At 36.6% G+C, this 72,089-nt stretch overlaps 5 protein-coding genes and 1 pseudogene across 5 annotated transcripts; 5 read left to right on the top strand and 1 right to left on the bottom strand.

Moving 5' to 3' along the window:
• The first annotated feature begins 20,522 nt into the window (after window positions 1-20,522).
• LOC107827451 (GDSL esterase/lipase At5g08460-like) lies at window positions 20,523-23,411 on the top strand (annotated as a pseudogene).
• Window positions 23,412-32,839: 9,428 nt separating this feature from the next.
• LOC107827452 (F-box protein At2g17036-like) lies at window positions 32,840-33,811 on the top strand. Its single transcript, XM_016654590.1, has one exon. The coding sequence runs from the start codon at window positions 32,840-32,842 to the stop codon at window positions 33,809-33,811; it is 972 nt and encodes a 323-aa protein (XP_016510076.1).
• A 5,967-nt stretch (window positions 33,812-39,778) lies between these two features.
• On the top strand, window positions 39,779-42,406 carry LOC107827453 (GDSL esterase/lipase At5g08460-like). Its single transcript, XM_075246626.1, has 5 exons — window positions 39,779-40,195; window positions 40,721-40,848; window positions 40,963-41,202; window positions 41,714-41,969; window positions 42,061-42,406. The coding sequence occupies exons 1-5, from the start codon at window positions 39,847-39,849 to the stop codon at window positions 42,291-42,293; spliced, it is 1,206 nt and encodes a 401-aa protein (XP_075102727.1). The 5' UTR covers window positions 39,779-39,846; the 3' UTR covers window positions 42,294-42,406.
• A 4,240-nt stretch (window positions 42,407-46,646) lies between these two features.
• Window positions 46,647-49,998, top strand: LOC107827454 (phosphatidylinositol 4-kinase gamma 4-like). Its single transcript, XM_016654592.2, has 2 exons — window positions 46,647-48,686; window positions 49,387-49,998. The coding sequence occupies exons 1-2, from the start codon at window positions 47,427-47,429 to the stop codon at window positions 49,762-49,764; spliced, it is 1,638 nt and encodes a 545-aa protein (XP_016510078.1). The 5' UTR covers window positions 46,647-47,426; the 3' UTR covers window positions 49,765-49,998.
• A 1,385-nt stretch (window positions 49,999-51,383) lies between these two features.
• Window positions 51,384-52,694, top strand: LOC107827457 (uncharacterized). Its single transcript, XM_016654595.2, has one exon. The coding sequence runs from the start codon at window positions 51,752-51,754 to the stop codon at window positions 52,340-52,342; it is 591 nt and encodes a 196-aa protein (XP_016510081.1). The 5' UTR covers window positions 51,384-51,751; the 3' UTR covers window positions 52,343-52,694.
• A 1,974-nt stretch (window positions 52,695-54,668) lies between these two features.
• LOC107827455 (GDSL esterase/lipase At4g10955) lies at window positions 54,669-66,993 on the bottom strand. Its single transcript, XM_016654593.2, has 3 exons — window positions 66,745-66,993; window positions 65,228-65,310; window positions 54,669-55,903 (listed from the first exon to the last, which is right to left on the bottom strand). The coding sequence occupies exons 1-3, from the start codon at window positions 66,778-66,780 to the stop codon at window positions 54,931-54,933; spliced, it is 1,092 nt and encodes a 363-aa protein (XP_016510079.1). The 5' UTR covers window positions 66,781-66,993; the 3' UTR covers window positions 54,669-54,930.
• Between the last annotated feature and the right edge of the window lie 5,096 nt (window positions 66,994-72,089).

Here is a 72,089-nt window from a genome sequence, read left to right as displayed (position 1 = left end):
CTGTGGCCATGAGTGCCATGATATTCACACATTTGATTGGGATTCCTCTGGGTTGGATTGGTCTGCATAGGTCGGGTCCATTTAGTATCTTTGATGTGTCCGATAGCCGACACGATGTCAGATGCATCAATGTTGAAGTTATATTCCGATAACCGCAGTGCTTCCTTAGGTCCAGTATGCATGTCGAACCCATTCTTGTTCATCAGCTCCCGAGACCCTTGGCCTCGATCACTTCTTTTATTGCGTTGTATGAGGTTACGTCTTGGTTTGTTACCCCTATACGGCCGGTATCGGTCCCTGATCGGCATTTGCTCTCTGTTGATGTCCCTTTTAATAACGGACCCAGAACCCAACTGGTCGTCTTCGACTCTAATCTTTGATTGATATCAATTGTGTACATCGGACCAGGTAACATACGGGTACTCGATCAAGTTTTGCTTCAACTGTCGTGAAGCCATCGAGCTTCGTTCGTTCAGTCCTTGGGTGAAACTTGAATGGCCCAATCATCTATGACTGGTGGTAGGTCCATTTGTTCCATTTGGAAACTAGATACGAATTCTCTTAGCATCTCGTTATCCTTTTGTCTTACCTTGAAAAGGTCCGACTTCCTGGTTTCGACCTTTATGGCTCCAGCGTGTGCTTTTACGAAAGAATCTGCAAGCATAGCAAAAGAATCGATAGAGTTAGATGGTAAATTATTATGATACCATATCATTGCTCCCTTTGACAGGGTTTTACCGAATTGTTTCAATAATACAGAATCGATCTCGTCGTCCTCTAGGTCGTTCCCCTTAATGGCACATGTGTAAGAGGTGACGTGTTCGTTGGGGTCAGTCATTCTATTATATTTAAGAATTTTGGGCATACGAAACTTCTTGGGGATCAGTTTCGGAGCTGCGCTCGGGGGGAAAGGCTTTTGTACGATTTTTATGGAATCCAAGCCTTTCAATATCGGTGGTGCCCCCGGGATCTGATCAACCCTGGAGTTATACGTTTCCACTTTTTTGTCATTTTATTCAATCCTCCTTTCTCCTGACTCTATTCATTTTGTCAGTTCCTCGAGCATCTTAACAATTTCGGGATTATTCCCTGATTCTTGTTCATTTGACCTCACTACAGCTGGCCACGTTCTGTGGGTGACTTCTTGGGATGGACTGGGCTCGAGCCTGGTCGGTGCCTGGGTTTGGCTCTGCAACTAGGCTATTGCTACTTGTTGAGCTTGCAATATTTCGAAAATCATACGCAAGCTGATTCCGTTTTCCTCAGTGTTTTGGGTATTTCGAGCTGCAGATCGAGTTTCACCATGAATGCTATTTTCAGGGTCGGAACGTTGGTTTGCCTCGATGGACACATGTGAATTAACATCTATTGGCTCTTCGACCCGAGATCCAACGGGATAGACAAGTGTCCTTTCACCCCCTGGAGTTAAGTTGTTGTTCTCATCTTGAAGGCCAGCTTCGTTGTCGATAGGTAAGGCCATTAATTGTGAAATCGTCGTTTTCAACCTGAAATCAAAGATACTTCCAAGAGCAAGTGTAAAATAGTGTGTTTCACATAGATTCGTACCAAATAACCACTATTATCCTTATCCCTACGGTGGGCGCCAAATTGTTTACCCGAAAAATGGATAGAGTTAAATTTATACGTAGTTCTAAGGATACGTGGTATAGCTTGGTACAAATTGAAAAGGTAAGTAGAAATATATCGAATATTTACTGTATAAAGGAATGAAATACAAACCAAATTGAATAGAGAATGATTTATAAACAAGTAATATGAATCAATGTCCCAGCTCAAAAAAGGATAATCTCAACTATATCAAGGTAATAATCTTGTGAATGTATCAATGCTTCTTCTCTGGGTGTTAATATTTCATGCTTACAGAAATAATAGCCATTTCTTTATATAGTGGAAGAACCTACTTTGGATATTATTAAAAATACATATTGGAGATCCCATGATAGATTAATTAATTAGTTTTTCCTTAATTCCCGCCGAGATTCTCTCCCTAAGTGCGGCTACAACGGCTCTTTGTCTCTAAGCTCGATCTTGGTCGGTCTTGGTATCGGTCGATCTCGAGCTCGATATTGATTCGCGATCGATACTGACTGGGATCAGTACTGATCTGTCTCTGGATCTTGAGCCCTGGCTTTTGAGCTCGATAACACTGCTTCATATAACAACTCAATATTGATTCGATCTCGATATTGACTCCGGCTCGATATTCATGGGTCCCTGAACCTTGAGCTCGATATTGATGGGTCCCTGAACCTTGAGCTCGATAACCTGACTTTGCTTCTTATCCCGATGTTACAATAACGACCCTCGGTTTATCATGTTCCAATCTTGACCAATTTACACGGAGGGCAAACTCGGATTTGACTGTATACATATACAGGATGTGTATGTATGTGTCACGCCCCAAAACCGAGGAGCGCGACCTGCACTCAACCGAGTGAACCCGACCGAGCAAGCCTGTTAGATTTCATTCTACCCAATCTCATTCACGAATGGAGATAAAACATATTTTTATTAATTAGACGAAAACGTGTTCCTGTCTACAATACCAATTCATTTCCAATAGCTTCATCATTTTTAATGTCTTAAATGGACAAGTAATATAATCACAACATAACATATTTTGTATTTTCCAGCACCAATATACAACCCACACTATGTCTACGGAGCCTCTATAGATAAAGAAGAGTATAATGATAATGCCGGCAATAAGGCCCCAGCTATACCTCAAACGGAATACACAAGGTACAAAAGATACATGACCCTGGGATGAATTGGGGCTCACCAAGTCAGCTGGGAAGAAGGTGCACTACTATCACTGATCAATATCTCCTGCTGTGGAACCACCTGCATCCATTTAAAGATGCAGCGCCCCCGGCAAAAGGGACGTTAGTACTGTCAAATAGTACTAGTATGAAAATTAAACATCAATTAAGAAATTAGAAATACAAGACAATTATGATGAACCAGTGCGGCAATAGAATAATATAGATAACTGTCTCAACCATAGCAAGCTTATTAAAAGCTATCAACAACATTTAAAGGATTTAAGATGAGATCTTATATAACCATATTCACACAAAACGGCCCCGCCGCCTCACCCGATGTATGTAGGTGGAGGTGTACGTACAATACCACAACTCTAATCAAGAGGCCCTGCCGCCTCACCTCAATATATGCGGGTGGATGTATAACCACAGTACTAAGAGCCTACACAAAGCGGTTATGCTGCCTCACCTCAATGTATGCGGGTGGTGGTGCCACAACAATACCAAAACCATACACAAAGTGGTCGTATCGCCTTACCCCAATGTATACAGGTAGAGGTGCAGTCCCACAATATCATAATACCTACACAAAACAGTCATGCCGCCTCACCCCAATATATATGCGGGTGGAGGTGTATCACAATCACAATCTCTATACCATAATCCCCACACAAAGCGGTCATGCCGCCTCACCCCAATATATGCGGGTGGAGGTGTATCACAATCGAAATCTCTATACCATAATCCCCACACAAAGCGTTCATGCCGCCTCACCCCAATATATGCGGGTGGAGGTGTATCACGATCACAATCTCTATACTATAATCCTCACACAAAGCGGTCATGCCGCCTCACCCCAATATATGCGGGTGGAGGTGTATCACGATCACAATCTCTATACTATAATCCTCACACAAAGCGGTCATGCCGCCTCACCCCAATGTATACGGGTGGAGGTGTATCACAATCACAATCTCTATTCCATAATCCCCACACAAAGCGGTCATGCCGCATCACCCCAATGTATGCGGGTGGAGGTGTATCACAATCATAATTTCTACACAACTTGGCATAATAACTTTCACATAAATCACGACTTGAAATTATAATATGTGGATACACAATCCATAGTTTGGAACACATCCTCAATTTATAATGTAATATGATAGCTGTCTTATTTGAAGACATCAACCAAAATCTCAATTTCAATCACAATTTCCAGCACAATCACCACCATGTATGTGACATGGTGTCCGATCACGGGCTGTCTTATTCGAGACATCAACCCTTTTATATCAGTCAATCTTATCCCAATTAAGAGGAATGATTTTATCACATCAATCTCATCCCAAATAAGGGAAATAATTCACAAAAATAACATAGGTACAGATGTATTTACCTCATCATCTTCCACATTGTATAAATCTCCACTAGTATTTTCAACCAATAATAACAACAATATTTCCTTGACTCTTTTGGCCATTCACAAGATTCTTTATTCAAGGCACGGTGGCCATATTAAGTATTTCATGCTTACCTTATCAATTTCAAATATCATTATCATCATCAACAACAAATACAATTCAAATCAAGATGTGTAGTAGACATGTGAGCAATTTAGAGTCTAAGGCACCTAGAGATATTTCACAAAATTTGGCATATTCATCTTAACTTGACTTAAAGTCGAAACATTACTAATGCACAACCCATATTTTAACACATCCTCAATTGGTAACATAACATGAATAAAGCATTTGGGATGCTTGTTGAATATATATCTTTCAACCCAATCTTACTCGGAATAGCCAATTTCATAATGAATCACTCAGGACTTACATACTTTACATGAATACCGTGGGATTCAATTCTAAGAGAAGAGTTTAGCCAACATACCTTGTTCTGAGATTTTCCTTAAATTACTACGACGTTCCAAAAATTCTAGCAACTTTAATCTATTTAGATACATAACAAAAGTAAACCATAATTAGGAAGATGAACATGGTTTTAGCTCATTTGAGCATATTATCAAACACTAGGTGTGCATCAAGGTTTCAAGGTCCTTTTATGGAGGATTCCATCATCCCCCAACACAATCTTTATCATTCTTAGCTCATCAATCTTCCTACACCTTTTGATAACACATGCATGTAAAATAAACAACTCTCATGCCCAAACTTTATCTTGCTAATTACCCAATTCTAGACAAAATTCAAAATTAAGGGTTAGGATGTATAATCTTACCTCTTAGAAAGAAGACCTAGATGCCCCTCTTGATAATCTTCAAGGTTTTAAGTGAGACTTGAAGAGAAATTTTGATGAATATTCACTTCTTCCTCTAGGACTCTCTCTCTATCACTCTCAAAATATCAGAAAATATGTTTCAAATGGTCTAAGATAGGTGTTTTAACGGAATAGGGTCGGGTTTAAAACATATGAAAATGGATACTTCAAAATTCTGGACCGGGCTACAGACCTGGCCTCGCCAGGCTAAAGCCTGGTCTTAGCACACGACAGGCCTGGCCTCGCCAGGCTAAAGCCTGGTATTACCCCTGGCCTCGCCAGGCTAAAGCCTGGTTTTACACCAGCCCCGCGAGCTACAGTCCAGCCTTTGGGTATTTGATCATAACTTCTTGTAGGAATGTCCGAATGACGAACGAATGATGAACGGTTTGAAGCGTTAGAAACTAGACTCATAGGTAGATCACCTCATAAGTCGTTATAGTTTGGGAGCAGAATACGTTTGAAGTAGGATCTTGTGCGAATTGAGACATCCTTTCCACTTAATGTATCCTACTTGTTCCACACGAATTCTTTCTATTCACAAAACTCCTTAATATGTTTCAACACACCTTAAACATATATATTTCATTTCAAAATAATGTGGTTCTATCCCATGGGTCTCCTTTAATACTCTAACACGTTATTCCCAAATACCGTTGGCGTACTTTAAAATATTAAATCATTAGAAAACTTTTAACGGAGCCTTACATTCTCCCCCGCTTAGGATCATTCGTCCTCAAATGAGGAGTAGAGTCCGTCCCCAAACACTTAACATAACACAACTCTTCATTTTTCGCACATCTCAAACTCCCAAATTCGACTAAGATTGAAATAACATGCAATTTACAAGTGATGTTGAGTATTAACCTAGTCCATTCAATAGCTAAGAGGGCACACTTTAAAACTGTAATGTTACAAGTTCGACTACTACTAAAGCTTCGGAAAGTTTCTTATTTTGACAAATCCATGATGAGACAATAGAATTATGGGATCTTTACACAAATAGCCGGTCATATTCATTGTTTACTTTTTCTAGCTATATACATAATTTATATATTGATTATACATAATTATACACATATAGTATATGAATTATGCATATATTATACCTCAATAGACTATTTTTAGTTTAAACATTTGGGTGGGTAACTATTTAGGTTAATTCTTCTAGAATGGATTATCAGCGATAATGACGTGATGATAAAAGAAGGGCCCTACTCAACAAACAAATACATCTCAGTTTCCTTTGTTCTTTCGGCCATGTAGTGACGAAGCCAGAATGTTTTCAAGGGTGTCCAAACTTAAAAAAAGTAAAAACAAAATCCCTGACGAAGGCTGTTCAATATATGTTATATACCTTAAAACCTAATATTTTACCTATATATGCATTGTAATTTTCCGATGAAGGGTGGTCAATCTTCGCCCCTGCACCCATGTGGTAGTTTTTGCTAGCGTAATCGTTCACCAAATCATTTAAATTAAAAATAAACAGTGATTCTGGCTAGTTACTTGTGTAAATATCATGTCATTGTATACTTTATAGTTAATGATGGTAAAATGAGTTGTCGTTTATAGAGTCCAAAGGGGTCGCATTTTGTAGTAGACACAAGGCTTAAGCCAGACAAGTAAATATCATGTCATTGTATATACCATATAGTCATTTTTTTAAAATACAAGGGAAAACTAAAGCAAGAAAAACAATGCATGCCTCTTAAAGGGAAACTCATATTAATTTTTTTTTTTTTTAGGTTGATACTACTAGTAACCATTTTGGTCTAAAAGAATTAACATAAATAGCCGTCCACCAAATCGCTTAAACTAAAAATAACCGGTGGAGATATAATATATGCATAATTTATGTATTATATGTGTATAATTATGTATAATCAATATATAAACTATGTATATGAAAAGAAAAATTAAACAATGAATATTGACGGCTATTCGTGTAAATATCCCCTTGTAAAACTTTGATTCAAATACATCATGTCGTTTACCCTGCTAAGTGAAAAGCCCTGTTGCGACCAAACACACTCACGCAAGTATACGTGGTCATCAAGTAATATAGTAGTGAGTAGAGTATCGTTCCCACGAAGACTTATGATTAACTTTTGACTAACTCAAACTCAAATAACTTATTGATTCAAGCGATCTCTCAAAAATAGATAATTTTATAATTTACCACCTATAAACTATCAAGTAATGAAATACTAGAGATCAACCACAACACTTAAATGATTTCGAATAACAATCAATAGAAGATAATATTCCAGGGTCACGGGTTATCTAACAATCATGTTGCATTCTTAGCTTAAAATAACTAATTGATTTATCTGGATTGTTGATTGACAGGGTTGATATTACTCATAAGAATCTGTCGAGTTCTTACTCGCCTATTCAAGCTAACTTAATGCCTATATGTCTATGGAATTAAGATTAACAAGAATGCATTTACACTTCCTGTATTTCAACCGAGCAAGACAATTAGGTATATTTCTATCCTAATTGCGAATCCGTTCCCCGATGTCCGGGTTCAAGAACTTGCTCTATTTAATTCTATATGCAATCTAGAATTTCCACTTTCGAGTTCAACTCTAGATTCGTAGATAGTAATTCACTGTTAGCTACTCAGTAAATTAATTAAAAACAAAATTAAATAAACAACTCAATATGATAAAATCAACTTTGTCAAATTAAACTTCAAATATCAACATTTATGTATTGCCCATGACCCTAGAATAATAGGGTTCCTAGCCATTCATGTTCATGCAATCATCAAAAATTTCACAAGAGTGCATAAGAATCAATAAAAGAAGGAAAAATAAGAACTCAAGATGAATTCCGTGGTTCCCCAGCTTTGTCATGGCTTTTTTCCCTTTCCCAATATGTTAGATTACCTAAAAGAGGCGTTTTTGGCTTATATATTTCGTACAAAATTCGTGGGCCAAAGTTCTCCTATTTCTAATCCAAATCAGCTTCAGGGATTGATGCTAGGGTGGATGTGTCGCATCCACCTCGTTCTCCACTTCTCAGCTTCGCATGCTAGGGTGGATGCTTTGCATCCACCCTTTGTTCCTCCATCTCAGCTTTGCCCAGGTGCGGATGCTAAGGCGGATGCTATGGGCCGACTTCACTGCTAAGGGTGCACGAAATTTGATTTTTTTCTAGATTGGATGCGACGCATCCAACCCCTCTTCCTCTACCTAGAGCACCTTTTCTTCATATTTTTGCACTCCAAACACCCTAAATCATCACACACAACTCAATTAGTCATAAAACCAATAATTAAACTATGTTGGGCATTTTAAAGATTAAATAGCATCAAAAAGCGGTTAAAATATGGGTAAAGTAACATCAACACATATCAAAATATGCCCAACATCACCACCCCACACTTAAACCTTTGTTTGTCCTCGAACAAACCATCACTATAGTAGACGAAACAAAATTAAGCTCTTATCATTCAAAGCACACTACACCTATGACCATGGTTATTTGCAACAATTAAGCTCTAGAATATGCATCACATACACTTCCCTTTACTTATGTCATTCTTTAAAAAATATTCAAACAAAGACAACATGCTCACAACAATCCTAACCTCAAAAACCGACTCAATGTCACAATGTACTCATGGCTTGAACACCCAACATCATAGAGAAGTCTAATAACGTTACCTATCCCTCGTGAAACCATGTGCCCTCACAACAAGAACAAGAGAGCGAGTTCAATCCACACATTCGAATCTCATGATCAAATATATTTTAATGACTCACATATATCAAAGAAAATCGCTCACTCTCACAAAGAAGTCACATGCATGCAATTGGTACCATAGGCTTGCCCTTAATGTAAATCTCTACTAATGTAAGCTCGCTCGATCTAAAATCAATTAGGACTTTTTCATGGTTGTAATGTGGGCTAAGAGACGGGTAGGATATATTTAAGGAATAGTGACTCACCCTCCTAAGCACTTTAATACATCACAAAATTACTTTAAGCGTATTTTCTTCAACACCACTTCAATTTCACAAACAATATCACCCCCAAAACAATCCCTTTTTCTTTAAGCACTACTTTAGCTCATACCCACTAGCAAGAACAAGACAACAATTTTTTTATTTTTTTTTACTTCTTTTTTTTTTCTTTTTGTTTTTTTCAATTTTTGCTAGTGGTGTAGTATTTTACAAAACAAGTGCATCTTTCTTCCTTTCATTGGTTCCACTTAAAAGTCACCCCACACTTAGTCCCTTCTTATTTCTTTTAGCGCTCATCTAACAATTAAAGTGCTTTAAGAGGTAAAAGGATCAAAACAATGTCAATTAAGAATAAAAAGGGTATAGGCTTGTAATGTGGGTACCAAATAAAAGTCAATAGGCTCAAAATGGTTAACTAGGGATAAATTTTATTTATGATAAGCAATAAGCTCAAAAAGATCAAAGAAAGCCTAAAATTATTTTTCAAACCGAGCATCACCTCAAATTTCGCTTCAACTCACATACCGTGCAAGTTCTAGACAAAAGTACAATACATGGACTACACAAAAACCTTACCACACATGGCACATGACTCACTAAGGACGATCACATTCCGACTCTCAAACAATGTAAGTATTCACGGAGCAACGAGATATTAAGCATTAAGCATCACTATTGACTTTTATTTGGTACCCACATTACAAGCCTATACCCTTTTTATTCTTAATTGACATTGTTTTGATCCTTTTACCTCTTAAAGTACTTTAATTGTTAGATGAGAGCTAAAAGAACTACGAAGGGACTAAGTGTGGGGTGACTTTTGAGTGGAACCAATGAAAGGAAGAAAGATGCACTTGTTTTGTAAAATACTACACCACTTGTTTTTTTTTTGTTGTCTTTGATAAGGCTACTTACTACGACTACACACAACAATGAACTGAGAGTTACTCCATATAGATGAATTTATTAACTATTATAGGCCATTAATCCAGTGAATATCACATCCCTCAGTAGTATCAAAATCAACAAAAATTGTAACATTTAAGTACATTCATCCACAAAAATATGAATAACCCCCCACCCCACACTTAAAACCGTGCTTTGTCCCCAATGCACACAAATAAAGTAAAGTAGGGTGAGAAGAAACTCCCTCAAGTCAAGGTGGAAGGCTCATATGCAGTCTGTAGAAGAGCATCAGCATCCATGGCATTCATCAAGACCCTCTCTGGCCATGCAATAGCATCCTCGCGAATAGGGAGAGTTGTCACAGTCCTATCATCACCAACTGGAGCTGAGTCTGTAGTAGGTGGTACAGCGGCCTCATTAGGCATGGTGTGTGGAGCCTCAAGGAATATAGGAGGAGCAAAAGTGGATAGTCCAGCAGTGGACGATGCAAGCAGCTGTGAAATGTCTATATCTACACGTTGAACCAGAGCACGGAGGAGTAATGATACCTCCCTCATCATCGTGGCCTGCTCAGTCTGGACTCGGCTTAGATCCACACGAGTCTGACTCAACTCATCTCTGGTGGCACTCAACTCTACACGAGTCGCTATCAACTCAGCCCTGTTCTCTTGCATCTGCTCAAACAACTGTTGAATGGTAAGCTTAGAAGACCTTCCCTTGTTCGGCTCTAGTACATGAGTAACATCATATGGTCTTGGAGCTTTAGCCTCAATATCGTCATTCTCCTTGTCCCATAGTACTCCCATCTCTGTCAAGAAAGCCGATAGGGTATTTGCAAAGAACAACCTCCACTTGTAGTTCATCCTGGTGTGCGGCATTTGGTCATGCATGATGGATCCCAAGTTGAGCGGTATCCCCTCCAATAAAGCATACAATACTAGTGCTCGGTGTCGAGGGACATCAGTTTTGTGTTGGCATGGCATCAGGCGGTTGCATATGAAATTTAGAGCCACACGTGCTAACGCACTCATGAATTCCTTGGCCAGAGAATGGTACTCCATACTCCCATGCTTCCAATTTTCATCCTTCCTGGTAGGGCATAGGACCGACCTAATGTGTGCATAATCTGGTGCTTTGCATATGGAGTCAAACCTATTTGTTAGTGTGTGTGGCACCCCTAAGAAATTATTCAGAGCTTCAGCTGAGACATTAATATCCACCCCTCGTACTCTCACAATGCTGCCCCTGGAGTGACGCCAATTGGCGTAAAGCTCTCTGACGATAGTGAGGTTGGCCTTGCCGTGGCCCTTTAAGATAGGTCCCCATTGTTGCACCTCTCGAATTGATTTTAGAAACTCTGGGTACTTTTTCTTAAGTGCTCCGATGTTGATTGGCTTTTCTGGAATGTACTTCTTTGAACCCAGTATCTTATTATAAGCTCAGAATGCCTTTTCACTAACAAAGTTCTTCTCCCAAGCAGCTCGGTCTATTGGTTCACCATCATCTTCGTCACTCATGTAGACATGTGGAGGCTCATTATCCGAATCAGACTCGGACTCAGATTCTGCAGTAATCTTCTGCTTTCCTTTATCATTCGGGTCACTCTGCTTGGAGGCTTTTCTCTGGTTCGGCACAGGTTCTCTTATCTTTATCCCTTTGCTTGGCGGATTTAATAATGTTGTTGTAATACCCTTCTTCACTGTCCTCCTTACTAATGGTTCCTCCTCTTCTTGCTCTGATTCATCAATTAACTGCCTAGTCTACAGTTCCTTCTCTTTCTCAGTCCGCTTCCTTTTTTCTGTGGATTTGGAGCACCTGTTGCCTTTCCGGTAGGCTTTTAGGGCGGTTGCTTGTTATTATCCTTGTCTTGTTGCTTGGACGGTTTGCTCGTTGCTGCCATTTATGAGCCTGAGTACCTGCTATGCAAAGAAATCAACAATTAGCGTATAGAACAGTGAAGTTCAGCTATAAAGCAGTTGCAACAGCTTGCACTTCCAATCATTCGCATAGTCATGTCATTCAGTACTTCATGAAACTATAGCCCATGGCTTTCAGCAGGGATATGATAACTCTTTTCAAGTTTACAAATAAGCACTTCGCTATATAGATATCATTATGCACAACATGAGGTTTATCTGAGTGACGCTCACTAACCATGTTCAATTACACATAGCAGCTCACTCGACCCCACACTTATTCTCACGACATATCATTACGCATAGAGCTCACATAATTCAAATCGAGTAACACTTTACAATTCAAGACGTCTAGCATGTGCCGGGTGTTCAATTTATTTAGACAATCTATCATAGGCTTAAAACATTCCGACAATGTTGTACACAATCAAGACAAACGACCCTACACTTATTCACTAGCATATACCAGTGTTGCTCGGTTACTCAGACTTCACCGGCGCCTAAATTTACCTCACGGGCAATTCGTCGAACAGGTAATATGCAACAGTTGTGCCTAGTTTCTTCTATCAGTAGGGTAATTCGACTACCCTCCCAAAATTAATGAGATGAAGGGAATTATAGTTTATCATCTCGCAACCATTACAACTAACAGGAATGACAACCCCAAACCTCAAACTTTTTCAGTTCCCCTCTTAATCACATGTGTGACATTTAAACTTAACCTAAAGGAATTTGGGGCAGGGGGTCTGTTGGTACCAGCGATAGAGAGAAGAGAGGAGAATGAGGAGAGAAAAGAAAAGGAAAGAACGAGGAAGAAGATGCATACCTTTCGCGTTTGGGGTGAGACAGTGGTGGTACGAGGGAGAGGAGATGTGGTAGTTTCAAGTGATATGAGAGGGAGGGTCTGGGAAGAGGGGAATTTCGCGTTTGGAATTTTTGGGATGTTGAGCATATGATGTGTTAAAATATAACACTTACCTGTGCGTGCGAGCTTGGACGCGACGCGTCCCAACTGCTTTCTCTGAAATTATTTAGACGCGGCTGTGGACGCTATAGGTAGACTTCACTGCCTTGAGCAATTGGTCCGCCAAAATTTTTATTTTTATTTTTTTGTTGAGGGGGATGCGACGCATCCACCCTATTTTCCCATACCTGGATTTTTTTTTTTTTTTTACAAAAACTAATTCCTAAAAATTGAACTAACTATGAAAACAAAAAAAATAGGACTTGGGTGGCCTCCCAAGAAGTGCCTGATCTAACGTCGCGGCACGATGCAACATGTTCTTCACGCCTCCACCAAATCCATCGAGGTCTTGTGACGTGCAATGTCACCACCCCAATAGTGTTTTATTCTCTGGCCATTTACCAAGAATGTCGCATTGGAACTCGTATCACGTAATTCCACCGCCCCATGAGGTTTCACACTAACCACTTCAAACGGACCCGACCATCGAGATTTAAGCTTTTCGGGAAAAAGCTTTAGCCTCGAATTAAACAAGAGAACTTCTTGACCTGGCTCAAACTCACGATGTTGGATGTGCTTATCATGCCACCTCTTTGTCTTTTCTTTATACAATTTGTCATTTTCATATGCATGCAATCGAAATTCATCAAGCTCGTTGAGTTGTAGCAATCTCTTCTCACCGGCCAAGTCTATCTCCATATTTAGCTTTTTAATCGCCCAATAGGCTTTGTGTTCAAGCTCAACGGGAAAGTGGCACGCCTTCCCATAAACCAACATGTACGGAAAAGTACCTATGGGGTCTTGTATGCAGTGCGGTATACCCATAATGCGTCATCCAGCTTCCCGGCCCAGTCCTTTCTATTCCCACTTACTGTTTTCTCCAAAATCTGTTTTACCTCTCTGTTGGAAACTTCTACTTGACCACTCATTTGGGGATGATAGGCAGTGGAAACCTTATACTTAACTCCATACTTTGCAAGAACATTATTCAGCAATTTGTTACAAAAGTGAGTTCCCCCGTCGCTTATCAACACTCTTGGAGTCCCAAAATGTGTGAAGATGTGCTTCTTTACAAAGCTTACCACTACCTTTGCGTCATTAGTAGGAAGAGCAATGGCCTCCACCCACTTAGAAACATAGTCGACCGCCACCAAGATGTACCTGTGCCCATTAGAATATGGGAATGGTCCCATGAAATCAATCCCCCAAACATCAAAAAGCTTTACTGCCAGAATATTTTGCAAGGGCATCTCGTGCTTCCTTGTGATAGTTCCAGTTCTTTGGCATCTGTCACAATTTTTAACAAAGGCATGTGCATCCTTAAACAATTTTGGCCAATAGAAACCTGATTGTAGCACTTTTTGAGCGGTTCTATCCCCGCCGTGATGACCTCCATATGGCGAAGCATGGCAGTCATGCAATATAGCATTCATTTCTTCCTCAGGAACACACCTTCGCACCAACTAATCTGCGCACTGCCTATATAAGAATGGCTTATCCCACATGTAGAGCCTCACATCATGTAAGAATCTTCTTCTATTATCAGGTGTCAATTCTAGTGGTGTCACCCAACTTGCAATAAAATTCACATAATCTGCATACCATGGGGCTTCACCTGAGGTGACTGCTAATAACTGCTCATCAGGAAATGTTTCTTTAATTGACCCTCCTTCAGCTACATGGTTCCACTTTCTAATCTGGACAAGTGATCAGCCACTTGATTTTCTATCCCTTTTCGATCTCGAATCTCTAAGTCAAATTCTTGCAAGAGGAGGACCCAACGAATCAGCCTCGGCTTGGCATCTTTCTTTTCAAGCAAGTATCTGATAGCTGAATGATTTGAGTAAACGATGACTTTGGTTCCCACTAGATAGGATCTGAACTTGTCAAACGCCCACACCACTGCAAGCAACTCATTTTCAGTAACTGTATAATTCATCTGAGCTGGATTCATAGTTTTGCTCGCATAATAAATGGAGTGAAAGATTTTATCCCTCCTTTGCCCCAAAATAGCTCTGATTGTTATGTCACTTGCATCGCACATCAACTCAAATGATTGCGCCCAATCTGGGCCAATGATAATTGGTGCAGTCACCAACCTTCCATTCAGCTCCTCAAATGCTCTCAGACATGCATCATCAAACTTGAAGGGCACATCTTTCTCAAGAAGCCTGCACAAAGGAGAAGAAATTTTTGAAAAATCTTTAATGAAACGACGATAAAAACCTGCATGGCCTAAGAAACTGCGAATGCCTTTGACGGTTGTCGGTGGGGGCAATTTTTCAATCGCCTCCACCTTCGCTTTGTCCACCTGCAAACCACTTTTGGACACCTTGTGCCCCAGAACTATACCTTCACGCACCATGAAATGACACTTTTTCCAGTTTAGCACCAAGTTCGTCTCTTCACACCTAGCAAGCACTTTATCAAGGTTCATTAAAAAATTATCAAAAGAACATCCAAACACAGAAAAATTATCCATTAACACTTCTACAAATCTTTCAACCATGTCAGTAAAAATAGCCATCATACACATTTGAAAAGTCGCAGGTGCATTACAAAGACCAAAGGGCATTCTCTTGAACGCATACGTGCCATAAAGACACGTAAATGTAGTTTTCTCTTGGTCCTCTGGGCTATAGCAATCTGATTATACCCCGAATAACCATCCAGGAAATAGTAGTATTCCTGACCAGCTAACCTATCAAGCATTTGGTCAATAAAGGGGAGGGGAAAGTGGTCTTTCCGGGTGGCATTGTTCAATTTTCTATAATCTATGCAAATTCTCCATCCAGTGACAGTTCTTGTAGAAATTAAGTCATTATTTTCATTAACTACTACAGTCATCCCCCCTTTCTTCGGCACACATTGAACGGGGCTTACCCATTTGCTATCAGAGATTGGAAATACAATACCTGCATCAAGCCACTTAATCACTTCTTTTCTTACCACCTCTTTCATGATTGGATTTAGTTGGCATTGTTGCTCTATACTTGGCTTGTGTCCGTCCTCCATGAGGATTTTATGCATGCAGAAAGCTGGACTAATGCCTTTAATGTCAGACATTGTCCACCCAATTGCTCGCTTGTGCTCACGTAGCACCCTCAATAGCTTTTCTTCCTGCAATTTAGACAAGTGAGAAGAAACAATAACAGGTAAAGTGTCAGAACTACCCAAATAAGCATATTGAAGGTGAGGGGTAGGGGTTTAAGCTCCAATTTTGGAGCTTCTTCAATTGACGGTTTTGGAGGGGGGCCACTTGGCCTATTCAGGGGCTCAAACGGGTGTATTCCTTGCATGTAAGCACATGATGCATCTAGGATATGCATCATCTCCTCAACCTCATCATCAATCATCAAGCTATCAAACAACATGAGTATTTTTTCTAGAGAGTCGTCTAGATATACACTCGTGTCAAGAAGTTGCTCATCCACCTCCACAACAGATATCATAGAGAGCTCCTCATAGTGGCGGGGAAGTTGGATTGCTTTGTAGACATTAAAGACTGCTTCCTCGTTGTCCACCCTCATAATCATTTTCCCCTCTCTCACTTTAATTATTGCATCACCAGTAGCCAAGAGAGGTCGTCCCAATATGATTGGAACTTGTTCATCAGCCTCAAAATCTAGAATAATGAAGTCAGCTGGGAAGATAAATTTCCCAATTTGCAGCAGCACATCTTCAATCACTCCTTCAGGGTAGGCTATGGACCTATCAGCTAATTGCAACATCACAGTGGTTGGTCTTGGAGCTCCCAGACCCAATTACTTAAACAAGGACAATGGCATCAAATTTATGCTCGCCCCCAAATCACAAAGAGCACGACCCACATCAATATTACCGATTCGCACCGGAATGGTGAAGCTGCCAGGATCCTTAAGCTTTTGAGGAAGCTTGTTTTGGACCCTTGAAGTGCACTCCTCAGTAAGTGCAACTGTATCGAACTCAGTCAATTTCCTCTTGTGAGCCACTATATCTTTTATGTACTTAGCATACTTTGGAATTTCACGAAGTACATCCACCAATGGAATATTTAATTGAACCTCACTCAACATAGAGAGAAATTTGTTGAACATACGATCGTCATTCTTTTTCTGCAATCTCTGGGGGAAAGGTGGTGGTGACCTTGCAGCCTCCACTGGCTCTGAACTTGCATCATTTTTCTTTGACTCGTGTATTGGGGTCAGCTCCCCCTCAGGTATAGGTTTGTCCTTTCTCTTCTTTGTCACTTCCTCTAGTTCCCTCCCGTTTCTGAGTGTAACTGCATTAACTTGAGGGTTCTTCTTTGTATCACTGGGAAGAGAGCCTGTAGGTCTAGTATTTTGATTTGCTGCTAACTGCCCCATTTGCCTCTCAAGATTTCTGAAATCGGTCCTGAGCTGTTGATTGTCAAGCAACAACTTCTTTAGCAAGTCATTCGTACTCTCTTCTATTTGTTGGGGTGGCTTCTGAGGCTGATTGAAATTTCCTTGAGGCCTATACTGATTCTGATTCTGTTGATTTTCGCCCCATGAGAAGTTAGGATGATTCCTCCAATTTGGATTGTAAGTGTTCCCATATTGTGCATGCTGATTCATCGGACCTCTGTTTTGTTGCCCCACATAGTATATAGATTCAGGATTCATGGGGCACATGTCACTCATATGATTGTCACCACATAGTTCGCAACAAATAGACATTTGTTGTACATGTTGCATCTGTTGTGTTTGTCGCATTGTCATTCTATTCATCTGATTTGCCAGCTTTGCAATATCTGCTCTCATGGCTGAGAAGTCATCAAGCTCAATCACCTCGTCTGCCTTCTGTTTAATTTCTCTTCTTGCGTCCCTATCTCCTTGCCAATTATGGTCATTAGCAGTGAAGTTATTTAGCAAGAGTTGTATTTCACTATACGGCCTCGCCATGCAACTACCCCCACAAGCTGAATCAAGATTCATCTGATGCATCGTCTAGCCCATCAACAAAAGTGTGACCCAATACCTCATCAGTCTGACAATGATGCGGGCAGTCTCTGAGTAGCTTCTTGTATCTTTCCCAAGCTTGACGAAGTGTCTCGTCATCCCGTTGTTGGAACCCAAGAATTTGGCTCCTCAGCGATTTTGTCTTCTTAGTAGGGAAAAACTTGATTAGGAATTTCCTTGCTAAGTCATCCCAAGTGTGGATTGAGTTCGCGGGATCCTTTTGCAACCATTCCTTAGCTTCCCCCAACAATGAAAAGGGAAATAGTGTCAGCCTAACATAGTCCTTGGAAACGTTTGGATAATTGTAAGTGTCCGTAATTTCCAAGAAGTTCTGAATATGCCTCTGGGGTTCTTCATGAGATAGATCCACATATTGCCCTGTGGACTGAATCAGCTGTACCATGTACTGTTTGAGTTCAAAATGCCCCGTGATATCGGGCTTTACGATAGCCTGAGTCATATTAGCAAGATTGGGCCTTGCGGCTTCTATCACCGGACACTCCTCATTACATGCCATCTCTATTGGCTGTAGTTGAACTACGATGTCCAACTCTCTTTCTATTCTCATTCTAGCTTCGACTTCCCTCCTCACTCTATGAAGTGTTCGTTCAATTTCTGGATCAAAAGGAAGGAGGTTGTTTACACTTCTACTCCTCCGTATTCAAGAAAATATCCTGCGTTAACACAAACAAGGCAAACTGAAAATTAAAACTTGAACAACTAAGTAATAAAAGCTTAACTCAGTCAGGTAGCTAATTTCTAAGTCCCCGGCAACGGCGCCAAAAACTTGTTGCGACCAAACACACTCACGCAAGTATACGTGGTCGTCAAGTAATATAGCAGTGAGTAGAGTATTGTTCCCACGAAGACTTATGATTAACTTTTGACTAACTCAAACTCAAATAACTTATCGATTCAAACGATCTCTCACAAAATAGATAATTTTCTAATTTACCACCTATAAACTATCAAGTAATGAAATACTAGAGATCAACCACAACACTTAAATGATTTCGAATAACAGTCAATAGAAGATAATATTCCAGGGTCACGGGTTATCTAACAATCATGTTGCATTCTTAGCTTAAAATAACTAATTGATTTATCTGGATTGTTGATTGACAGGGTTGATATTACTCATAAGAATCTGTCGAGTTCTTACTCGCCTATTCAAGCTAACTTAATGCCTATATGTCTATGGAATTAAGGTTAACAAGAATGCATTTACACTTCCTGTATTTCAACCGAGCAAGACAATTAGGTATATTTCTATCCTAATTGCGAATCTGTTCCCCGATGTCCGGGTTCAAGAACTTGCTCTATTTAATTCTATATGCAATCTAGAATTCCCACTTTCGAGTTCAACTCTAGATTCGTAGATAGTAATTCACTGTTAGCTACTCAGCAAATTAATTAAAAACAGAATTAAATAAACAACCCAATATGATAAAATCAACTTTGTCAAATTAAACTTCAAACATCAACATTCATGTATTGCCCATGACTCTAGAATAATAGGGTTCTTAGCTACTCATGTTCATGCAATCATCAAAAATTTCACAAGAGTACATAAGAATAAATAAAAGAAGGAAAAATAAGAACTCAAGATGAATTTCGTGGTTCCCCAGTTTTGTCGTGGCTTTTTTCCCTTTCCCAATATGTTAGATTACCTAAAAGAGGCGTTTTTGGCTTATATATTGCGTACAAAAGTCGTGGGCCAAAGTTCTCCTATTTCTAATCCAAATCAGCTTCAGGGATTGATGCTAGGGTGGATGCGTCGCATCCACCTTGTCCTCCACTTCTCAGCTTCGCATGCTAGGGTGGATGCTTCGCATCCACCCTTTGTTCCTCCATCTCAGCTTTGCCCAGGTACGGATATTAAGGCGGATGCTATGGGCCGACTTCACTGCTAAGGGTGCACGAAATCTGATTTTTTTCTAGATTGGATGCGACGCATCCAACCCCTCTTCCTCTACCTAGAGCACCTTTTCTTCATATTTTTGCACTTCAAATACCCTAATTCATCACACACAACTCAATTAGTCATAAAATCAATAATTAAACTATGTTGGGCATTTTAAAGATCAAATAACTTCAAAAAGCAGTTAAAACATGGGTAAAGTAACATCAACACATATCGAAATATGCCCAACATCAATCCCAATGGGCCAAATGTTGATTTGGGTTTCAGCTACTACTAAAGAAGGGAAAAGAAGATTGTTAGGAGAAAACAGTCAAAAATCGTGAAAATAGTACGGGCTAGTCAGTTTTCGGATTGGTAATTGAGCGTTTGCAAAGTCAATGAAAATAACCAATATTTTGTTGCAACATGAAAAATTCCAACATAATATACTGGAGATTAGAGCACCTGTGTATGAACTTCCAACATATTATGTTGGACCGGTATATTATGTTGGAACTCCAGTATATTATGCTAGAAATCCAGTATATTATACTATAACTCCAGTATATTATACTGGAATATTTTTCAAATTTTAAATAGTGTTTTCGTTTAAATTTATCTTTACATAAAAAAAAAATAGCTAAATTTCGATTATTTTTGAAATCGTAATTATTTTTCAATTAACACTACTTTTGAATTTCACGCTAAAAAATCTGATTTTCATTTGAGAGTAACGTTCAGGCCTTGGAAAACTTAATAAGTACATATTCCTTATACGTCGAGTACAGTACTACTCCACTACTCTCTCTTACTTTCAATTTCCCGCTGCTTTCAATTTGCACGCCGTAACCGCTCTTCGCCGTTCGCCGTTCGCCGTTCGCCGCCTATAACTTCACCTCTCGCCGCCGCCGTAACTCATCATATGGGAAAAACAACTCATCATTATGAAGATCTTACTGAGAGAAAAAAAAAAGAGCTGCTTAGGGATGCTCCTGCTTTGGATAACATCAAATGCGATGTTCCCAAATGTAACAGGAGGTATACGTCACTGGAAGACCTTAAACTGCATTACGAGGCAATCCACACTCAAATTGCTACAGTCACGGATAACCTCTGTGCAGCCTGCGGGAATTATTTCCCTACCCAAGGTGACAGAGCCGCGCACAAAACTTTTTATGGGCATTGAAATGCTCATGAGTTTCTCTGCAATCAAGATTCTCTTCATCTCCATTTCTTTCGTATACCCAAAAAACATAGCTCTCATAACCCATGATTCTGTTTTTTATTTTTGGCCACCATTTTCGCCCTCTTTTTCTATCTCTCCAGCTCCAATTTTTTCTCCTACTAAGGAATTTCTTGTTCCTGCTTATTCGTAATTGGTGATTCGTCAGTTGATTGTGGTACCAACAATTTTCTTGGAACTTTTGCTCGTGCTGATAGGCTTCATTATGGACGTGATTCTAATACACATCAACCTACTGGACGCTTCTGCAGTGGAAGAATTCCTGTCGATTATCTTGGTAATTTTATTTTTCAATTTCTTGGTACTTTTTTCTTTGTATAAAACTTGTTGAGATTCTTTTCAATTGGGTTAGTGGGATTTCTTGAAAAGTTGAGAATGTTTCTATTGGGTTAGTAAGATTTTGTGAAAAGGTTGAGAATTTTTCAATTGGGTTAGTGAGATTTGAGATTGATGTGTGTTTGATTAACTGTAAGTGAGGGAAATGATTGGACTTTCAATTAAATGGTTTATGGTTCTTTTTCTGTTAATTTTTTGCCTGATTAAATGGTTTATGGAAAGTCTTGGTTTGTAATTTTTCTAAGGTATCTCAGTGATACATTCTTGATCTTTTTGAAGAAATTTTGGGTTAAGACTGCTAATTTTCCATTTTTGTTGATTTGATTATATCAGCATTGCGTCTTGGATTACCATTTGTGCCAAGTTACCTAGGGCAGGCTGGTTCAATTGAAGACATGATTCTTGGTGTTAATTATGCTTCTGCTGGTGCTGACATTATTTTCTCAAGCGGCTCTGAATTGGTACATTTTCATTATATATACTTTCTGTTTTAATAATCATATACACTGTAACTATGATTAATTTTATGGTGAGTTGTTGATTTTAATGCTTAGATTAGTATTTAAACTAGATGAGTAATATTTGTGCAGGGTCAGCATATCTCACTTGCACAGCAAATAGAGCAGGCCACTGACACTATTCAGCAGTTTATAATGACTATTGGTGAGGAAGCAACAGCTGATCTGATGTCAACTTCTGTGTTCTACATTTCAATCGGGGCCAACGACTACATTCTTTACTATCTCCGGAATGTATCTGATGTTCAATCTGTTTACTTACCCTGGAGCTTTAACCAGTTTTTGGCACAGACAATGAAGCAGGAAATTAAGGTGCAGTGTTATATATGATCTTAACACCTTCTTTTATCGTCTTTTGTGATCATACTATAATATCGTCGACTTTTTTCTTTTAGATGTATTGAATTTTGCAGTTATAACACAATAGTTTGTTGTTAGAGTTGTAAGTCAAACAATGTCTCCCTATGTAGCACAGATTGTAACACACCAATATAACCAAGAAAGTTACACATTGACATATATAGGGACGGGGAAATTCAGTACTCGATTTAGTAATATTGGAAGAAGAGTATGGTTTTGTCTGCTTTTAATGTCACTTAAGCCATTCACATTTTAGAAGAAACAGCAACAAATTTCTCAATTTGCTCTCGTTGCTCTTCTCCCTCTCATACATTACATGCTTCAGTCTCCCCTATGGCTTTACATTGTTTCCAAGACTATTTAGTTCAACATGCAAAAATAGGTTTATTGATATTTGATTCTTCTATCATATGTCAGCAATACTTTTCGAAGTTTTTCTTCATAAATTTATCTGATGTATATATATATATTGGTGGCACAGAACTTGTACAATGCAAATGTCAGAAAAGTGGTTGTAATGGAACTGGCTCCAATAGGCTGTGCTCCTTACAACTTATGGCTATACCATAGCAAGAATGGGCAGTGTGTGGAAACCATAAACGACATGATACTGGAGTTCAATTTTGCCGTTAGATATATCGTCGCTGAACTTAATGAGGAACTTGTTGGTGCCACTGTCATATTCTGTGATGCATTTGAAGGGTCAATGGACATCATTCAGAATCATGACCGTTATGGTGAGCGGTCTCTATAATCTGTATTGAGTCATTTGACAGGACGCGTCGCAGTTAGATGTATGCAATCTAATTTTTTTTGCATTTTTCACTATAGGTTTCTGTGTGACAGATGAGGCTTGCTGTGGTTTAGGCAAATACAAAGGCTGGATCTTGTGCATTTCCCCTGAAATGGCGTTCAGTAACGCCTCAAATCATATCTGGTGGGATCAATTTCACCCGACTGATGCTGTGAACGCTATCCTTGCTGACAATGTATGGTCCGGCTTGCACACACCTATGTGCTACCCAATGAACTTGCAGGACATGTTGGCTCCAAGCATCAGATAATTGGACCTATACACATTCTCGTTCTGTGCCTATTAGCACTGTATAGTTGATATAGCATTCTTTGTGTGTTGCATTTTTGCGATTATAACTCGGAGAGCCTTGTAAATTTCAGTATTCATTTCCAGTTACAGCACAAAAACTAGGAAATGCAGATGTGATATGTCTGCAATGACAAAACTCGTTCTGGCAGATTGCTAATAGGATAACATCTTGAATCTTTGAACTATTAGTTTAGAATTTATGATAACAAAACTAAAAGAAACTCTGTAATAGTAGTAGTAGTAGTACAAGTGCTTCATTTGAATTTTGCATCAATAGGAGAACATATCTACAAATTTTTACTACCTTCATTGAAGTACTGAAATACACACACACAAAAACTAATATTTGGTCTAAAAACTTTTTAAATGTTTGGTTTCTTACGTATATTTGTTTGGTTTCTTACGTATATTTCCCATTTTATTCTTTGCACGGTAAAAAGTTACCGGTATTGAGTGTTTACTCCAAATTATACTAATTATCATGGTTAAAGGATCGATTAAGATGAGAATATGTATTAATTGACTATGATTTAATGATAACCCTATTTTTGAAGATATGTGTTATGTATTTATTAAATTTTGAAGCTATACATTCTAAGTTAAACAATCTCTCCCTATCTAGCACAGAATGCAAGGCACCTATATGACCAAAACTGTTGTACACTCACATATTTAGGGACAGGGTAATTGAGTACTTCGTTTAGCAAAATTAGAGTTTTCTTTGCCCGCTTCTTGATACTCTTGCCATGTTGTAAAAACCATAGCCATATTCATCTTTTAAACTTCGTGCATCCGAGTAAAACTCATTACCTAATTCTTATCAAATTAATGGATTCACTGCTCAGGTTTGAAATGTCGGGCTTGTACTTAGTGGCAAAATGGTTAAAAGAAAACAGTTATTCACCCATATTATTCATTAAAAAATGGGTTGGATAATGAACTTTTTAACAACGAGTCGAATATGGATAAGAACCATATTATCCACTTAGAAAATTGATAACTAATGGGTTAACTTTTATATTTGTAAAGACTCAAATTGGGGGTTCCTCAAGTTTGGGAGACTAGAATTCTCCCAAAAGAATATTATTCGCCGGATAATCCGTTTTTTATCAGTATTAAATATGGATCAGGTCGAATAATTTATCCATTTTTAAAATTACCTGTTTTCGACACGTTCATTTTGAACCCGACCCACCCGTTTGCCACCCCTACTTGTACTGATGCCCCTGTCAACCCAAGTTAGACCATCTTGGGCATTGGTTGAAGCTCATCTTTTCTCCGCTTAAGTACAATATTGTAGTGTAAATATTGCAACATGTAGCTAATTGCCTAATTCTTTGCACACACCTATGTGCTACCAATGGCGAAAATTACACTGAGCAATTAAGTAAAAACTTTAATGTATATATACTATATGTTAGAATCTTCTTAATCTTTTGTGTGTTTAATTTTTATATTTTGACATCACTTAACAAAATTTTAGCAATATATGACCACTTGTATAATTGGTACAATTCTTTTTTTTGAGAGATGTGTGGGGTTTTGGTGTTTTGCATTTGTTACATTGCTCAAATTGTTAAGGAAATAAAGTCTATAAGTACGATCTCCTTTTCTCTTTTGAGTCAAACATTATTAATACGATAGCAATTTCAATTTTTGAACTATTAGCTAATAATTGACGATGACGAAACTAAAGATTCTCCATAACATTAGTAGTACAAGTGATTGAATTGAGAATTTTGCATCACAACCTATCTTTTGAAGAAGTACTGAAATACACACCAAAAAAGAAACGAATAGTGATATTTTGGCCCATTGAGCTGGTTTTGGGATTTGGGATTTGGCCAAAATGTAGGTAAAATCTATGGCCAAACATGTGTTTGCCAAATAAAACTCAAGCTTATTTTGGCAAAATCTATGGCCAAACGGGTCCTTGGTCTAAACGAAATGCAAGAACTGTTGATTTTTTTTTCTTCAAAAATTACAATTTTTATGTCCAAACGCATGCTAAATTTTTAATCAATTCTATCTTTATTTTCTCCTGATGATTTAGGCCTATTGTCACGACCCAAACTAACCCTCTGTAAGGTGTCATGATGGCACCTAGTCTTTACGACTAGGTAAGCCTAATATTACAAAAGAAATGTAAAGAAAACACAACATTTTAAGGATAAACAACATATTGTGAATAGCCAAGAGTAGTACCACTCGACATATATAAAATAATTTTTCAAGACCCGAAATATCACTAAGTCACAAGCTGCTATAATCTATATAGATCTATACAAAAGTCTAAAGATAATAAAGAAAGTTTTTAGGCGAGGGAGTATAAGGGGACTCCGAAGATCTGCGGACGCAAGCAGAAGTACCTTAATTTGCGTCAGAAGAGGTGGTTGGAGCTACTTAAAGACTATGATATCACTATATTGTACCACCTGGGGAAGGCCAATGTAGTGGCCGACGCCTTGAGTCGCCGGGCAGAGAGTTTGGGAAGTTTGGCATATCTTCCGGCAGTTGAGAGGCCCTTAGCCTTGGATGTTCAGGCCTTAGCCAACAAGTTCGTGAGATTGAAAATTTCAGAGCCTAGCTGGGTATTAGCTTGTGTGGTTGCTCGGTCTTCTATTTATGACCGTATTAGGGAGCACCAATATGATGATCCTCATCTTCTAGTTCTTCAGGACAGGGTTTGGCGAGGTGATGCCAGAGATGTAACTATTGGTGATGACGGTGTGATGAGGATGTAGGGCCGGATCTATGTGCCCAACGTAGATGGGCTTCGGGAGTTGATTCTCGAGGAGGCCCACAGCTCGCGGTACTCCATTTATCCTGGTTCCACAAAAATGTACTAGGATTTGAGACAGCACTACTGGTGGAGGAGGATGAAGAAGGATATAGTTGGGTTTGTGGCCAAGTGTCTCAACTGTCAGCAGGTCAAATATGAGCACTAGAGGCCAGGTGGATTACTTCAGTGGCTAGAGATCCCTAAGTGGAAGTGGGAGCGGATCACCATGGACTTTGTAGTTGGACTTCCACGGACTTTGAGAAAGTTCGATGCTATTTGGGTGATCGTGGATCGGCTAACCAAGTCAGCTCATTTTATTCCAGTGTTGACCACTTATTCTTCTGAGAGGTTGGCTGAGATTTATATCAGAGAGATTGTCCGCCTTCATGGTATTCCAGTATCCATCATTTCAAACATAGGTACACAGTTCACATCACGGTTTTGGAGAGCCGTACAACAGGAGTTGGGTACTAGGGTGGAGCTGAGCACAACCTTTCACCCTCAGACGGACGGGCAGTCCGAGCGCACGCTTCAGATTCTTGAGGATATGCTTTGTGCATGTGTGATGGAGTTCGGAGGGTCATGGGACCAATACTTGCCACTTGCAGAGTTTGCTTACAACAACAGTTACTAGTCCAGCATTCAGATGGAACCGTATGAGGCTTTGTATGGTAGGCGGTGCCGGTCCCCAGTGGGATGGTTTGAGCCTGGCGAGACCTGATTGTTGGGTACAGGTTTGGTCCAGGATGCCTTGGATAAGGTAAAGGTGATTCAGGAGAGACTTCGCACAGCCCAGTTCAGGCAGAAGAGCTATGCGGACCGGAAGGTTTGTGATTTGGCATTTATGGTTGGTGAGCGGGTCTTGCTTCAGGTATCGCCTATGAAGGGCGTCATGAGATTCGGGAAGAATGGCAAGCTGAGCTCGAGGTTCATTGGTCCTTTTGAGATATTGCGGTGAGTTGGGGAGGTAGCTTATGAGCTTGCCTTGCCTCCCAGCCTAGCAGGGGTTCACCCGGTATTCCACGTGTCTATGCTCCGGAAGTATCACGGTTATCCGACTCATGTATTGGATTTCAGCTCAGTCCGGTTGGACAAGGATCTATCTTACGTTGAGGAGCCAGTAGCCATTTTGGACAGATAGGTCAGAAAGCTCAGGTCAAAGAATATTGCTTCAGTAAAGATCCAGTGGAGGGGTCAGCCGGTCGAGGAGGTGACTTGGGAGACCGAGCAGGATATGCGCAGCCAGTACCCTCATCTTTTCACATTTTCAGGTATGTCTTTATACTCGTTCGAGGATGAACGATTATTTTTAGAGGGGACAGATGTAACGACTCGGCCGGTCATTTTGATAATTTGAGCCTTAATCCCCTAATAACTATTTTCCCCACGTTTGTTTCCGCTATTGGGACTTGCCGGAATGGTTGGTTATGGAATTCAGAGCGTTTTGGGACACTTAGTCCCTAGTTGTGAGTTTAAACCTTGGAGTTTAGACCGTAGTCGGAACTGTATGAAGACGGATCCAGAATGGAATTCTGTCGACTCCATTAGCTCCGTTGAGTGATTTTGGAGTTAGGAGAGCGTCTGGAATATGTTTTGGAGGTCTGTAGTATATTTAGGTTTGAATTGGCGAAAGTTAGTTTTTCGGCGATTTCGGCCGATAGTGTAAACTTTTATATTGAGCTCGGAATGGAATTCCGAAAGTGGTTGTAGGTTCGTAGTGTCATTTGTGACATGTGTGTAAAATTTGAGGTCATTCGTACTAGATTTGATATGGTTCGGCGTCGTTTGTAGAATTTAGAAAATTATAAATCCTTAGGCTTGAATATGTGCTTAATTCATGATTTTGGTGTTGTTCGATGTGGTTTGAAGACTCGACTAAGTTCGTATGGTGTTTTAGGATTGGTTTGTATATTTGGTTGACATCCCGGGGGCCTCGGGTGTGTTTCGGATACTTAACGAAATGAATTTGGACTTAGGAAATATCTGATGCCTTTGCTGGTTCTGGTGTTTCGCACCTACGGAAGGGAGGACGTAGGTGCAGGAGCCGCAGTGTAACGACTCGGCCAGTCATTTTAAAAATTTGAACCCCAATCCCCTAATAATTGTTTTTCCCACATTTGTTTCCGCTATTGGGACTTGCCGGAGTGATTGGTTATGGAATTCAGAGAGTTTTGGGACACTTAGTCCCTAGTTGTGAATTTAAACCTTAGAGTTTGGACCGTAGTCGTAACTGTGTGAAGAAGGATCCGGAATAGAATTTTGTTGACTCGGTTAGCTCCGTTGAGTGATTTTGGGGTTAGGAGCGCGTCCGGAATGTATTTTGGAGGTCTGTAGTAGATTTAGGCTTGAATTGGCGAAAATTAGTTTTTCGGCGATTTCGGCCGATAGTAGAAATTTTTATATCGAGCTCGGAATGGAATTTCGAAAGTGGATGTAGGTTCGTAGTGTCATTTGTGACCTGTGTATAAAATTTGAGTCCATTCGGACTAGATTTGATGTGGTTCAGCGTCATTTGTAGAATTTGGAAAATTCTAAATCCTTAGGCTTGAATCCGTACTTAATTCATGATTTTGTTGTTGTTCGATGTGGTTTGAAGGCTCGACTAAGTTCTTATGGTATTTTAGGATTGGTTGGTATGTTTGGTTGAGGTCCCGGGGGCCTCGGGTGTGTTTTGGATGCTTAACGGAATGAATTTGGACTTGGGAAAAATCTAGTGCCTTTGCTGGTTCTGGTGTTTCGCACTTGCGGAAGGGAGGACACAAGTGAGGAGCCTGGCTGCTTTATTGAAATGCGCAGATGCGCCGTTTGGACCGCAGGTGCGAGAAATGCCCGCAGATGCGGCCCCAGCACAGATAAGTGACTTTCGCACATGCAATAATTTTTCCGCAGATGCGGCCCCATAAGCGCAGATGCGAGGATCGCTGGGAAGAAAAGGGGATTTCGAGGGTTTGAAATTTCATAACACAAAATTCGATTTAGAGCTCGGTGGGAGATGATTTCTCGAGAGATTTTGAAGGAGAACTATTAGGTAACTAATTCTAACTCTATTTTGATCATAATACATTAATCTATCATTGTTTTTCTCGTCTAATTAAGGAATTTGAGAGTAGAAGTTTTGAAATGGGGGAAAAGGTTTCCCTAATCGAAAATCTGAGATTTGAATGGGAATTTGACATCGGATTTAGATGATTTTTGTTCAAGTGAACTCGTGAGTGAATGGGTGTTCATAATTTATAATTTTTACCCAATTCCGAGTCGTGGGCCCGGGGAAACGTTTTGGGCGTTTTTCCTATTTTCATGCTTTAGCTTCTAATTAATTAGCTAAATTAGTTACTTGTAATTATATTTATATTATGCAATTAATTTGAATAGATTCGGGCTATTTGGAGTCGGATACTCGTGGCAAGAACGTGATATCGAGTTGATTTGAGCGGTTCGAGGTAAGTGGCTTGCCTAACCTTGTGTTGGGGACTTTCCCCTTAGGATGTTTGATATTAATTGATGTGTGAGCGCCGTGTACGTGAGGTAACGAGTACGTACACGGGCTATTATTGCAAAAAAAAATCTCGGTTTTCATTTCTAAATCATAAACTATTTTTCCCTTATTAAATTGCACTAATACGTTTAATTATTTAGCTTAGACTAGAGAAGCATGCTTACGTGTTTTAACTGCCTATTTGACATTTTGTGCGTCATGCTTAGTTAAGTCTCTACTTTCCTTATCTGTGTTCAGTATAAACTGTATAACTCGATACCATACCTGCTATTTCATCTTGCGTTGCATATTTAAATTTGGACTACGAACGTATTCCGGGAGATCCCCCTGTCTTGCATATTTATTTTGGGACTACGGACGTATTCCGGGAGATCCCTCAGCACTGCATATTTACTTTGGGACTATGAACATATTCCGGGAGACCCCCCAGCACTGCATATTTACTTTGGGACTACGGACGTATTCCTGGAGATCCGCATGTACTGCATATTCATTCGGAACTACGAGACGGTATCCCGGAAGATTCTCCATTGTGTTTACCTTGTTCTGAGCCGAGGGCTCCCTTAACTGTTAAATTTTCGAGAATTTCTTTAACTGTGTTACCGTAAATTTTACTTATATCTTTTACTGTTTAATTTATTATATTTACTCCGGTAGGGCCTTGACCTGACCTCGTCACTACTCGACCGAGGTTAGGCTTGGCACTTACTGGGTATCATTGTGGCGTACTCATGCCCCTTTCCTGCACATGTTTTCGTATGTTGATCCAGGTGCGAGCTATCAACCTCGGGGTTAGTGTGTGCTGCTGATTCTAGGAGACGTCAAGGTACTTCTGCTTGCGCCCGCAGATCTTCGGAGTCCCCTTCTACTCCCTCGCCTAGAGACTTTCTTTATTATCTTCAGACTTTTGTATAGAGCTACATAGATTATAGCAGCTTGTGACTTAGTGATATTCCGGGTCTTGAAAAATTATTTTGTATATGCCGAGCGGTACTACTCTTGGCTATTCACAATATGCTGTTTATCTTTAAAATGTTGTGTTTTCTTTACATTTTTTTTGTAATATTAAACTTACCTAGTCGTAAAGATTAGGTGTCATTACGACACCTTACGGAGGGTTAATTTGGGCTGTGACACCTATGATATTCAGTTCATAAATATTATGTCTTTAACTTAATATGCCTCCTTGGTATTCAGTTCTCAAATATAACGTTTCTATAGAGCTTGTTCGCCCTATCCAGGACCATGTTTTCTTGAGTATTTCCGTCAATGCTGTTCTACAACAGTAGAAAAACAAAAATGTACTGTAACTTAAGCTATGTTCAATCAAAATATCACAGTAAAAGCATTAAATAATCAGTGAACTTACATAAGTTTTTACAATGAAAGAAATAAAATCAATATGAACGAAAACACATAACTAAGAAATCTAATACACTTATCCTTTTGGATTTTGTTTTCCCTTTTCCTTATCGAACCGAGCTAGAATGCAAGTAGATATACCATGTTTTGGGTTGTGTGATTTAAGGCAAAATACAAAATGGCCGGCCGAAATTAATGTATTTGCTCCGAAAATTATATAAAGTATGTATATTTTTTGTATATAACACGCATATATACAAAAAATATACATTGTCGGCTATTAATTTTGGAGGCAGTTAAAAATATACATTTCTCAATTCTAATGATAATTATGTGAGCCGTCTCAACTCATGTTAGACCTTTGCGCCACGATTCATAGTCTCAAGTAAACATTGCACGAGTTAGCCCATTTTCGAATTGGTAATTATAAGATAGCCGTGAATTCAAATGTAATTAACAATACTCACTACTATAGTCTTTGGCCAAGTTTCTCTAAGGCCAAAAGCATTTTTTTTTTTAAGTTATGGTGTTTGGCCAAGTTTCTAGGGATAAAAAAATATTTTTAAGTAAAAGCAACAATATTTTTTGAAAAGCAGAAAAAATAACTACCCATACTCTAAAAACGGCTAATGGTGAACTTTATCCTACTAGTTGTACAATTCGACTCCATATCCAACTAGTTCCGAATTTTTTGGGCTTGTCATCGGCAAAATCCTTGTCAATATAGGATTTTACTTGCACGCCGAGTCCAATTCCTAGTTCCTAAATGAGAAATAATTTGGGCTTGTCATTGATATTCAGAAGGGCAACTTTACATAATTGTCACAGTTTAAAAGAAATATAATAAATTCTTAGCAGAAAATTTAATATTATAGTTGTGGCAGGAAAATATTTATATTTGTAGCACACGGTTCCATTAAAATAGGAATATTAATTATTAATCCCTAAACATAAGCAATTTGAATGGAAAGTCAAGAATTCTTTGTATAAAAATCATGCCTTTTTTTCTCTTTATCTATTAGCTTTCCTTCTTTTTCTTCATCTTTTTAATTTTATTTTCTGCTGAAGCCAATATATTTTCTAAATTTGTTTCATTCGTTTTTTTTTTAATTATCTTTCTTAAGTTTTTCTCTTCCTTCTTTCTTCATTTCTTAACATAAAGATCTTACTTCGATAATAATATATGTTAATATATACAAAACGTATATATAAAAAATATACATTGAATTAAAATATATAAAATATACAAAAAATATACATAAAAAATATATCTTAAATTAAGATGACACTTAGTCATGTGAAAATATACATATATCTTAAATTTAATTAAGATGGCATATAAATATACAAAAAAAATATACATAAAAAATATATCCTGAATTAAAATGGTACTTGACATATAAAATATATTTGAAATATACATTAAAAATACATCTTAAAATAAAGATGGCACTTCACAAATAAATATACAATAATTATATACATAAAAATACATTTTGCATTAAAGTGATACTTGATATACAAAGTATAAAAGACATATAAATCAATATATCTTGAATTTAGGTGGCATTCACATATGCATTAAATTTTTGAAAATGGAGTGAAGAAGATGAATGTTGGAAAGGGAGAATAGAGATGGACAAAAAAAGTACTTCTTGTTATTCGTGAGTCAGTTAACTTATTAAATATTGAGCTTAATTTTTATAATATGTTAATAATGAAAAAAAAATTCTTTATGAAATAAACAATAAATGATGATATTTTTTAAAATAAAGTTAGAAAAGGATAAGCCTGTAAAAAACCCTATTTCATATTCAAAATCCATGTCAATATAGGAATTTGCTTGCTCACCTATATAAATGTCCTTAGGTTCTTTTTGTCTTGCTATGGAAGCGGTTCTTTTTTCTTGCCCTAGAAATAGAGAAGCCTCACATCCTCAACACTATGGCGAACTGGGCAGAGTTGCCCATCGATCTGATTACTGAGATTGCAAAGCGTGTTAAAGTAATTGAAGATTTTATTATTTTTGGTGCCGTTTGTACCTCATGGCGAACTGCTGCTTCAAAGCAAAATTTTGATGTGCTTTCGCCCCAAGTCCCATTGCTTATGTTGGGTGCCAAAGATGACGATTATCGAGAATTTTACTCTCTTTCCAAGAAGAAAGTTTCACGCATATTTCTCCCGGAAGCTAGAGGACGAGAGTGTTTACCATCCGTGGGATGGCTTTGCACCGTGGCAAATAATACGGGGGAGATGAACTTGTTGCATCCTTTTTCTCGAATAAAAATACAGCTTTCCTCCCGAAAAGATTTACTGTCTTTTCATGGTCTCGACTATCTCGAAAGAGCACGTGAAGGAAAGCGTTGGCACTGCATAGACAAAGCTATCTTATCTGCAAATCCATCTCTTACATTAGATTATACGTTGTTGGTGCACTATTATGGAGGAGGTTCTTCTTTGGCTTTTTGGCGACCCGGAGATCTTAATTGGACAGAGATTGATGTTGTTACTGATGGTGGAGTCTGCAATATGATTTTTTGTAAGGGCCAATTTTATTTCGTGAGTTACTGTGGCGAAGTATGGGCTTATGATATTGCAGGGCCTAGCATTACTCAACCAAGTGTACAAACACGCTTGCTTGCTGAGCTTGAAGATGATATGTTTAAACCGCCTTCAATTCAGTTCTACCTAGTTGAGTTATCTGGTGCACTATTACTTGCTACTCGATATGCAATCAAAAGCATACGTGAGGATCCAAATGGTACTTTTAAGAGCTTTAAATTTAAAATATCTGAATTAGATATAACCAAAGGTAAATTCAAGGACGAGGATATTAAAACCTTGGGAGATTCATCAATTTTTTTGGGTCGCAATGGAGCAAGTTGCATTGAAGAAATAAAAATTATTGCACGTTAAGACTGCTATGATAGTAAATTTTAAATAAATCTTTCATTTAAAAAGTATTTATTTATTAACTTTTATTATGTCTTTATTATATAATAGTCCATAATTCTTTTTATAATTATTTTTCTAAATATTATTTTTTCACGTTTATGAGATACAATACTTTTTAATTTAATAGCTCAGCATTAGCTATTAACTATTTACAAATAATTAGTTATCATTGTATTGTATGATGAATTATGTGTCACTTTATTAACTTGTTGAAACTTAAATATAAATGATGCTAGAGAATTATATTTATATTGAGGATTTTTTTTTATATAAATTCTCTTTCAAATAGAAAGCATATTAAATAAAAGGAGTATTTTAAAAGAAATATCAAATTATAATATCAAAATTCTTTCAAGATTTATTACTCCTTAAGAGATACATATAAGATTTTGTATCGAATACATTACTTTTAATGTTTGAGTTGTAACGGTGTTGCAACTAATTTGCATATTATGATATATGTCATACTTTTCGTATTATTCATAGTTGAATTATAATTTATAATCAATGCATCTAACCTATCCAGATTTGGACAAGTTGAGCTAAACATATTTTTTTTTTAATGAAAATTAGCTTAAATAGTCATCAATACAAGTGTTTAAATTTAAAATAATCAGCGAATGTATAATATATGTATAATTCATGTATAATCCTATAATCATCATATAATCTATGTATACTGATCAGAAAAGTAAAAAGTGAATTGGACCGGCTATTTATGTAAAGATCAACCCCATTTTTTGTTCACTTATACCCCAGTCATTAGGAAACAATTTTGTATAAGACATTAGGGGTCAATAAAAAATATAAAACTTTTTACCTAAAATAGAAACATATATAATATGTGTATAATCGTATAATCTATGTATACTTACCAGAAAAGTAAAAAAGTGAATTGGACCGGCTATTTATGTAAAGATCAACATCATTGTTTGTTGAGATTTTTACCTTCCTATACACTATTTGAAACCTTATTACCCTCCCCCACCCTAATCAAGTTTCAATTTAATTACATGACCATATACAATTTACCAATTATATACAAATAAGTTTTAAATGAGTATCATTTTATATTAGGAATTGAATAAGGAATATGAGTTATTTCCTTATCCCTTTACACTTGCCTACTCTCTCTCTCTCTCTCTCTCTCTCTCTCTCTCTCTCTCTCTCTCTCTCTCTCTCTCTCTCTCTCCGTCTCTCTCTCTCTCTCTCTCTCTCTCTCTCTCTCTCTCTCTCTCTCTCTCTCTCTACTCTCCTTCTCTATTTTTTTCTCCAATTTTTCTTCATTTGATGTTCTCTGTTTTTTATGCTTTCTTGTTGTATAGAGTTTTAATGGAATTCATCAATGAATTTCAATCGTTTTAACTTAGCAATTTCCTTTCATGTTGCACAATTGGTGTTCAAATTGAAATTGTTGTCACGACCCAAACCAATGGACCACGAGGGGCACCCGGTGCCTTACCTAATAGAGCACCAACATAACGTATCTTTCTTATCATATCATCATGGGTAAATGGGCCAGAAATAGCGTCATAAGATAACCAGAATAAAACATATGGGAATACTAGATAGGACAACCCAACATGATATAGAAACTTATACATGTGACATACGGGCCTATAAGGCCGACATGATCATTTGTACACTCAAAACATAGGTCGACAAGGTCATACAAGTATCCATATATATGGGATATGTCTACAAGCCTCTAAGAGTACATATACGTCATAATGGTCGGGACAAGGTTCTGTCATACCAATCAATACATGTCCAAATCATACTGACTAAATAGGCAACTCCGGAGCAAGGGGAGTGCTCCAACACCTTTCGCTGAGCTGATAGCCTACTAGGAGGACTCTCAACCTGTCTATCGGGACCTACGGGCATGTAAGGCATGAAAGTAGTATATAAAAGACATGAAAGAAACATGAAGTAAATAACTCAACCCGTAAGTCTGAACAACTCTGTGAATCATGAAACGTTTATAGTGCCATGCATGTGCGTATAAATATCACATCATGCATAGTTATGTGCGTACATAATATCATTAAGTCTCTGAGGGCATCCCATCATATCATATCAGCCTCTGTGGGCGAAATCATCAACGTATAACAGTTGATCAGGTGGTGGTGCGTATATAACGCCATAACCTTTTACCATATCCCATATACATATAATATACGTGTATATAACGCCATCTGGTCATGGGTCAATGTACATATATAAATGAATGGAATGCATAATGAAGTAAGTCAATAAGATCTCTCGGATAAACTTTATCAACTTACCTATTTTTTTGAGACCTATGAACAGAAGATATAATAATAAGATACATGTGGAATCAACAACATATGCACTCCTAGCGCTTCTATGAAAAGAGGCATTTATGAAAGTTACGCGTTTGCTCGTTTCGTTTGTATCGTATGGATCATGCCAAAAGGAAAGAAGGGATATACTTAACATACCTTAACTCCTTTGATTCATTAATACCTTCAAAGTAATTTTTCAAGCAACTCAACTCAGTTTACCATAGCATAAGGAGATTCAAAATCAGTGTTGAGTAAAGGCTAAGTTCGCAACTTAAACTAGTAGCTTGTTTATGTAAATTTGGGCAGCATCTCCCCTGTAATAAGAGCCTCCTACAATACCATGTACCAACAACAATGACCAGAGCAATCCAGCAATATATAATTATCAGTAACAAGACACCATATAACAACAACAAGTCATAACTACTTCACGACGAGCGGCAAGCTCCAATTGGAATACGTATACCAATTGGAATATATTTAGCTTATAACATCCCTCAATGTCACCATAGAAGTGACTTAAGCTAATCTTCACTTGCAATCTCAAGTTTCATATGTTTCTTTCATTAATTCACTTGATCAACATATATACATGCATAACAACATAAACCATATCATAATCAAGTTATTTTTCCCATTTTCCAGCCATAACAACATATCATAATAAAGTTAGTTTCATCATTTTTCAGCCATAACAAATATATATATATAGCTTTAAAACAACCCAACAAAAGATAACAACATCTCTTCCCCTTTCAAGTGTTATCTTGTAATCTTCATCCAAATAACTTAACCAACACATAGATAAGATTAATCCCAACAAATAGGGTGTTATACATACCTTAAACAATCTGGAAAATCTCAAACCAAAGCTTCCCTTAGCTTACAAGAACTCTTAATCACATGACAACACCATAGAGACTGTCTTCTTCAACTAGGCTAACTTTGATATTTGATTATGGTGTATTTCTTTGGAATTTGTTTGGAGCCTTTTGGGAACTGTTTGGGAGGGTTTGGAGAGTGTGAGGTTGGAAAGAGGACGAAAAATGAGCAAAGCTTATCCCAAAAACGATATAAGAATAAGTGAAGGTCGGGACCCGACCAAGTGGGTCCCATAGGGGCTTCCTACGCAGTCTCACAAAAACGTAAATATCTCTCTACACCGATATCGTATTGACGAACGGTTTGCAGAGTTAGAAACTATATAAATGGGGCTTTAATTTCATATAAATATCTCCCTGTAACTCTCAATATATTGGTAGAAAATTGCCTCGCAACCTAGCCTATAAACCTGACAGTTTCTCTAAAGTGCGACGACGTGACTTGGCGACCCTACTTTAAAAATCCATATTTCTCTACCCTCGATATCATATGAATAAATGGTTTAGACCATTGGAAACTAGGTTCAAATACCTTCATTTTGGTATGATATATGTTCTAAAATGACATCATAAAGCTTACGAATTTAATTTCTCAAAACAGCTCGCTACAAGGCAAATCTTAGCTCGATTTTTTCGCAACTTAAATTCGATTTTTCCCAAACTTTATATTTTATATCCAAACATCATATATAGTCATATAATGACTTTAAACTCATTTAAATCATGATTAACAAGTCCCATATTCATGTTAACTTAACCTTTCTTATTCTTGTAGAAGGATTTTGTCCTTTTTGAGCTTACATTAGATAATCTTATAATGACAGTGAAGTCTAAAGTGCGGGGTGTAACAACATTAAATCACTTCATATACTTTCAAATAGGATCTCATTTACGAGATTACATCAATTGACTTACGACGTACTTTCACGTACAAAAACACGGGGTGTAACAATTGTCAATCAATAAATTTTGAAGGTGTTTGACTCTCCACCATTGACAGCCATTAAAAAGATTTGAAGCTTTAAAATCAAATTTGGGTTTTCAAAAACCATTATTTGTTTGTATTGGGTGTTGTTGCAAATAATTGAGAATATTGTTTGGAGTTTATATCTCAATTTTGAGGGTGTTTGGTGAATATTATACTTGATTTTGGCTGAATTTCAGATTGAAACTCGAAGAGGAAGAAGAAGAACACATGACATACAATATACTTACGGAATTGTAGTAAATTTGTATTATAATTGTATGTAAATTATATTCTATTGTAGTTATATTATTATTTTTTTATTTGAATATTGTATGAAAGTTGAAAAATAGTTGTATAATGTATGAATCGGTGTATAAAATTTATATTTAAGTTATCAATACTATCTTTTTATATAAAGTTGTTAATATGTATCAAAATTGTATTAAGAAATGAAGTTTTGATTGGAATATCAGAGAGGAAGAAAAACACACCACTTACAAAATACATACAAAAGGCATATTGTATACATTTTGTATGAAAATTGTATTTAAGTTGTATGATATTGTAGTCATATTTAACTAGGTAGAAATAATGTATAAAAGTTGTTGATAAGTTGTAAATAAGTTGTATACTATATAATTAGTTGTATGGAATTTATTTTTAGTTTATATATTGTTGTAGATGTATCAAATTTGTACGAAATATATTTTTAATTTGTATGTTATTATACCATACAAATTTATACGTCGTTGTTGCCATTTAAAATATCATTTATCGTGTGAATTTTTTTTATTTCATTAGTAAGTGGTAGAATAAAATGAAAATAATATTCTATGTTTACTAAATAAATATCAGGAAAACAAAACAATAGCAAAACTAAATCAAATAGTGTATGACGGTGACAATTAAGGAAATATATTTAATTCTCTTCCGTTTCGTCATGCACTTCTATAAACTACAATAGTATAAAATACATAAATACATTTCCTTAATTTATCCATCAGATTCCAACTTCATTTTCTAACTACAATACTGTTTAACGATGCTTTGCTTTTTCTTTTGTGTGGGGCGGTTTTTTGAAGAGAAAGAAAGAAGTGTTTGGGGGGCTGCCTGTTAAACAGTTGATTAGGAGGAGTACCTATTTGCAAGACAACAAAAGGAATGGTTAAGAAGAAGTATAACTGCCACCTGTTATTTGTTTTGTGCTTAATCTAGTTTTAATTATTTTTTGGCAAAATGGTAAAGTGCGAAGAATAAGTAGAAAAATGCTGGAACAAAGTGATCATTCACAAATGTTATTGAGAGAGAGACGGTGAGAGAGAGAGTGATGAAGAAAGAAAGAAAAACTAACGAGAGAGGCGGCAGTGAATGGGAAAGAGGAGAGGAGAGAAAAAAGGAAAAAGATATAACTGAATCCCTTAATTTAAGGTACTAATAATGGATTATATATAATTTGTAAGTAATCCTTATTTAGGGTGGGTAACATACAAAACTAGGACGATTTTGGTAAATAAGTTTCAAATATTGTATAGGAAGAAAAAAAAAATACTTTTTTTGTTCATTCATATCCCAATCATTAGGAAAAAATCTTGTTTAAGACATTAGTGGTCAATAAAAAATACAATTTTTTTTCCTAAAATAGAATACATTTTATTGGTGTAAAAATAATAGGACAATTTGCCGGAGAAAAAACAATAATAACAAGGTAATTTAAAGATTTTTAATATATACATCTCCTTCAGTTGGTTACATTTCCCCGCCAAAAGCCGTTTATAATAGTAGCAGTTAGTTATATACTGGTTTTCTTCTTCTTTCTCTTACTCTTTCTCTGTTTCTACAATGGATTTTTCTGCAATCAAGATTCTGTTCATCTTCATCTTCATTTATTTCACATACCCAAAAACCTTAGCTCTCATCTACCCTCAAGATCTCATAACCCATGATTCTGTTTTTGATTTTTCACCATTTTCGCCCTCTTTTTCAATCTCTCCAGCTCCGATTTTTCCTCCTACTATAGAACCTCTTGTTCCTGCTCTGTTCGTAATTGGTGATTCGTCAGTTGATTGTGGTACTAACAATTTTCTTGGAACTTTTGCTCGTGCCGATAGGCTTCCTTATGGACGTGATTTTGATACTCATCAACCTACTGGACGCTTCTGCAATGGAAGAATCCCTGTCGATTATCTTGGTAATTTTCTTTTTCAATTTCTTGAATTGGGTTAGTGAGTTTTGTGAAAAAATTGAGAATCTTTTCAATTGGATTAGTGAGATTTGTGAAAAGGTTGAGATTTTTTCAATTGGGTTAGTGAGTTTTGTAAAAAAGTTGAGAATTTTTCAATTGGGTCAGTGAGATTTGTGAAAAAGTTAAGAACTTTTCAATTGGGTTAGTGAGCTTTGTGAAAATATTGAGAATTTTTCTGTTGGATTAGTGAAATTTTGGGATTGATGCTGGTTAATTGTGTGATTGATTGTCAGTGAGAAAAATGGTTCAAATTTCACTGAAATGGTTTATGAGTCTTTAGCGTGTTAATTTCTTGCTTTTTATCCTCTTAAAAAGTAAAACTCAAAATTTTAGTACTGACTTTGTGAAGTCTTTGTTCTTATTAGTATTATTTATTTTGGAGAATTGGTTGATAAATTCTTGCTATAGTTAGTGGAATTTTTAGGTAAAGATTGCTAAATTCCATTCTTTTTGTGGATTTGATTATATCAGCTGTGCGTCTTGGATTACCATTTGTGCCAAGTTATCTAGGACAGGCTGGTTCAATTGAAGACATGATTCTTGGTGTTAATTATGCTTCTGCTGGTGCTGGCATTATTTTCTCAAGTGGCTCTGAATTGGTAAAAATTTTCACTACAATTTCTGTTTTGAACCAAAATTTATGATTAATTTTATAGTTAGTAGATGATTTTGATGCTTAGATAAGTACTTAAACAAGATTAGTGTTTATGCAGGGTCAGCATATCTCCCTAGCACAACAAATAGAGCAAGTTACTGATACTATTCAGCAATTTATAATGACCATTGGTGAAGAAGCAACAGCTGATCTGATATCAACTTCTGTGTTCTACATTTCGATTGGAACCAACGACTACATTCATTACTATCTCCGGAATGTATCTGATGTTCAGTCTGTTTACTTACCCTGGAGCTTCAACCAGTTTTTGGCACAGACAATGAAACAAGAGATTAAGGTGCAGTGTTATCTTAACACCACCTTTTATTGTCTTCTGTGACTTTTAGATGTATTGAATTTTGCAGTTTTGTTGTTAGAGTTCTAAGTTAAATAATGTCTCCCTATCTAGCACAGATTGTAAGACACCTATATGGCTAGAAAGTAGAAAAACTGAATATTTACATATTTAGGGACGGCTAAATCCAGTAATTGATTTAGCAAAATTAGAACAAGAAGAATATGATTTTTTTCAACTTTTATTGTCACTTAAACCATTCACATTTCCTTTCTCCTCTTTGATGATATCTTGAAACAGCAACAAACTATTCTATGCAAGCACTATTTGCAACTTTACCGCTCACACCTTGTTCACTTTATCGTGCTCTAACATGTTTCGATTCCCCCTACTGCTCTACTGTTCTTCCAAGATTCTTTAGTTCTACAGGTTTATTCTGCTTCTCTATATGTCAGCAATGCTTTCTAAAGCTTTCTCTAGGAATTTATCTAATGTGTATATACTGGTGGAACAGAACTTGTACAATGCCAATGTAAGAAAGGTGGTTGTAATGGGACTGGCTCCAATAGGGTGTGCTCCTTATTATCTTTGGCTATACCATAGCAAGAATGGGCAGTGTGTCGAAACCATAAACGACATGATACTCGAGTTCAACTTTGCAGTTAGATATATCGTAGCAGAACTCAATGAAGAGCTTGTTGGTGCCACTGTCATCTTCTGTGACGCGTTTGAAGGTTCAATGGACATCATTCAGAATCACGACCGTTATGGTGAGTGATCCATCCGTATGATCTATAAAGATTTATTTGACAGGACGCATCATATATCCAGTCTAACGTCTTTTAATCATTTCCATTACAGGTTTCAATGTAACAGATGAGGCTTGCTGTGGTTTAGGCAAATACAAAGGCTGGATCTTGTGCATTTCCCCTGAAATGGCGTGCAGTAACGCCTCAAATCATATCTGGTGGGATCAATTTCATCCGACTGATGCTGTGAATGCGATCCTTGCTGACAATGTATGGTCCGGCTTGCACACACCTATGTGCTACCCAATGAACTTACAGGACATGTTAGCTCAAAGCGCCAGATAATTGGACCTACACATATTCTCATTCTATGCTGATTAGCATTCTCATTTCTGAATATATGACTACTTGCATAGTTGATATAGCATTCTTTGCGTGTTCTATTTTTGGGATTATAACGCGGAGAGCCTTTTAAATTTCAGTATTCATTTCCAGTTACAGCACAAAAACTAGGAAATGCAGCTGTGATATGTCTGCAATGACAAAACTCATTCTGTCAGTTCACTCAAGTCATTAACTAGAAGTGTAGTATACTTCAGCTTGAGAAATTTCTCAACTTACCTGAGAAAAATGCCTATAAACCAATTGGTGCAAACATATAAAAAGATGAATCTTTCTTAGCAGATATTTATCAAAGTAAGAGAGTCAATTTTAGCCCAAAACAGTATAATTTGTCCAACTTATCTAGAGCTAAGAACATTTTTAATGATGTCCGGTAGTCCAAATTGATCCATAAAAAGAATTTTATCAATGAATAGAAAGACATCTTTTTGTTTAGTTTGTTATGTATATTCTTTTTCTACATTTTCACGCATCCCCTTCTCTTGAAGGAAAAAAAAAAAAAAGAAAACCCTTTTAATATTCTCTTTACCAACTTGTTCGGAACACAGGCGTAGTTTTTGTTGTAATTAAAGAAATTATAAGAAACTGAAAATTTTGGTTGATTTTGACTGGTTGGATTATGACTTGTTGTTTAACTTATATTGATCTAACTCATCTTGATTAATGATAATTGAGTTACTGTATGATTTATTCATCAACTCTACCAGTTTTGACCTATCTAAATGTAACCCAACCCTCTCGTTCGACAACATTCGAAAATTTACTAGCACCGGATGTTTACATCATACAGTACTTATCATAGTTAAGCAATAAATTAAGTAAAAATATGTTTAATTAAGTTTAGTTTAATGATAATCATATTTTTGAAGATATATGTTATGTATTTATTGCATTGATGTAAATAATCGGTACGAATAAGAAAGAAAATTTAATTTAGATTTTGACGGGTTGAGTTTGCACCCAATCTATTTGGATCTATGATAGTTGAGCTTTGACTTATTTATCGATTCAATTCATCTTGACTCGTCCAAATCGTTGACATCCTATAAACCAACCAAGAAAAACAAACGAAATAAAAAATTTCTGCTGCTTTCTTCAGCTTGAAACTAGTGACACATTTGAATATACAAAAACAGAAGAAAAAGAGCATAAATATAAAAGGATAATTTATAAAGCTGAGAGAGAGAGAGAGAGACAAGGTCTGACTCAAAGCCACCCTCAACGGTCTATGGCCAGTGAACCGACAAGCGCGCGCACTTGTCCTAAGCTTCAAGCTTCAAAATATGCCAAGAGGAAAGCATATGTTTTTGTTGTCTTTTTTGTTGTTTACACCAAATTATACTAATTTATTATGATTAATTAATAAATTAAGGGAAGAATATGTATTATTTAACTATAATTTAATGATAATCATAATTGTAAAGACGATCATGTATTTATTTATTTGGTGTAACCTTACACGTAAGTAGTGGTGGTAAAATGGATAAAAAAATATTTATTCATTCATATTATCTATTAAAGAATTGGTTGGATAATAAAAATTTTAAAAATTATCAAATATAGATCATAACCATATTATCCACTTAAAAAATGGATAACCATCGAGTTTAACTTTTAACATTTGTAATACTCAAATTGAGAGTTCCTCAAGTTTGGGAGACTAGGAATTCTCCCAAAAATGATCATATTCGAAAAACCATGCATAATATAGATATATTCATATCATCCATCGATTAACCTATTTTTCGTCCGTATTAAATATAGGTCAGGACGAATATGTTATCTGTTTTTGTATTAACCCTTTTCGGCCCGTCTATATCCGATCCGGCTAGCCCATTTGACGTCCCTACATGTAAGTTTTTACCAAAGCACCTGTCCTTATTTTAGCTTCAAAATATGCCAAGAGAAAAGCACCGTTGTGAAGTATAGGAGCCTTTGGCGGTCATATTTTTTGAATCTCTTGTGAGCTTGCTTAGATAATCTCTATATTTTTCAAATAAAAAAAAGACACGTACTTTTTAAAGCAAGTCAATGTATTCTTTCTTGTCATGGTTACCTGCAAATTCTTTTGCTTCAACTGATTTATTAGAATATGAATTCGGAAATAGAAAATACGTTAAATTCACCAACTGCTCCGGCATACTCCTTTTTTTTTTTTTAATTTCTAAATTAAATCGGAAAAAAGAGAATGCAGTATTATTTAATCCTATGATCTATAATTCTATATAACATGGACACGCACTTCAATTTGTTCCATTATTAGTTGATCTTTTAAAGTGAGATTTCTACTTTATATCTTTGTTATTATGTTTGGGGACAATAATTAAGGCTTTTGAGTTACTTAATAAGATGCAAGGTTCAGTGAACATCTCCACTTGTCCTCTTTTTTGTTATTATTATACAAAGAAATCTCCTTGTAGATTGCAAATTTCAACACACTGATTCAATGTTTGCTAAAGAAAGGAGACAAAAAACCGTGGGTACATCATTAAGTTAAACGTAAACTAAACCATAATTCAGAACTTTAATTATACGAGTAGTACTATTCTTTTCCCTGTTGGATATCTGATAAATACATTCAAAGTACTTTATTAAAATTATTGTACATTTTGACTGTACTTCAGATCTAATCAATTTATTGTTTGGTTGAACCTTTAAATTAAAGATATTTCTACTTCTAGTTATGGCTTCTTGTAGCTTAGAGTTGCAAGAATTCAATATTAAAAGAAAATGATGTAAATTGGTTATAGGTGATTAATACAACAACGACGACGACGACATTATACCAGTATATTCTCACATATGAGGTCTAGGAAGCGTAGTGCATACGCAGACTTTACATCTACCTTGTGGAGATAGAGAAGTTGTTTCTTATAGACTTTAGGCTCAAGACAAGCATTTCAAAGCATGTTTGACAAAGAAAAATAATAGTGAAGAAGCCATATTAAAAATAATAAAGACAAGAATAGTTACAACACCAAAATAACAAAGCAATAAGATAAGCGAAGCAAAGAAAACAACAAGTAGTAATAGAAATTGAAGAATAAGGTAAGAAGAAGAATAATAATAATAATAATAATAATAATAATAATAATAATAATAATAATAATAATAATAATAATAATAATAATAATAATAATAATAATAATAATAATAATAATAATAATAATATGTACAAATAAGGAACAAATATGGTGTCCCAAAAACAAAACAAAAAATGCTTTCACAAATTACCCAGTTTTTACTGTTTTACTTTTGCTGTAGCAATTGAAAGGAGAGTAAAAGGTGAAAAATCTTCAAGGAAAGCATTTCTTCTTGAAGACAGGAATTAGCAGTAAATGTTACTAATTTTCAAGAGAGATTTTCTGGATATGTAATGCTAATTTGGAACCTATTCCTGGTGCCACGGTGTTTACTATGTCACTCCACTATTTGGTACTTTTCTTTTTATTTTTTTATTTTATTTTGTGCACAATAAACTGAATTTAAAATAAAAAGTTCAATCAACATGCTTCTATTATAAAAATTTCCAGAAATATATTAAATTTTGATTTTGCACAAATGATGAGTATAAGGAATGACTATAATTTTTATTTTGTCAAAGAAGTGAAACAATTTTCCTAGAGAAGGACTTATCAATTGTAGCCCAAAGATATACTAGAAGATAGACTACAATATATAGTATTTAATTTCAAAAAATAATAATTTAGATATTTTTTTGTACCAGATTATATTAAAACCAACTTTGACATTCTTTATAATAATATGACTTAATAACCGTAAAGAGAAGGTAAATAACAACAATTCAACCCAATCAAATTACACTAACTGTGATCAATAAAGTGAGTGAGAAATCATAATATCTCGATTCAAATCCCAACAAAACTAAAAATATGTATGTAATTTTTTTTTAATCTGCTTAAGTTTTAGTGGATAAAATTACTCAATATCTGTGTTGGTAGGAGGTAGCAAATTCAAGATGATAGCAAATGACACGAACACCACAGTCATAAAAAATAATTATTTTTTATCTCAATTAATAAACCAACTAATCTCAATTCTAACTAATTATGGCAACAATATCAATTTTTATGTCCATTACGCTTTATTTGGGTTCATTTTTTAAGTTAAAAAAATTTCAAGGTATTTAATTAAGAAAATGATTGGGATAAAATCTTCTTAGTTCATTCATACATAAGTTTACCTGGAAAAAAAAATCCTTCGAATCTATTTTTTAGCCAAAGTTTGAGTGACACTGACACGTGGATAAATGTTGAAGTAATATTATACTATGTTGAAATAAAGCTAAACATTGAATAAAGTTATAAATTGAAATGAAGCTATGCTTCTAAATTGCTTTTATTAGTCATATAGTCAAAAGCAAATTGCTAAGGCAACGGCTACAATTCCGCTTATTCCACTCTTCACCTTCTCTTTCTCCCTCATCGACATTTCTACCGGAAAACTTCAAAAAGCCGGCGAATAAACCGGATACAACTTTGAATTTTCCGATATCCAATTCCGGGAAATGCAGGGAGGATAATAATAATATTAAAGAAAAAAATAAAAAAAATCCTTCCATGCCATGTAAGTAATTATATAAGCTTTTCTTCATTGACCATTTTGCCTTTTGATTCTTTCTACTGGTAAAGAATCCACTCTATTGTTGAAAAACGTTAGCCCCAGTGCCCCCCATTATTCTCACTTCTCACATTCTTGAAAATTCCCCAAAAAAGATTGAACCTTTGAAGATTTATTCAGCTTCTTGATCTTCTAGCTTAGCATTTCTAAGGTGATTTGGATCAATTTCAAATTGGGCATTTCCTATTTCACAGTTTAGGTAATGCTCTGTTTGTGTTTCTGAAAGACAATAAGAAAGTTTGAGTCTTTATTGGTTTTTGATTTTATCTCTTTTTTGTGTATCCTTAGTTAAAGGTTGAGTCTTTTGGTATAAGGGGTTCAAATTTCTTGCATTTTGCACATTGTTGATGCCTTGTTTAGGATTTTGAACAATTACATAGTCATCAAGGAGAAAAGGGGCTAGTTTTGTAAAGCCTTTGTTTTATAATCTTCGCAATGTCTGCTGTGGATGTGGCTTTGAGTCCGGTTCAAGAAGAGTCTGTCCGGTCTACGAGACATATCTATGGCCCTTTGGCTCTTTGCACGAATGAATCGATTGTAATATACATTACTGTGGCTGGTTCTGTGATTCCAATGCGCGTGTTGGAATCTGATTCGATTGGTGAAGTGAAACTTAAGATCCAAACATGTAAAGGGTTTGTGGTTAAGATGCAGAAGCTAGTTTTTGGAGGTAGAGAACTGGCAAGAAATGAATCATTGGTTAAGGACTATGGAGTTAGTAATGGGAATGTTTTGCATTTGGTCCTGAAGATATCTGGTCTCCTTGTTATCACTGTTAGGACTACTTGTGGCAAGGAATTTGAATTTCCTGTTGATAGGCATCAAGATATCGGGTATCTAAAGCGTACCATATTGAAGAAAGGCAAAGATTTTGGTGAGGAGCTTAAGGTTCATGAGCTTTTCTGTAATGGTGAGAAGCTTGAGGATAAGAAGCTCATTGATGATGTTACTGCTGATGCTGTGATTCACTTGTTAGTTCAAAAATTTGTAAAGGTTCGAGCTAAGCATGTCGAGAGGGACGTCCAATTCTTGGAACCTATTGTTGTTGATCCAAATATAGAACTGCCTGCATCTATTTGCGACATGATCAGCTCTGCGTGTGACGGGTTGACAAAAGGAAATAGACCGATCAGATCGTCTGAAGGGAGTGGAGGAACTTATTTTATGCAGGATGGATCTGGCAACAAGTATGTTGCTATTTTTAAGCCCGTAGACGAGGAACCTCTTGCTGTGAATAACCCGCAAGGACTACCTTTATCAACCAATGGTGAAGGGTTGAAAAAGGGAACCCGAGTAGGAGAAGGTGCATTTAGGGAAGTTGCAGCTTTTCTACTGGATCATCCGAGGAAGAGGGGACGCCGATCATTATCCAATGGTGAGATTGGATTTTCTGGTGTGCCTCCTACTGCTATGGTTCAGTGTTTGCACAATGGTTTTCATCATCCTAATGGATTTGAGTGGTCGTCAGAGTACATTAAGTTTGGTTCACTGCAGTTGTTTATGAAGAATGAAGGAAATTGTGAGGATAGGGGTCCTGGGGAATTTCCTGTGGAGGAAGTTCATAAGATTACTGTCTTTGATATAAGAACAGCAAATGCAGATAGGCATGCTGGGAATATTCTTGTGAGCAGGGAAGGGGAAAAAGGGCGAATCGTGCTTACTCCAATTGACCATGGCTACTGCTTGCCTGAGAATGTAAGTGATCATTTTGTTAGTCCTTATAAATGCCGTTTGACAAATTAGATGTTAAGCAATGCTTTCGAGCTTATGATTGCTTTCTTGTTAGTAAATTTTCATTTTCATAAACTTGATTATTAAGGCGTGGAAGTGCTTAGAACTCATGTGAACAAATGCATAAACTCCATTTCTGTTTCTTTTCCTGATGTTTTTCTGGCCTTGTGAATACATCTAATATTTTGGTCATGTGTAATTGATTGTTCTGATTTGGAAATACTTCGGTGGGGCCTAGCTTTGATACCAAAGAATTGTTCTCAGCCTGCCTGTGCATTACTTGTAATTAATCAGGATATTAAGATAAGTATGCTTACCCTGTTGATGAGCTTAATAATTGCTCAATATAATGTACTCCACTAGAGATAGGGATGGTTTAACTGGATATCACCTCTCCTACCTTTAGGTCTCGTTCCCACCTCCAAATACATAGAAGTCTATGAAATCAACATTTGATGTTACTTTTTGATGCATTAAGTAGCACTTTTATTTTGGTATCTTAAGATCTCTTATATTGCGATATCTGTGTCACACTCGTGATTCATCATGTCCCTCTATTGGTTTGAAATGGAAGATCCACTTGCTTTCAACAAGTTGTTCTAATAACTGAAGTTTTCTTCTCTTACAATTCAGAATTTTCCACTCACAAATTTGTGTTTTGCAGTTCGAGGATTGCACCTTTGATTGGCTCTACTGGCCACAAGCCCGTCAGCCTTACTCTCTAGAAACTATTGAGTACATTAAATCCCTGGATGCTGAACAAGACATTGACCTTCTTAAGTTTTACGGACTGGATTTGTCTGTTGAATGTGCTCGTACTCTTCGTATCTCAACCATGCTTCTGAAGAAAGGGGTAAAGAGAGGACTTACTCCCTTTGACATAGGAAACATGATGTGCAGGGAAACCTTGAACAAGGAATCTGTTATCGAGGAAATTGTTCGCGGTGCTCAAGATTCTATTCTTCCCGGTATGACTGAAGCTGCATTTCTTGAAACTGTATCCAAGCTCATGGATATCAAGCTTGAGAAGCTCAAAATATAAATCTTCCACGGATTGTAAGTATATGTATCTGTTGTATGTATATAGCATTCAGTCCATATATATAAAAATGGACTGAATGGAGAGATAGTAAAGGTGGATGACTGACTTTGTCGTCTATGGTCAGAAACCTTTTCCTCAACTTCTGCACATTACCAATTTGATGGTTTTCCAAATATGGATCAGAAGTTGCAATATGCAATAAATAATAAATAAAATAAACTGTTACTCTATAAACGGGTTGTCTTTGTATCCTTTCTCGACGAGTAAAGTGATACCGACTTATTAGAACAAGGCAACTTGTAACAAAAATTCCTTACCTGTTTTGAAGTTTTATGTATTACTAAAAGGTTCAAAGAAAGCCAGTGAAAAGATTAAAAAGAGATTGATACAATACAAGTGGTGTCTGGATTATAGTTTACTTAGTTTTCTGTGCTGCAATTCCTTAAAAAGGGCAGCTTAGTACACGAACCATCACCATTTACGCAGGATCAGGGGAAGGGCCGCACCCACCCTGATACAAGCATCAATAACTGATTTTACGGCTCGAACTCGTGACGCTGAGACAACTTTACTGTTGCTCCAAGGCTCCCCTTCAGCAAAAACTGATTATATTGGCTGTTGTCGCGGCCTTTTGAATATTAACCATAGAGTACATGAATACTAATACAATATCTAAATCAGGATGTGGTTTTCTTGAAATCTTCATAAAACAGCAGCAGCAGCAGCAATTTCTCTTAACTTGCATTGAATAGTTACATGTACTTGATGTTATCATACTCTATTTTCTACTCTATTTTCCTTCTTATCATATTAGACTTTGCTACTTACTATGAATAGTTACATATTTCGTCTTATGTACGAATAAATTTCATCGTCCGACTGTACCTATTATCTCTCACCTTTGATTTGCATGCTTTGGATTTAAAAAGAGTCAAAAAGTTTTAGCTTGAGATAGCTACCTTTACTTTGAAAAAGAAAAGACAGCTCTCTTTAAGAAAAAACTCATTAAGCTAATTTATAAATAATCCTATAGAAGTTTAGAAAATGACAGAAACTAAAGCCAAAGAGTTAACATCAATGAGATCGAATTGCACATACCTGAGTTTGAAAAGTACATTATGTTATCCGAATTCAACATTTTCTATTTGTAACTAACAATGTCAAACTATAAAAAGAAAAAATTCATGTATAAGGCAGTATACTACCATTTCAGGTTAAAGCAAAGTCTTCTGTTTCACTAATTTGGATAGATCATAATTTTAAAGATATTTGCCTTTACTGCAATAACATCGCCAAGTTTACCCCGGGGTTTCCAATTACAAGCTAGTGTTACCTAACCTTTTTGTTTTCACCCTCCCCCTAACCACACCCTCCCCAACCAAACCCATTATAAGTAATGTTTTTTGGTTACTTCTGTTAGTACATATTGATTTTTAGTTGACCTTTTCAAATAAGGGCAGTGATTCAGATAGACAAAAAATTTAGACAGTAAAAAGGAAGCATATAGCACAATACATGCGCCATAGTTAGCGAGATAACTAACCCGTTAATATAGAGTATGTATCGCTATACATAGATTCATTCACCCTTTTTTGTACTATCTATTTTGGTCGCTTGAGTTCACTTCGTTATTACTTTGATTTCGGACTCTCATTGACTCATCCCACTTCCAAAAAAAAAGAAAACAGAAAAACAAAACAAAATAAAAAAAACCACCCGAACCAAACTCTTTTCCCGGTTCTCAATTCTTTTGGCAAAAAGAACCGAAACTACGCAAGCCAAATTGCAAAAAAGTCTCCATTTTCACTCTGTCCACAGACACTCTTTTATCACTTTCTTGAATCCTCTCTCTCTCTCACACAGACACACACTCTCTCTCTTTCTTTCTTGTCTTCAGGCACCGAATCCAAAAAACAGTATCTCTGTCTTTTTCTCTAAACACACAAAAAAAAGTTCTCAACTTTAGCCACATTTCAAGATTCAGAAAATGGTTAAGTCTCGTAAACCTCCAAGTGGACGTACAAACTTAGCTTCATGCATTGTCGCCACCATTTTCTTAATCTTCATCCTCATTGTAATCCTCATCGTTTACTTCACTGTTTTCAAACCCAAAGACCCCGTTATCACCGTTAACTCTATTCAGCTTCCCACTTTCTCTACTTCTAACGGCACCGTTAACTTCACGTTTTCTCAGTACGTTTCTATAGAGAACCCGAATCATGATGTTTTTACTCACTACGACAGTTCACTGCAGCTCCTTTATTCGGGTAATCAAGTCGGGTTTATGTTCGTACCCGCTGGAAAGATTAATTCGGGTCGGACTGAGTATATGGCTGCTACATTTTCTGTAAAGTCTTTTCCTTTAGCAGTGAATGGGATACCAGAGAGTGTGGGACCTACTGTTACTGATGGGTTGAGTGGGTTTCGGGTCGGACCCAGTTTGGAGGTGGAGTCCAGGATTGAAATGGCGGGTCGGGTCAGAGTGCTCCATTTTTTCACTCATCATGTGGAGACTAAAGCTGAATGTAGAGTGGCTATTTCTGTGAGTGATGGATCTGTTACAGCTTTCCACTGTTAGTTTCTTTAGTACTGTACTTAGTTCAATTTTCTTCTTTTCTTGTTTTATTTTTTCTTTTAAATTTCTCTTTTTGTGTTTTGCTGATGAATTTTCAGAGGAACTGTAAAAAAGTGTTGTATAATTTTTTTTGGGTTTTCCACTTGTGTTTACTTTTGGGGTCTGACTAAAAAATCCCATTTTGTGGTAAAATATTTCCTAATAGGGGCTTCATGTGGTTTAGCAAAAAAATGTTTTAGTTAAATGGGTGTCATATTATTTGTTTTATTGTTGAAACTAATTTTTCTATTTGCTTGGCAACATGTGAGTCCTGGCTTCTTTGATCTAGTCAAACCTAAGAAAATGCATTCTTTAATGGAGTATTTGAGTGTTTGTTTCAATTGTTATTTCATTTAAATAAGTTTTAGGATCATAAATAAGCAGAATAAAATAATTTGCAGAGAATCTACAAGCAAAAATCAAGATCTACTTGCTCTTATAATGGATTTGGTATAGTAGTAAAAAGAGAAGCGGTATTTGCTTGCAATGACTTACGTCTGTTTCTTAATTGAATTTATAAGCAGAAGAAAAAACCTCCTATAGTTGTTACATATCTAGAAGTCAATTTTCCAAAACAGAAGTAAAAAACATGAAAGCGTTTTGAGTTTTATGAGCAACATTAGCTGGAAAGTATATTCTTTCTTGCTTTTCCTAAAGTTAATGATTGGCAAGATTGTAAAAAGAGAACGCTTTTCTAATTTGGGAGAAGCCGATTAATCCGGATTGGACATACAACAACAACAACCCAGTATAATCCCACTAATGGGATCTAGAGAGGGTAGTGTGTACGCAAATCTTACCCATACCACTAATGGGGTCTGGGGAGAGTAGTGTGTACGCAAACCTTACCCTTATCATGAGGTAGAGTGACTGTTTCCAATCGACCATCGGCATCCTTTCCTCCAAAAATTTTTCACATTGCTCTTGGGGTGACTCGAACTCACAACCTCTTAGTTGGAAGTGGAGGTTGCTTACCATCAAAGCAACCCCTCTCGTCAAAGATTACCAAATATTTTTTGAAAAAGCAAGGTTTGGATATAGATTACCAAATATTTTTTGAAAAAGCAAATTTAATGCAAAACTGAAAATATATTTAGACATGAATTTTGAGGCAAGTTTTAACATGTTAAAAAGTCCTTAAAAAGTTTCAAATAGTCATAATTTGGCCCAATGGCCAAACGGATACGTTAGTGTTGATATGAGTAGTCAGAAGGTTCATATTTCTTCTTAATTAATCAAAGTTTTCGAATTCAAATCTCGAGACAATGAAATATTTCAAAAGGAAGACTTATTTGACTCAAATCCAACTTAATTAGACTACTTAGTGGGCATTTGAACATAAGAATTATAAAATTTTAAAAAAAAAAAGTAAAAAAAAATTTAAGTGAAAATAATATTTGAAAATTAGAGTTGTGTTTGGACATGAATATTATTTTGGATTGTTTTTGAAGTTTTGTGAGTGATTTGAGTTAATTTTGAAAAATAATTTTTTAGATTTTTTTAAAATTTTTCAAAAATTTCAAAATTTATATTCAAGTCAAAATTAAAAAATTTATAGTTAAAAAAAACAAAATTATGTCCAAACGGGCTCTAATCTCTAAAAATAAATGGTGAGTGATTTGATAAGTGGGCACAGAGACCGAGTAGTGGAAAGTGGCTAGCGGGTACAAGCCGCACAGGAAAAATGGGGCGCGTCTTCAAACAAAGTGACATTATTGGCGAAGTCCTTTCTGCAACACTTTCATTTCATTTCATTTTCCATGTGGGGTTAGGTTCCTTGGGATTGGTGTTTGTAAGGAACTCCTTTTTCATGTGCACTCTATATTTTACTCAGTTATATTTGAGTAAAATATAACTGAGACAGTCGATATAAGGCTGAGAATGATTATTTATACTTAGTTAAACTCCCGTTTGATTCGGCACGAAATTTAAAAAAAAAAAATTTAAAATTTGTGATCTTAAAAGTTTAAGGGGTAAAAGTTTTATGGACCATGCTATTTTTATGATTATAAAAGTTTCTCATTAAGTATAAAATGGATAAAATAAAGAATTTAAAGTTGAACTATTTTTAAATTTAAAAATGTATCATTTATTTTGAAACACACTAAAAAAAAAAAAAGTAGATCATTTAATTTGAATTTGAAACGGAGGAGTATTAGTTTTACTGGAGTTGTTTTTTTCCAAAAGGTCTAATAAGTAATATATTTCAAACTGTGTTAGGAATTTTCCGAGTCAATTCCTCATTACGAATCTCATGAGAATTCGCTTGAACATACAAGATTGTGGAAGGTGAAAAACAAATAACTCAAAATTAGCTCACATAAATTCTCTCTAAATGTGATATTATGCATTACAGGTAGATGGATTCACCAAAATATAGAAACATGAATGAACAAAACAGAAATTGAAGGTAACAATGCATCTCTAAAACAACGTTCGCACCAGTACAGGAGAAGCTATGGCGCAACTATAAATATACCCTAGGAGAGGAACAAATTAGACAAACATATCATCTGTCAAGTGCAGTAGTGGTTTTTGTTTTGAACCATTTATTATGTGAACTGGTGTTTCTTGGACTCAACAACTAGATCAGGTTTCCACCATTGGTGAATTCCATGAGCTTCTTTGAAGTCCGACGAAGGAGTCACATTAACAGTTAAATTGGCTGATGGAATAAGGTGCAGCGGCTCATCACATTCCTTCCCCATGAAATTCATGACAAGACCACCAATCGAGTGTTGGGTTGCTACCTTCTCAATAATTCCTGCTCCCATCGTATCCATCCTTTCCCTGTGTTGAAAGTAGCCAATGTATTCTGCGCAGATAGGATCAGACGGGTTCACATATAGGCATGGTGTCCATGCAGATAATGCAACGAATGTATCTCCAGATCGAGTATTCACATTTTTAGTCTTTGCAGCAAAAGCAAGTCCGGCTGTTATAACACTGGTTGCAAATCTGATCCCGTGTTTCACTTTTTCGTGTTTAATTCTTTCTATTGGAGCCGCCAAGAATGGTGGATTAAACAAAAATGCATCTACAAATACACCGGTCTTTGCCATCGTTTTTCCAGCAAGCATTGCCATTGCAGCTCCTAATGAATGACCGGTTAGCCAGATATTTGAGCTTCCAAATGTGGCAACCACATGTCGAACAGCTTGAATGGCTGTTTCAAAGCGAGATGTCTGATGAAGTCCATTTCTGATTATGTGGACATCCAATTCTAAATCTCGTGTAAATGCTTCACCTTTGGTTAAGGTCCCACGGAAAGCAATAACAAACTGCGGGCTTTTATCTTTGGAACCATCATCATAAGATTTTGAGGGTGCGAATTTATATATAGCACCAAAAATGCAGGAATCAACATCATCAACAAGCACGCGATATAACTGAAATTGGAAATATTTCCACCACGGAGGAGCAAAAGCTTGAGCTTCCTGCCGCTTTTCTTGCCGGTCTCGCTCTAGGATGTAGACACCCTGAACCAAACTCGCAGCCACTGATCGTCGATGAGCAACATTTTCCCTGCATTAGGTAGCAAATAAATGTCACCAGTAGTCAACTTTCAAGCAAGAGAAGTGTCGGGCAGGATTAGAGCGAGTAGTCCTGAGAAGTCTTGCCCAAAACAATAGCATTAAGCTTCATAATTTGGAAAAGATAAGAAAAGAATGCAGAGTTAAAGCTAATTTCAGCTCCTCCATTCTTTTTTCCTGCGTGCATCTATTTTGTTTATCGGGTGAAAGATCAAGGAAACTTGTTGCTGAAAGAGGACTGGTACACCACCCATTCTATTAACAATATCATGCTAATTTAGGCGCTTGCAGGCATGACATCTTCAAATCCTTAAAGAGAACTTGCCTCTCTCTTCTCACTTGGTAGATGCAGGGCCATAAAGGCAAAATCACCCCGTCCATCCCAAACCAACTTTCTCCTTTGACTATGCGCACAGGGAAAGAATGTTGTATACCCTCATTCCGACGCTAGATTAGATAGATCTACCCTTATTTATTTACTTTTTGAGAAACAGATCTACCCTTATTTATTCATATTTGAGATAAACATCTTGCAAAAGGGTAAAATATGGAGAGAAAATCTATTATTATAAAGGGGATTTTCTATGACATCCCATAAAGGAAAAGTTCAGAATCAATCTAGAATGGAGGTAGTAATTTGAGTATGAATCAAGCCATTTGATGTTTCGACATCTTCATGTTACAACCCATATTTTCGTACATGAAAGTATGCCATAAGTGAATTAATGAATGCTCGGGAATGGGATGTTACATCCCACATTTTCGGACATTAAAATTTCGTCGTAAGTTAATCGACGCAAGCTCGGGAATAAGATTATTTTGAGGTTACAAATATTATGCTATTTCAAACAAGTGATGAGTAAATTGGTGAAGGTGAGAGGGTAAGCAAATCGAAAAAAATGAATTTCGTCGAAGTTTGACATTTTGGAATAAAATACAGTCCGAGCTATAATATGTCCGTTATTTATGGACTAGTGCCATAAAAGGTACCACATGACCATGATAGTGAGGTGTATAAGGTGTGCTTAAAATGAGTAGTATTTAAGTGATTTGAGATAATTCTTAATTATGTGTATAATTGGTTAATTATTAGTTAATGGAGGATTAATTAGTTAAATAAGATAATACTAATTAACTAAGTCTTTAAAGATAAGCAAGGAAAAGGAACGTGGCAGCAAGCCACTTTCCAAATAAGTGACTCTTACCCACTTTTGATTAGGTGGCAACCTAATTGATAGTTAAAAGACACTTAATTCCTTAGAATTTGTATACAAAAGTACTATAATCAAAAACGTTAGAAATTCTTACAAGTTGGTCTCATAAGACATTCCAAGTTTGATTTCCTTCTAATTCAAACTCAAGACATTTCCAAACCAGACGCTAGAACTCCATCCGACAAGCTTTCAACAAAATTCTTGCAACAAAACAATTCCGACGAAATTTCTTAGCATATTAGCAACGCGAGATTTTGTGATTCTAAGAGAGTACGGTGCAACTTTTTCCAAGAATATCATACGGATTTTTCCATACTCCAGGTATGTTAAGGTTATCCCTTCTTTCTTTTGGCATGATCTATACAACACGAACGAAACGAGCAAATGCACAATTTCCATAAATGACTCTATTCATAGAAAAATTAGGGATGTCTATATTCTTGATTCCCCATGTGAATTATTATTATATCTTCTGTTCATGGGTCTCAGAAAAATACGGATTTGATAAAATTTATCCGACAGGCATATTATTTTTATGACATTCTGAGAAAATCTTATTAACGTATTTCTTATGCATTTCATGCATCTATACATGTACATTGACCCATGACCAGATGCCGTTATATACGCATATATTATATGTAAATGGGAAAAGGTTATGGCGTTATATACACACCACCACCTGATCAGCTGGTATACGTTGATCAGCTGGTATACGTAGTGGCCGAAATGATATGATGGGATGCCCTCAGAGGCTTGATGATGTTATGAACGCATATACCAATGCATGGTATGACATTTATACGCATATGCATGACATTATAAAAATGAAATGATTCACAGAGCTATGCAGACGTACATGTCGAGTCTTTTACTCCATGTTTCTCTCATGTCTATTATTTACTGATTTTCATTCCTTACATACTCGGTACATTATTTGTACTGACGTCCCTTTTGCCTGGGGACGCTGCGTTTCATGCCCACAGGTCTCGATAGACAGGTCGAGAGTCCTCCAAGTAGGCGATCAGCTCAGCAGAAGATATTGGTGCACTCCATTTGCTCCGGTGTTGCTTGTTTGGTCAGTATGATTTAGATGTGTATGGTTTGGTATGGCAGGGCTCTGTCCCGACCTTTATGACAATTATGTACTCTTAAAGGCTTGTAGGCATATGTCGTGTGCGTGAAAGATTGTACGGCCTTGTCGGCCTATGTTTTGAGTTTATAAATGATCATGTTAGCCTATTAGGCCCGGATGTCACGTGTATATGATGAAGTAATAAGAAAGATACGTTACGTTGGTACTCGGTTGAGTAAGGTACCGGTTGCCCATCGCGGCCCATCGGTTTAGGTCGTGACAAAAGTGGTATTAGAGCAGTTCTGTCCTAGGGAGTCTACAAGCCGTGTCTAGTAGAGTCTTGTTTATGGGTGTGTTGTGCACCACACTTATAAGCAGGAGGCTACAGGGCATTTAGGACTGTCACTCTTTCTTCTTACTCTAGATCGTGTGGTAGAGCTCAGTTGTAAGAACTCAATTTCCTAAACTCTATCTTATTCGTAATACAACGATGCCTACATTCAGAAAGATGGTCGGTAGGAGATATAGTCGTGGAAGTGTTAAGTCAGAGGAACTCGATTTTTGCATTATGCTTGTGATGAGTAAATGTGAGATCTTCAGCAGACCATGCGTGTACTAAAAGGTGTAAGGTTCTTGACAAGGTGTTTTAAGGCAAGAATACTTATCCACTTTTACGGTAAAAAGGAATAACAGAATCGGAAGGTAGATACAAGTTTAAAGAAGTAAAAGAAGCATGATGAAAAAGGGTACGAGGTATCCAGTTAATAAAGATTATTATTATTTACCATTCAGGAAGGGAGATATAAGCATTTTGAGTTACCTTCGACACTGACAGATGTATGTACAATCGGCCACACCGATCTCAGTTATGCCCTATGGGAGCTAACAGACATAGTTTAAGAGATGGACGAGTTATCAGGATCTGGCTGGGGATAAAGTAACCCAAAATAGTGGATGGATTGGTAGAGTTAGTTGACGTTTCCGAAGGATAGAGCAAACGTGGTAATGGATCTCCTTGTGAGTCACCTCAATGGTGCACCCTAAAATAGTACAGCTAGATATGAGTACTACAAAGATAAGCACTGGAAGCCTGGAAGAGATAAATATTACCTTAGTATGGCTCTCATCCCTGGTAGAAAGAGAATGTTAGGCAATTCGAGGAGCCAATGGATGGAGCAAGAGGGGCTAAAAGCAAAAGACTGTTTTGTTCGAGTTTTTAGAATAAAGTGATAGACAGAAATGTTAGCAGAAAAATAAGAAGAGAGTTAATAAAGCAGTATGAGTAAAATGTGGTACATGGATGACAACGGTAGATAAAAAATATGACAGTATTACAGAGTCTATTGTCAAGTGAAAGAAAAGACAAGAGGTGACAGGCCTTGAGACAACAAAAGAGTATAGGCCATAAAGCCATATCCTCATTTCGAGAAATAAGTTCGTGACTCTAACGCGACTACCAGAAGGAAAAGTTAGACCCCAGAATAATAGAAATCAGTATGGGCTGGCGAACAAGATAAACTAAACATGAATTAGGGACTGAGTGAATTGATAATGGTCGGCATCATGAGGATTTCAGATTGCGTTCCGGCGATAATAGAATGGACAACAGAAGAAGATTCATGAGAAATTCAGAGAATGGTCATTCAGGAAGACGTTTCGCTAAAGCAAGCAATGTAAGCAAAGTTAAGCTTAAGGGACTGTATGTGCCAGTTATGCTAAGTGTCACCCTCGTGAGTAAGGAATTTTATTATCTTTGATACAGAAGGATTACTGCAAGGCGAGTAAGGGTCATCGATGATATGAGAAGATGCCAAAGATGAAGAGGTAAAACATCTACAGGTAGATCCTCGTGGCTTCAGCTCTTAGTACTCCCCTAAATGAGGGAATAATATGGAGTGATGTGGCATTAAGTCGGAATTAAGTGGTTCTAGTGACTATGGAATGGTAAAGGAAGAATGCGATAAAAATGAAAAAGGAATGAGATGGCATTTACCCATATCCTGCAGATATGCTACGATTCCAGAATATTGTGCAAGCACGACGTCAAGGAGAGGAAGTAAGGGTTCCTGCCCGAGCTGTTATTAATAAATAAGGAGCCAGTGCGAGACGTAAGTTAAGACAAAGGAAATAACCCGAGAAAGATTACGCGGAATATTGAGATGAGAATGGGCCAACGAGTAGTTAGTAATTGATCAGGAAGAGCCTAGTTATGGCTACTAGTTATGGCTAAACAGGAGGTTACAGACGAGTCAGCAAATCGTGTAAAATAAACATAGTAAAACCCAATATAGTGAATTCAGCCTCGCAGTTATGACATCGTGATCATTGAAAAATATTTAGATAGGAGTTGGGGTAGTTAAAGGTACCATATGAGTGTTACGGAGATAAAAGAGAGTGCTACTGGGAAGTCAGTCAAAATATCAAGTTTCGAAGCAACCAAAGCACAAGGGGGTAGAAGTAAGTAACTACGGATAATTATAGGCAAGAAAGGACATCAAAAGGTCTGTCGAGTATGCAATGCAATAAACTCACAGCTTTACAAGAGTCAGAGGATCCTCCCTAAATACTACAATGAAAGACTAGTTGAGGAAGTAAGGAAGAAGGCTTCAACCTAAGCTCAGATAAGCTAAGTATGCACGCAACAAGGAGGCAAAAAGACCAGGAAAGGCAATTGCTTACATTTGAAGAAAGTTCAAATAGAACGAAAGGAATTATTCGATTAATGATCAGCCGTAAAAGACTCCGGTATGAGTTAAAAAAAAGGAATTGGGTCCAGGTCATAGACAAAGGATTGAATCATTACAAGATTGTATCATGGTTTTCCATAGCATCCATGAAAGGCTAAAGTAATAACTAAATTCCATGAGCCGCAGATCGGAAGATAGCTTAAGCCTACATAAAGGTTGATCAGAAGGAAGAGGAAACTAAAGAGTTACATCAACCAAGTGAATCATGAGTCTGATTATTGGCCCCAGACAATTATAGAAATCGTATTAAGAACATTGCAGAATCGCTCTTAATATTAGAGGTACAAGAGAGTACAACAACCATATTCTATAATGACCCCATGATAAAGCCAGTTAGAAGGGTATCAACCTCATGAGAAGTCAGTATGAAGCTCTCACCGGATTGTGTAAGGAGGTGCGAGTATTATAATAGAGCTTCAAGTTGTGGATGTGAATCATACCTATGTGGAAGGGAGGTCATGAAAGAGGTAGAAGATGTAATGTAAGATTTTTAAGGCAAGTAAGGTAAAGGTGAACAACGTACAAGATACTCAAAAGCAGAAGGTTGAGAATAGTCCATGCTTCGAATAGAAGGCTAAAAGCACTAGGATTCAGTATCCAGGAATGATAGCGGCGTCGTCAGTGGCATATCTTCCAACCTATGGTTTTTAAATATCGAGAGGTCTAGCTAAAAGAGTAAAGAAGAGTTTGAGACAATGTGATGTCTCACTTGATGTTCCGGAATAACATAAGAAAATCTATGATGCAAGCAAGTTGAAAGAAGGTTGCGAATAGTATAAATAGATACGTAGAGGTCGCAGGCTAAAGTATAGTAAAGCGACGAAGTTTTATGACAGGAGTAAGGATGAGAAAGGACAAGTAAGAAGGTGACGAGAATGGATAAGTCCTCGAGATTAAGCTCATAAAAATAAGAGAGCTGATGGTTTCTCTAAGTTATGTAAAGCTCAGTATAGCCTGAATGAACTCAAAAGAGTCTAAGACTAATAGCATCTAGAGATGGAATGCCGCCCTGATAGTATAATGAGGGTGTGATTGTGATAGATAAAGGATGACGTTTGGGCCTTCGATTGAGTAATGACTTGAAGAGGATGTCATGAATTGTGCGGGATTAAAATACACATGTAAGGTGAGTCATATTGGGATGCTATAAAATACGGTTATGGAAGTATAGTATCGCCCCTAGGTGGATCAATCTAATTACTCCAGATGTCCCTGATGAGACGTGAGCCCTAGCGGCAGTGTTACATAAGAGATCAAGTTATCAGTGGTAGTTGATACATCAACATTAAGGTGAACCAACAATGGATGGACAAAAGTCACAAAGTATGAGGTAAGATTAGGCCGTCATTCTTAAGATGAACAGTAATGAGGAAGCATTAAAGGACATAGATTTATACATATGGGATAAGCAACGATCGTAACCTGGAGTTTGGTAGCAGACCTCAGTAACGATAAATCGAGGTAAGAGTTATGGTATATTATGACCTATTTAGATGCAGTAAAGTCATGCGGATAGATAACCGGGCCTATGAAATAAGATATAGCAATATTCGTAAGTTCGACAAAGTACCGAGTAAAGAACTTCAGTATACCTATAGATGCCCAGAGGGATATCCTGTCAAGCTCGGCATATGTTTGCAAAGTAAGCCCTAGAGATTGGCTAAAAGCCGGAGGAAAAAGAAGAGAAGAATCGCATAGGTGCACTTACAAAGTCAGAGTCGTACAGGCTGCATGATAAAAGATAGCAATAGTTACAAGATTGGAAGGAATCCGACCACGAGTCGTGGTGTGAGAAAGAAGCCTAAAGAGGGGAATGCTCTGGCCTTTGGATTTATTCACAGAACAGTTGCCAAGATGGCAAGAATAGTACTAAAGTATCACAAGAACTATAGGATATGGTAATGATAAGTGCATCAGTCAACATTCGAGGACGAATGTTCCAAAGGGGGGAATGATGTTACACCCCATATTTTCGTACATGAAAGTATGCCATAAGTGAATTAATGAATGCTCGGGAATGGGATGTTACATCCCGCATTTTCGGACATTAAAGTTTCGTCGTAAGTTAATCGACGCAAGCTCGGGAATAAGATTATTTTGAGGTTACAAATATTATGCTATTTCAAACAAGTGATGAGTAAATTGGTGAAGGTGACAGGGTAAGCAAATCGAAAAAAATGAATTTCATCGAAGTTTGACATTTTGGAATAAAATACGGTCCGAGCTATAATGCCCGGTATTTATGGAGTAGTACCTACAAGGTACCACATGACCATGATAGTAAGGTGTATAAGGTATGCTAAAAGTGAGTAGTATTTAAGTGATTTGAGATAATTCTTAATTATGTAAATAATTAGTTAATTATCGGTTAATGAAAGATTAATTAGTTAAATAAGATAATACTAATTAACTAAGTCTTTAAAGATAAGCAAGGAAAAGGAACGTGGCAACAAGCCACTTTCTAAATAAGTGACTCTTAGCCACTTTTGATTAGGTGGCAACCTAATTGATAGTTAAAAGACACTTAATTCCTTAGAATTTGTATACAAAAGTACTATAATCAAAAACGTTAGAAATTCTTACAAGTTGGTCTCATAAGACATTCCAAGTTTGATTTCCTTCTAATTCAAACTCAAGACATTTCCAAACCAGACGCTAGAACTCCATCCGACAAGCTTTCAACAAAATTCTTGCAACAAAACAATTCCGACGAAATTTCTTAGCACATTAGCAACGCGAGATTTTGTGATTCTAAGAGAGTACGGTGCAACCTTTTCCAAGAATATCATACGGATTTTTCCCTACTCCAGGTATGTTAAGGTTATCCCTTCTTTCTTTTGGCATGATCTATACGACACGAACGAAACGAGCAAATGCACAATTTCCATAAATGACTCTATTCATAGAAAAATTAGGGGTGTCTATATTCTTGATTCCCCATGTGAATTATTATTATATCTTCTGTTCATGGGTCTCAGAAAAATACGGATTTGATAAAATTTATCCGACAGGCATATTATTTTTATGACATTCTGAGAAAATCTTATTAACGTATTTCTTATGCATTTCATGCATCTATACATGTACATTGACCCATGACCAGATGCCGTTATATACGCATATATTATATGTAAATGGGAAAAGGTTATGGCGTTATATACACACCACCACCTGATCAGCTGGTATACGTTGATCAGCTGGTATACGTAGTGGCCGAAATGATATGATGGGATGCCCTCAGAGGCTTGATGATGTTATGAACGCATATACCAATGCATGGTATGACATTTATACGCATATGCATGACATTATAAAAATGAAATGATTCACAGAGCTATGCAGACGTACATGTCGAGTCTTTTACTCCATGTTTCTCTCATGTCTATTATTTACGGATTTTCATTCCTTACATACTCGGTACATTATTTGTACTGACGTCCCTTTTGCCTGGGGACGCTGCGTTTCATGCCCACAGGTCTCGATAGACAGGTCGAGAGTCCTCCAAGTAGGCGATCAGCTCAGCAGAAGATATTGGTGCACTCCATTTGCTACGGAGTTGCTTGTTTGGTCAGTATGATTTAGATGTGTATGGTTTGGTATGGCGGGGCTCTGTCCCGACCTTTATGACAATTATGTACTCTTAGAGGCTTGTAGACATATGTCGTGTACGTGAAAGATTGTACGGCCTTGTCGGCCTATGTTTTGAGTTTATAAATAATCATGTTGGCCTATTAGGCCCGTATGTCACGTTTATATGATGAAGTAATAAGAAAGATACGTTACGTTGGTACTCGGTTGAGTAAGGTACCGGGTGCCCGTCGCGGTCCATCGGTTTGGGTCGTGACACTTATATGCTATTATTTTGATATTATTGGCATTTTTAAAATAGACACTTAGTGCAAAGCAGATCTAAAACCGAAGAGCACAACACTCTTGTATCCTGCTAAAATGAATAATATTGCACCTGACAATCTATGCCCAACTCCTTACTGGTCCAAAATTTAGTTTTTGCCTTTATCGTTCATGAAAAAGCAGCATAATACTTTCTTCAAGACTAGCATGATAACTTAGAAAGCCAAGACTAGGGAAACTTGTGTAATGCTGCTTCAATATTCAGTACACTATTTGTCATGGGTTTCACTAATGTCACTTTAGTTACATTCAGTGTTCCATATATAACTAGAAGTTTTTCCTATATTACATCTCTGATAATTCCATCACCTTTATATATGCAAAACCTCTATTTAACTTTTAAAAAAATTGGCAAAGAACTTACACACCAGTCAATAGCAGTTAGATGCAGAGGTCCACATAGGTCAAAAATTTCCCTCTCTGAGATTAATATATTTTGCTCTTCTTGACCCTGCAAAACACAATCAGGAAACAACGCCGGTGAAGATCATGACAAGTGTTGCATATATAAGTAGACTATTGTAACCATAGTATTTTCTACATTTGACTAGCCATACATCTACAATAGCACTAAGCCATCTGAAGTCATCCAGCTCGGAATAGTCCTAGCAAGATCAACTCCATTATGTAACTTGTACAAAGGGAAGATGATGAGTATTAACCTCAACATTCCAAGTGTCAAAACCATGAATTTGAATATGAGTGTCCAACTTCAAGAAGGTTGGTTTTGCTCTAACCAGTGGTTCTTGTCCCAAATGGTCTTACTCTACAAATAACACTAATAACGTTTCCACAGATAGTCGTGTCTCTAGAGACAATCTCGTGTCTCTAGAGACAATCTCACGTCTCCCCCTATTTAAGCACTCATATGAGTTATAAAGAAAATTATAAGTATACCAAACTTCAAATTCATGTTTTAGGTTATCTCCTGGGGTTCAAATTCAAGGTTCTTCAGCATTCTTCTGTTTTCTTAAGCATCTCGTAAAATATTTGTTTAACATTGCCATCAAAAGTTTCACTGGAAATGAAGTGAACTGCTTAACAAAGTTCACCAACTTCAATTAAATTCTTTGGTATGAATTATATTTATGGTTGATAAGGATGCTTATAATGAACTAGAACCAAAAGCAAGATTTAAGGAAAAAGAATATCAAAGGTAATTCCCATATCAAATGATACTCCGAGTTACTATTTACTCTCCTAATCAAAATATTTGTACATGGAGGGACATTGCATTCATCAATCATATTATCCTATTGATTGATAACCGTTATCTAATACATTGTTCACAAAAAAACTCTTAAGCCTAATGAAACATCTATGTAGCAACTGACAAAATGAGGGATGAGCCTAATCGTAATGATCCTCTACCTCAAACCATAAGGTTGGTATTCGAGTCGCCCAAGAAGCATAGTTGACAATGGCTACTCTATGCTCTTGGATGCATGATTTCTGCTGTTTTTTTTTTTTTTTTTTTTTTTTTTTGGGGGGGGGGGGGGGCGGTGTTTACATATAAAAAAAATTAAAAAGACTATCCAAATAGCAACATTTGCTTTACAAACAAAACCTCTGAATAGAAAAATGGACAACCTACCCTCAATTTTTGCAAAAAAGATATAGCAAAGTGGAATATCCACATAGTAGCATTTTCTTTACAACTCAAGACACATCTCAAGGTATACAAATTCAAAATACCCTTTTGCCAGCAAGCTGGATCAATCAAAAACAGAGAATAAAATACCACGAACATAAAAAAGATACAATCTTTATAATAAAAATGCAAGGAATACAAAAAAGCTGCAATCTTTAGGGGGGGAAATGCCAGAAACATAAAAAAAGATTGAATCTTTAGTGAAAATGACAGAAGGGTTGAACAAGATCCGACCTTAGTAGTGGTTAAAATGCCATTTCCGGTTGCCATTTGCTGAGATTTGCTAGAACCCACCTTTGCCTCTATCTCAAACAGCCAAAGGGGGGGGTGTTGTGTGCAGGAAGTTGGAGAAGGAGGTGGAACGTTGGCGCTCAACTGTCGTTTTCGATTGTACAAACAATTGATGGTTCTGTCTCTTTCCTCTATGAATGACACAAAAAAGTGATGTTCCTTAATGTTTACTTTGTCCTAATTTAGGTTATTCACTTTCCTTTCAGTCTACTGATATATTTTATATTTAGACGAAATATAATGTTACTAATTTTGTACTTAATGATATGATTTTATTGCATTATATAGAATGGGACGGAAGGAGTAATAGCCCTTTTAGTCCTTTAATTATTGGTAAATTTTAAGTTTGATTATTGTAATATTTGGCAAAGCACATTTAACTCTCAATTAAACTAAATTTTGCATTTATCCATTCATAGTTTATATAGGAAATACATTTTATTTAGACTGTTTTGAAGTATATTACTTTTAAATATGGAGTAACATTACAATAAGTGGGCCTGCTGAGTCTGTTTGGAACTCTGGCCCAAGTTCCAGACCTGGGTTGACTTTCCTGAATATTGGAGTCTGCCGCTGTTGATCTAAACCCTACTGGGCCTGGTTTGCTAACCAGCCCAATCGTCAAAGAGTCCAACTCTCTTTTCCTTTACCTTAAAATAATATTTGTTGTTGTTTGCCATTCTCTATATGTGTATCTCTGAAAGAGTAACTTTGCTATTGGAGTATTTTGATACTTTGATTGTCTAGGAACATAGGTAAACCCAACCTTATAGGTAAAAAGTGGGTCGAATAGAATTATCAATAAATTGAAAGTTAAATATGTCTAATCAGAAATTACAAGGACCAAATTAAGAATTTGTTGATATTTAGTGGACCAAAAGGACAAACTTTCTTCTTCTTTTTTTTTCTTTAGCATTTTGCAAGAATATTCTTTTCTTTTCTCCTATTCCCTTTCCTTTATTTTTTTGGTGTGTGGGGGTGGGGGTGGGGGTGGGGGTGAGAAAATATGAACCCGTCACGGGTAGGGTGAGGTTTGAAGTTAGCTTGTTGGACCTATGCTATTGATTCAAGGGATTTTTACCTTCCTATACACTATTTGAAACTTTATTACTTTCTCTACTCAAGTTTCAATTTAATTACATGGTCATATACAATTTACCAATTATATATAAATAAGTTTTAAATGAGTATCCCTTTATATTAGAAATTAAATAAGGAATATCAGTTATTTTCTTATCCATTTATACTTGCCCCCTCTCTTTCTCTATCTCTATCTCTCTATCTCTCTTCGTCTCTCTATTCTCCTTCTATGTTTTTTTCCCCAATTTTTCTTCATTTGATGTTGTCTATTTTTTTATGCTTTCTTGTTGTATAGAGTTTTAATAGAATTCATCAATGGATTTCAATCGTTTTAACTTAGCAATTTCTTTTCATGTTGTACAATTGGTGTTCAAATTGAAATTGGCAATCAATAAATTTTAAAGGTATTTGACTCTCCACCATTAAAAAGCTTTGAAGCTTTGAAATCGAATATGGGTTTTTAAAAATAATTATTTGTTTGGATTGGGTGTTGTTGTAAATAATTGAAAATATTGTTTGGAGTTTATATCTCAATTTTGAGGGTGTTTTGGTGAAGATTAGACTTGATTTTGGCTGAATTTCAGATTGAAACTAGAATAAGAAGTAAAGTTGTATTATAATTGTATGTATATTGTATTTTGTTGTAGTTATATATTTTTTTACTTGAATGTTGTATGAAAGTTGAAAAATAATTGTATAATGTATGAATCATTGTATAAAATTTGTATTTAAGTTATCAATACTATCTTTTTATATAAAGTTGTTGATATGTATCAAAATTGTATTAAAAGAGTAAATTTTGATTGAAATTTTAGAGAGGAAAAAGCGCACACCACAGACAAAAATATATACAAATCAGATACAAAATATATACAAAAGACATATTGTATAAAAAGTGTATTTAAGTTGTATGATATTGTAGTTATATTTAACTGGTTAGAAATAATGTATGAAAGTTGTAGATAAGTTATAAATAAGTTGTATAATATATAATTAGTTGTATGAAATTTATTTTTACTATGTATGTTGTTATAGATATTCAAATTTATATTAAATTTGTACGAAATTTATTTTAAATTTGTATGTTGATGTACCATATATTGTTCTTAGAGATAGAGATTTTATGTGTTTAGTTTGAATATAAATATGCAATGAAGTTTAGATTCAGTAAAAGTTTTCTTTTAGATCCTGCGAAAATCCGTCCCAAATTTTCCTTAACTTTCTATATAAAACAGCTCACACTATGCAATATGCAGTTCAAAAACTAAAAGCAAAATGTGCAATTTTTTTTTAATAAAAAAATTTAAAATTAATAAATAAACTTGCAAGCTTTATTAATTTGCATGTGATTCTTCTTCAATAATATCTATAATATAATAAGCAAAGTTTATTTCGATAGTAATGTAAGATACTATATGTGTTGTCAACAGTGAACTTTTTTCTTTGGTATAAAGTCACAATGAAAATTTTTATACTCCATGCATTCTAATTCTGTGATGACCCGATAGGTCATCTTATATTTTAGAACCTAGTTCTGCGCTATGAAGCCTTAAACACCTCATTATGGCCTTTCTCAATTTGCGTGCGCATTCTGGGTATTTTTTCAGAAAGCTTTTATGTTAAAAACTGAGAAAATATGAAAATTTTGCCTTAAAATCCATTTGAGTTGACTTCGGTCAACGTTTTAAGCAAACAGACCCGAATTCATATTTTGACGGTCCCGGTGGGTCCGTATCGTGATTTGAGACTTGGGCGTATGCCCGAAATCGAATCGGAAGTCCCTAACCCGAGTTATCGCGCTTTGTTGAAATTTGAAAGTTAAAGGCTTAATGATTTTGAAATATTTGACCAATGTTTGACTTTTTGGATATCGGATCCGTATTTTGGTTTCGAAACCCGGTATAGGTCCAATACTATATTTATGACTTGTCTGTCAAATTTGGTGAGAAACGGAGTTGGTTTGACGTGATTCGGACATCCGGTTGTGAAATTAGAAGTTCATGAGTTTTCTTGAAAATTTCCTTGATTTGATGCTCAATTCGTAGTTCTAAGTGTTATTTCGGCGAATTGATCGCGCAAGCAAGTTCGTATGATGTTTTTAGACTTGTGTGCATAATTGGTTTAGAGCCCCGAGGGCTCGGGTGAGTTAAGGCTACAGAGTGAAATTTGGACTTAGGAGTGTGCTGGTGTGTTTCAAATCTGGTGCAGGCCTTAGACCTCGCAATAGCGAGGTCAGGCTTCGCATTTGCGACCTCTGCGACATCTACAACTGACCAAATAGCTGAAAAAATGGGATTTTTGTTCATTCTCTCAAAATTTCAAACTTAGAAACCCTGGAGGCGATTTTTCAAAGAACTCTTCTTCCCCAAATCATTGGTAAGTGATTCTAAACTAGTTTCTTTCAATTTTTCATTTCATTTCCTAAGATTTCAATCTAAAATCTTGTATTTTCATAGTGGAAATTGAGGGTTTGGGTAGAATTAGGAATTTTTGTAAAATGGGGATTTAGATCTCAAATTGAGGTCGGATTCCAAAATAAATTATATAATCGGGCTCGAGGGTGAATGCATAATCGGGTTTTAGTCCGAATTTCGAGTTTGGACCAAGCGGGCTCGGGAGTTGACTTTTTCAATAATGACCTAAATTGAATTCTTTGCTATCGTGAGTAGTTCCTAAGGCTTAATTTGAATCATTTGATTGGTAATTTTCTAAATTTTATTGGTTCGGAGGCTTGTTTGAAAGGCAAAGATGTGATTGAGCTTTGAATGGACTTTTGGAGCGAGGTAAGTATCGTGGTTAACCTTGACTTGAGGGATTAGGACTTGTTTGTCTATTTGCTACATGTTTAGATGTTGGGTACAACGTATATGTGAAGTGACGAGTAATTATGCGTTGTTGTCAGATTAAAGCATGCGGGTGGGGACTTGTTTCTTGTAGTTTATTGCTTACGTTGACTTTGTTATCTATGCTTAGACTAGTTACTTACTAAAATGATTGTTCTTATGGTGTTTACGGGCTTTTGTGATAATTGAGTATTGATTCCAAAGTTGAGATTGGTATTGTGGGACCATTTTTGAATTAAGGCCTGTTCTTGTTGATTCTAGCTCCCTGTTATTACTTGTTCATTGTTATGTGGTAAGGAAGAGTGTTAATGCACGAAGGGTGATGCTCTGCCATATTGTGAGTGTTAATGCACGAAGGGTGATGCCGTACCATATTATGAGTGTTAATGCACGAAGGGTGATGCTGTGCCATGTTATGAGAGTTAATGCACGAAGGGCGATGTCGTGCCGTATCTATTGATTTATATTGTGAGGTCGAGAGTAAAAGCACGAAGGGTGATGCCGTGCAATTTTCTTCATTGTGTTTAGTTGTTTTTACTTGTTAAAAGCATGTTGACTGTTCTGGTTATCATTTCTGCTGTATCTCTTATATCTTGTGCCCCTTTAGCATGTCCCCCTCCCAATAGTACATGTTTAGCTGTTATTGTTATTTTCTTGTATATATACTGTTATCTGCATAGGTTTATTATGCGGGTGTCTTGTCATAGCCTCGCTACTACTTCGTCGAGGTTAGGCTCGACACTTACGAGTACATGGAGTCGGTTGTACTCATACTACACTCTGCACTTCTTGTGCATATTTTGGTACCGGCCCTAGCTGATCATGAGACTCGGCTGTCCGGACTTGCTTATCGGAGACTCAAGATAGATCTGTTGGCGTCCGCAGACCTTGGAGTCCCTTTCTAGTTTCCTTATTTTACTATTCCATTTCATTCAGAATAGTTGTATTTCGTTCAGACTCTGTTTGTAGCAAATCTTAGAAACTCGTGAGTTGTGGCTCCAGATCCGAATTGTATCAGATATTATGGCTTTATGTTATTCCGCATTTTAGTTTTAGCTTCTATTTAGTTTAATTGATTATGTTATTGAAATTGACTAAAATTGGTTTAAAGATCCTCTAACACTGGTTTGCCTAGCAAGTAAAATGTTAGGCGCAATCACGGTCCCGAAGGTGGGAATTCCGGGTCGTGACAATTTTACTTTTACTCCTGTCTGTTAAAATTCGTCCCAAAATATGCAATTACTTGATTTGTTTTGTGAAAAATGTTGACAGTTGGGAGTATCTTTGGTCCCAATATTTTGGAGAGAAAAGGGGAGAGAGGAAAGAAAAAAGAAAAATGGTGTAACTAAATTCCTTGATTGGAGG

Source organism: Nicotiana tabacum, chromosome 23 (assembly GCF_000715075.1).
Source record: "Nicotiana tabacum cultivar K326 chromosome 23, ASM71507v2, whole genome shotgun sequence".
NCBI lineage: Eukaryota > Viridiplantae > Streptophyta > Magnoliopsida > Solanales > Solanaceae > Nicotiana > Nicotiana tabacum.
This window is presented reverse-complemented; position numbering and strand designations above follow the sequence as displayed.

Bases quoted from the DNA above. Each gene is read 5' to 3' on its own strand.
- LOC107827454 (XM_016654592.2), top strand. From the start codon at position 47,427: ATGTCTGCTGTGGATGTGGCTTTGAGTCCGGTTCAAGAAGAGTCTGTC. The intron at 48,687-49,386 runs GTAAGTGATCAT...TGTGTTTTGCAG, and splicing joins GCTACTGCTTGCCTGAGAAT to TTCGAGGATTGCACCTTTGA.
- LOC107827453 (XM_075246626.1), top strand. From the start codon at position 39,847: ATGGATTTTTCTGCAATCAAGATTCTGTTCATCTTCATCTTCATTTAT. The intron at 40,196-40,720 runs GTAATTTTCTTT...TGATTATATCAG, and splicing joins AATCCCTGTCGATTATCTTG to CTGTGCGTCTTGGATTACCA. The intron at 41,970-42,060 runs GTGAGTGATCCA...TTTCCATTACAG, and splicing joins TCAGAATCACGACCGTTATG to GTTTCAATGTAACAGATGAG.
- LOC107827457 (XM_016654595.2), top strand. From the start codon at position 51,752: ATGGTTAAGTCTCGTAAACCTCCAAGTGGACGTACAAACTTAGCTTCA.
- LOC107827452 (XM_016654590.1), top strand. From the start codon at position 32,840: ATGGCGAACTGGGCAGAGTTGCCCATCGATCTGATTACTGAGATTGCA.
- LOC107827455 (XM_016654593.2), bottom strand. From the start codon at position 66,780: ATGGCAACCGGAAATGGCATTTTAACCACTACTAAG. The intron at 65,311-66,744 runs GTCGGATCTTGT...TGTGTTTTGCAG, and splicing joins GCATTTTAACCACTACTAAG to GGTCAAGAAGAGCAAAATAT. The intron at 55,904-65,227 runs GTGTGTAAGTTC...TACCTAATGCAG, and splicing joins CATCTAACTGCTATTGACTG to GGAAAATGTTGCTCATCGAC.